At 46.6% G+C, this 64,454-nt stretch overlaps 1 protein-coding gene across 1 annotated transcript; it reads left to right on the top strand.

Moving 5' to 3' along the window:
- The first annotated feature begins 19,110 nt into the window (after positions 1-19,110).
- On the top strand, positions 19,111-45,589 carry YTHDF2 (YTH N6-methyladenosine RNA binding protein F2). Its single transcript, XM_058677759.1, has 5 exons — positions 19,111-19,745; positions 20,273-20,297; positions 20,846-20,925; positions 23,539-25,122; positions 44,743-45,589. The coding sequence occupies exons 1-5, from the start codon at positions 19,719-19,721 to the stop codon at positions 44,764-44,766; spliced, it is 1,740 nt and encodes a 579-aa protein (XP_058533742.1). The 5' UTR covers positions 19,111-19,718; the 3' UTR covers positions 44,767-45,589.
- The last annotated feature ends 18,865 nt before the right edge of the window (positions 45,590-64,454 follow it).

Consider the following 64,454-nt stretch of genomic DNA (forward strand, 5'->3'; position numbering starts at 1 on the left):
ATGACTATCTCAAGGATATTTAAAATTTTTTTTAATTGGAAATGTAGGTTTATAGAGAGAAGGAGAGAAAGATCTTCCATCCACTGCTTCATTCCGTAAGTGGCTGCATGGCCGGAGGTGAGCCAATCCAAAGCCAGGAGCATCTAGAGCATCTGAACTGGCACCCGTATGGGATTGTGGTGGTTGCAAGGCAAGATTTTAGCAACTAGGTCACCGTACTGAGCCTCAAGGACATCTGAAAGCACATAGACTTGTGGCCTTGGACCATGGCCCAGTTGCAGACCCTCACCTACATGCCTTGACATTGGTCTGGGACATATGCCCATTCATGGACTGTTGCCCACAGATTAACCTTTGTCTCTGGCATCAGCCATCTGTGAACCATTTTTTTTTTAAGATTTATCTATTTTTATTGGAAAGTCAGATATACAGAGAAGAGGAGAGGCAGAGAGGAAGATCTTCTGTCCAATGATTACTCCCCAAATGACCACAATGGCCAGTGCTGCATAGATCTGAAGCCAGGAATCAGGCGTTCCCTACAGGTCTCCCACATGGGTGCAGGAACCCAAAGCTTTGGGCCGTCCTCTACTGCTTTCCCAGGCCACAATCAGGGAGCTGGATGGGAAGTGGAGCTACCAGGATTAGAACTGGTGCTAAGGTGGGATCCCAGCGCATTCAAGGTGAGGAATTTAGCCACTAGCCCACAGCACTGGGCCCCATCTGTGAACTCTTAAGATTCCAGACAAAAGCACCTGACTCAGTAGCCTAGTGACTAAAGTCCTCGCCTTACATGCCTGGGATACCATACAGGCGCCAGTTCATATCCAGGCTGCTCCACTTTCCTTCCAGCTCCCTGCTTGTGGCCTGGGAAAGCAGTTGAGGACAACCCAAAGCCTTGGACCACTGCAACTGTGTGGGAGACCCAGAAGTAGCTCCTGGTTTCAAACTGGCTCAGCCCTGACTGTTTCAGCTAATTAGGGAATGAACCAGTGGATGGAAGATCTTTCTGTCCCTCATTCACTCTGTAAATCTGACTTGGCATTAAAAATAAATGAATCTTTAAAAAAAAAAAAAGATTCCGGGCACAAACTCTCCTGCTTTTATTGGTTAAGTCACACTGTTATTTTTTACAAACTGCCATTGGTACCAGGCAAACCCAAAATACTGCATTTTCATATTTCTGGATTTCTTTAGCCTAGTGTACATCATAAAATTAACTATCACTTGGGTCTTTCTTCCTTTATTTTTCTTTTCAAATTTATTGGAAAGGCAGATTTACAGAGAGAAAGGAGAGACAAAGAGATGTCTCTTTGTAACCATTCAAATAGAAGTAAAATAAATTTTAACAAAGCTTATGTAGAGAATAAAAATAGTTTTTATTTTATATTTTTAAGGAGGTTGATTTGTACTGGAAAAGCAGATCAGATTTATGGAGAGGAGAGACAGAAAGATCTTCCATCCAGTGGTTAACTCCCCAGATGGCCACGATGGCTAGAGCTAACTGAAGCAAAGCCAAGATTCAAGAGCTTCTTCACGGTCTCCCACATGGGTGCAGGGTCCTAAAGCTTTGAGCCAATTTCTACTGCTTTCCCAGGCCATAAGCAGGGAGCTGGAAAGGAAGTGAAATATCTGGGGTGTGAACTGGTGCCATATGGGTTCCTGGCACCTGTAAGGAGTTAACCATTGATCAGTCATGCTGAGCCCTGTTGTTTGTTTATTCAAAAGATTTTTTTGGCGGCCTGGCGCCATGGCCTAATGGCTGATGTCCTCGCCTTGAACACGCCAGGATCCCATATGGGCGCCGGTTCCAATCCTGGCAGCTCCACTCCCCATCCAGCTCCCTGCTTGTGACCTGGGAAAGCAGTCGAGGACGGCCCAAAGCTTTGGGTTCCTGCACCTGCATGGGAGATCCGGAAGAGGTTCCTGGTTCCCGAGTTCGGATCGGCGCGCACCGGCCGTTGTGGTCACTTGGGGAGTGAATCATCGGACGGAAGATCTTCCTCTCTGTCTCTCCTCTCTGTATATCTGACTTTGTAATAAAAAATAAATTGTTTTAAAAAGTTTTTTTTATTATTGGAAAGGCAGATACATAGAGAGAAAGAGAGACAAAAATCCTTTATCTGCTGGTTCATTCTCCAAACGGCCGGATGTGAGCCAATTCAAAGCCAGGAGCCAGCCGCCTCTTCTGTGTCTCCTACACAGGCACAGGGTCCCAAGTACTTGGGTCATACTCAACTGCTTTCCCAGTCCACAAGCAGTGAGCTGGATGGGAAGTAGAGTCCACATTTTTAAAAAAAATTATTTTATTTTTACCTTGTCTACATAGTTGAGAAGAATTCATGCTCATTGTATACCACTGATTTGGGTGGGGAGAATTGAAGTATGGCAAAAAGTTGGTGAGACAATTAATTGCTTCCATTTTTCTTAATCCTTCCTATATCTGGGGGCGGGGTGGGGGAAGAGAAGGGAAGAAGGCTGCTCCCAGCAGCCTAACCACATCAGCACCTGGGGATGGGAGACTGTGATGTGATATGTGTAGCAGACTGGTCTGATTCATCCTGTATTCCATCCAGCTCTTGTACACAACCATGAGTGCTCAGCCTAACCCTGCACAGCCTGCCCCTATCCCACCTCTCATATGCATAGGTGAGTATGGGAACCTGGCCCAGCATTTGGCTCACATTTTTGTTTATTTTTTTTACTAAAATAAATTTTATTTAAAAAACATGCACATCATATTGAACCACGTGACAAATTCACATTTTTAAAGCACAGAATTTAATAAAAAAAAAACAAAAAGAGGGATGCCTTACAACTGATTGTTCATTCCCCAAATGCTCACAATAGCCAAGACTGGGTTAGGCAAAGCCAGGAGCCAAGAACTGTACTCTGGGGCAGAGCAATGGCTCAATTTGCTTATCCTCCTCCTGCAAGTACCAGCATCCCTTAGGGCACTGCTTCATGTCCCTGCTACTCTATTTCCAATCTATCTCCCTGCTTGTGCTCTGGGAAAGCAGCATTGATGTCATAAGTCCTTGGGACGCTGCACCTGCTTGGGAGACTTGGAAGAAGCTCCTGGCTCTTGGCTTCGGATTGGCTCAGCCTCAGCTATTGCGGCCATTTGGGAAGTGAACCAGCAGAGGGAGGATCTTTCTCTCCATATATCCTTCTCTCTGTAAATCTGCCTTTCCAATAAAAATAATTAAATATTTGTTTAAAAATATGGCATCCTGGCTTCCCATATATGTGTCAGGGACCCAAATATATGATTCCTTCAGTGCTGCCTCCCACGGAACACATTAACAAGAGGCTAGAATTATAAACCTAGACTGAAACCTGGTCATGCTGATACAACACAAATGTATTAAGCAGCAACTGAACAAATTCAACAAAGTGAACACATTTATGAAACTAGCTTCCAAAATGGGGTGGGGGCAGGGAGAATGACCAGCACTTCACCCTGCAAGAGTAGCCACTGTCTAGCTCTCTTAACAATAACTTACCTTTGGGCCCGGCGCCGGTTCCAATCCCGGCGACCCTGCTTCCCAACCAGCTCCCTGCTTGCGGCCTGGGAAAACAGTCGAGGATGGCCCAAAGCCTTGGGACCCTGCACCCACGTGGGAGACCCAGTTGAGTTCCGGGCTCCTGGCTTCAGATTGGCTCAGCTGCAGCCATTGCAGTCACTTGGGGAGTGAACCATTGGACAGAAGATCTTCGTCTCTGTCTCTCCTCCTCTGTATATCTGCCTTTCCAATAAAAGTAAAATAAATCTTTTTTAAGAAAAAAAACAATAGCTTACGTTCATGTCAAGCTGAACTGTAATTGGTTCCTTCTCATGATCATGGACATTGTGAATACACTGCAACTGATCAGTTCAAATAATCCTAGTGGCTGGGTAGTTTCCAGCTGACAATTATTATAAATGCTGTCCCTATGCATGTTCTTGTGTATGTTTTTGATGAGCATATATTTGCATTTATGCATACAAAGTTTCAGACTTTAGGACAGTTCACATGAAAAACTTGAGATTGTTTCTTCTAAAACAGAACAACAGGGCCCAGTGCAATGACTCAACAGCTAAATGCTCATATGGGCAGCATCCCATATGGGCACTAGTTTGTGTCCTAGCTGCTCCACTTCCCATTCAGCTCTCTACTTGTGCCCTGAGAAAAGAGTAAAGGATGGTCTATAGCCTTGGAACCTTGCGTGGGAGACCTGGAAGAAACTCCTGGCTTCAGATTGGCTCAGCCCCAGCTGCTACAGCCGCTTGGGGAGTGAACTAGAAGTTGGTAGATCTTTCTCTCTGTCTCTCCTCCTTTGCATAAATCTGATCTGCCTTTTCAATAAAATAAATAAATCTTTTTTTAAGATAAAAAAAATAACAGAACAACAGTAACTCCACATCTAGAGTGCCTGGCAATGGCATGCCTTTGCTGAGGCATGGTGTCTTCCACCATCCTGCCACTCCACATTACAAACGCAGACTGATTTTCATAGCTTATTTATTTAAAACCTTATCTAGTTGAGTGCCAAGAGAGATATAGGCAGACAGAAAGTGAGAGCTTCCATCTTGCTGATTGATTTTCCAAGCACCTGCCAAATCTTGTGATGGGCAAAGGGTGAGATCAGGAACAATGGAGCTCAATCCAGGTCCCTTTTGTGGGTCGGGTGGCAGGAACTCAATGATTCGCTCCATCACTCCTGCCTCCTGGGGTTTATATTCGCAGCAACGAGGGGTGGGTGGGGGGCAGAAGGGGTCAAGAGCTGAAAATGAGTAGCCAACCCAGGTACTACAGTGGGATATGGGCGTCTTATCTTGTGCATTCATATCATATCACATCCAGCCCCTGGCTTATTAAGTTGATTAGATGATCTCTTAGGACACTTTCCCCAGATAATTGTAGTTTCTTTCCTAACTTCCTTCAAGTTTCTGTTGACATATGTTATCAGATAGGACTTCCTTAACCACCCACCCTATAAAGTAGCAACTAGGCCCAGTCATTGTGGCACCAAGTGTCTGCTTGGAAACCTGCATTCTAGGGCCCAGCACTGTGGCTTAGCGGCTAAGGTTCTTGCCTTGAATGCACTGGGATCCTATATGGGCACCGGTTCTAATTCTGGCAACCTACTTTCCATTCAACTCTCTGCTTGTGGCCTGGGAGAGCAGTCGAGGACAGCCCAAAGCCTTGGGTTCCTGTACCCGCGTGGGAGACCCGGAAGAGGTTCCAGGTTCCCGGCTTTGGATTGGCTCAGCACAGGCTGTTGCGGTCACTTGGGGGTGAATCATCAGATGGAAGATCTTACTCTCTGTCTCTCCTCTCTGTATATCTGACTTTGCAATCAAAATAAATAAACTTTAAAAAAAAAAAAGCCTGCATTCTATAGGAGGTGACTAGGTTGGAATCCTGCCTCAATTTCCATCCAGCGTTCTGCGTATGTGTGCCCTGGGAGGCAGCAAATGATGGTGCAAAACTAGGGTCTCTGCCACCTGTATATGAGACCTGGATGGAGTTCCTGGTTCCTAACTTGGACCTGGGCCACCTCTGACTATTGCAGGCATTTGGGAAGTGAACTGGCAGATGAAAGACATCTCTATCTGTGTGTGTAACTGTTGTTCAAAGAAACAAATGGACTTTTAAAACATGCATTTACTTATTTGAAAGGCAGAGTGGCAAGGAGAGACAAAGATCTGCTGGTTCATTCCTCAGATGGCTGCAATGGCCAGAGCTTTGCCAGATTGAAGGTAAGAGCCAATGGACTCGTCTTCCAGGTCTTCCTCCATGGGTGGCAGGGACCCAAACATTGAGCCTTTTTCTACTGCTTTTCCTAGACCATTAGCAGGGTGTTAAATCAGAGGTGATGCAGCTGGGGCACAGTTACCCATATGGGATGCTGGTGTCATGGATGGCCAGGTTTATGTGCTATGCTACAATGCTGGCCCAACAAATAAACTTGTAAATAAGCCCATCTCCAGACAGTTCCATGCTGCCTGACCACCATAAACCAACCCTTGGCCTTCCACGGTGTAGGTGATGGGCTACAAATTGTCCTGAGAGGGGCATTTGGGGATGTGTGAGAGTGGGGACTTGCTGAGGGAATGTTTGAGAAGTGAGGAATGACTTCTAGGGGATTTCAAGTATCAGGCCACTCAGGAAGCTAAGATGGGGTGGTTTAGAAAGGGGAAACTGGCATGTGTGGGTCAGACCAAGGCTCCAGCCCATGTGGGAGACCTGGGCTGGGCTAGTAGCATCACCCACCACCTGTATACACAGAAAGCTAGGGTTGGGAGACCTGCTTGGCAGGGCTAGGCCAGAGTATCTGCCTGAGAATGTTGGGCAGGAGGTGGACCATGTGAAGTTGGGCTGTGGCACCAATCAGCACATGAGAGAACCATTTCTGTGGGCATTTGTGGGCTCACTCCTGTGGGATACTAGCCCTTGCTAGTTTGCACAAGAGCTGGGGATAGTGTCTGATGGAACTAGGTTGGACAATGGAACACACTGACTTTCATGGGAGCTGGGGCTGTGAGGGGGCTGGGCTGGGCCAGGTTATAGCACCCACCAGCACATGTAAAGGCCAGGAGTGGAGACGGACTATGCTAAGCAGGGGTCTAGGACATGTTGGCACGCATACATTCTTGAACTGGGAGTGGGCCTGGTCAGGGAACTTGAGAACTTCCCTGCTAGGCCACAACTCCCACTGATGAGTATGGGGTCCAGGGCTGGGAGTGGGCCAGGCTGGGCCAAATTATAGCACCTACTCCATGCATGGGAGCCAGCATAGGGTGTGGGTTGAGCCAGGCTAGACTGCCACACCCACAAATTCACATGAGAGCCAGAGATAAGGGCAGGCCAGGCTGGGCTAGATTGTAGCATCTGTTAGTGAGAGTTGGGACTAGGGGTGGGTTGGGCCAGACCAACTACAGCATCTGCTGGCAAGTTTTGAGACTGGGCATGGACCACGCCAGGCTGGATCAAAGCAACATCCAGGGCTGGGAGGGGCCTAGTAGAGGAACTATGGGGACTCCCCTACTAGGCTGCAGTTCCCACTGGAGATTGCAAAGGTAGGAACTGGGGGTGGACTTGGCTGAACAAGGCTGTAGCACCCTTCAGCATGCATGTGGGCTGGGTCTGGGGGAAGATTGAACTAGGCTATGCCCCAGCACATGCCTACACATAAGAAAACCAGAGCAGGTGTGGGATGCGGTGGGCTAGGCCATGGCACTTGCTGGTTTGCATGAGAGCCAGGTTTGGGCAGGGGGAGGGGAGGGCACGGTGGGACTGGGCTGTAGCACCCCTTAGTGAGAGCCAGAATGCGTTTGGGCTAGTAGACAAGGGCTGTGGTGTCTGCTGGTGAGTGCCAGATGGACCATGTCAGGCTGGGCCAAGCATGCACTGGCATGCACAGGACCCAGAACTATGAAGGGTTTGGTAGGGGAACTTTAGGGACTCTCCTGTTGGGTTGCTGATACTGCTGAAGAGCATGAGAGCTGGGACTGGGGGCAGACAGGGCAGAGCAGCAGCACCTGTTGGTCTGCATGGAGGCTAGGTCTGGGGGAGGTCTGGGCTGGGCTAGGTCACTGTACCCCTTGTCACATGGAAGAGCCAGGTTAACCAGGCTTTGCTGCAGTATCTGCTGGCAAGTGCCGGGACTGGGTGCAAGTCATGCCAGGCTGGACTACAGTATCCCATGGCAAACACAACATCTGGGGCTTAGGCCTGGTAGGAAAACTGTGGGCACTGCTCTGATAGGCTGCAATTCCCACTGGTGAGCATGAAAGCCTGGGCTAGGGGTAGGCCAGTTGGACAAAGTGGCAGTAACTGTTGGCATATGTGTGGGCTATGTCTGGGGATGGTTCAGGCTGAGCTAAGTTGCAGCACCCATGGGTGTGTATGAGAGCCAGATAGTATACAAGATTGGTTGGCTAGACTGCAGCACATGCCCACAGATGCAAAAACTGAGACTGGAGGTAGGCCTGGTAGGGGTTAGTTGGAGTTGCCTTTATTAGGCCGAGGCATCTGTTGGTGTGCGTGAGAGATGGGGCTGAGGAGCTTAACCACCAGCACATACGTAGGCTGGTCAGGTGACAGACTGAACCACACGCTTACTGCACTAGCAGACACACACGAGTTAGAGCTGAGGTCACTCCCAGTGAGGTTTTCTTGGGGGACTCCCCACCTAGATGGATAAACTCAAACTTCAGCCACAGGGAAAATTACAAGTTATGTGGTCTGACCTTGGGGTGTATGTATCAGGACTCAACCTCCTCCGTTGCTGATGCCTGTGCAGTGGACAGCATGCCCTAATGCACACAGGGGACATGACAGCCAGTTCATCTAGGCCAGCAGAGGACATTGAGTGCTCTATCAGAGGGTAGAAAGCAGAACAAGTTGGACAACTCTCTTGGCCAATTTTTGCAGCCAGTGTCCACATCTGTGGATGCACTAAGATGGACTTTGTCAACCAATAGACCTTGGAAAGATTTTCTCAGCCTTGGAGCAACGAAACTGACAAAGCCTCAAAACTATCAAAACCGCTCAAGTAACATCTTTGGAACATTCTTTCCCACACTGGGGTCTCTAAAGCAACATCAAGTGATGATCCCTCATGATGCTAATGTAGTTTGACAGCAAGGATCCACCCCCTTCTTTTCCCACCCTGCCACCCTGCAGATGCAGGAGAAAAGGAAGAAAATTAAAGCATTTATGCCACTCAATCAGAGGCCCAGATGGGGATGCATCCCTCTCAACTATGTAAACAATATTAAAATAAAATATTAAAAATAATTTTTATAAATAAATAAAATCAACTTCCCTCTGAATTGTGTTTTCCGTTTTCCTTTACCATGGTTTGTTTCTCTCTTTCATTTATTATCTTAAGTACATTTCTTTTTCCCACCAGTTAGAATGGAAATCCCCTTGTCTGTTGTTACCAAGTCGCTGGAACACTTACTGGCATATCTTAGATTTTTGATAGATATTTGATGCAGGAATAATAATAATTTCCAATACTTATTAAAGGGCAATTATCTAGCAAGCATTGTTCTAAACACTACCGTTACCTACCTTAATCCATTTGACCATTTTCTGAAAGGCAGAGCAACAGAGAGAAATCTTCCAACCGCTGTTTCACAGTGTCTGCAACAAGCAGGCTTGGATTAGGCTGAAGCCAGGAACAATGGACTTGATTTGGGTCTTCCCAGTGTGTGTCGTCTACACCAAAGTGCTTGAATCATCACGTGCAGGAAACTGGATCGAAGGAGAAGCGGTGCCCAATCCCGGGCACTCTGATGTGAGGTGCAGGTATCTTAAGCAGTAGTTCAATGTGCTGTCCCATAAAGCTCATCCCTCATTTTATATTTAAACTTCTACTTTTTGGGGGGCCAGCACAGTGGCTCAACAGGTTAATCCCCCACCTACAGTGTTGGCATTCCATTTGGGCACAAGTTCTAGCCCTGCTTGCTCCACTTCCCATCCAGTTCCCTGTTTATGGACTGGGAAATCAGCAGAGATTGGCTCAAGTCCTTGGGTTCTTTCACTCATGTGGGAGGTCTGGAAATAGCTCTTGGCTTCTGACTTCAAATGGGCTCTGCCCCAGCCAGTACAGCCATCTGGGGACTGAACTGGTGCATAGAAGAAACGTGGGTCCTGGCATGATGGTTAAATTGCTAAATCCTCAGTATGCAAGTGCCAGGATTCCATATGGGTACTGGTTCTTGTCCCAGCTGTCCCACTTCCCATCCAGCTCCCTGCTTGGGGCCTTGGAAAGCAGTGGAAGAAGACCCAAAGCCTTGGCACCCTGCACCTGCGTGGGAGACCCGGAATAAGCTCTTGGCTCCTGGCCCATGGTTTTGGATCACCTCAGCTCTGACTGTTGTGGTGGCCATTTGGGGAGTGAACCAGCAGATGGAAGATCTTTCTGTCTCTCCTTCTCTCTGTAAATCTGCCTTTTGAAGAAAGAGAGCAAAAGAAAGAAAGGAAGGAAGGAAGGAAGAGAGAGAAAGAGAAAGAGAAAAAGAAAAGAGGAAGAAAGAAAAAAAGAAAGAAAGAAAGAAAGAAAGAAAGAGCGAGCAAGCTAGTTTTTGTCTATACAATGGGTCACTCCCCAGTTGTTCACAATGGCTGGGAGCTGGGAACTCAATCTGGCCCCCTCTGTATTGTGACAGGAACCAGGTCACTGGAGCCATAGCCTGCTGCCTCCTAGGACAAACCTCAGCTGCAGGATCAGAGCTGGGTCTCAGACAGGGGATGCAAGCATGCCAAGTGATGGCTTATGCACCGTGCCAAATTCCTGCCCTAGGAATCATCTTATGATGGTATTTTATTTAAGAACATGTTTCATAACTTTTTCAGTTGTTTCATTTGCGTTTAAATATCCGTTTATTGGGTTTCTGTATATGAGGTACCTATGGTGTCATTATGTTCAGTTAAAGGGTTGGGCCTAGTTTGAGATGCAATTTAGCTGAGATTTCAGATGCTTATGGCAGTGCTCAGGCTAATTAGATGTTGCTTTCTGACACACACCAAGTCATATTCACTCTCTCAGAGTGCTAGAGAGTGTGTATTGGAGGGAGAGAAAGTTCACACAGCGGCTAGAAAGATTTTACGACCCAGATTATCTGTCACAGGAAATGCTGTGTTTATCACTTCATCAATGGTCTTGTTTGTAATAATATTGTTAAGATTCCTGGCTAGAACTCCTGTGTTTGTCCTTTGATTAAAAAAAAAAGTGTTGTTGTTGTTTTTTTTTTTTTTTTGGTAAGGTTTATTTTATTTTTATTTGAAAGATAGATTTACAGAGAGACAGAGATCTTCTGTCTGCTGATTCACTCCCCCAGTGGTCACAATGGCCTGAATTGGGCCAATTCAAAGCCAGGAGCCAAGAGTTTCTTCTGGGGCCCGTGCAGTTGGGCCATCTGCTGCTTTCCCAAGCCATACTGGGAGCTGGATTGGTGCTGACTCCTGGCTCTTGGTTTTAGATTGGCTCAGTTCTGGTCATTCTGGCCATTTGGGGAGTGAACTATCGAAAGGAGGATTTTTCTTTCTGTCTCTCCTTCTCTCCATATTTGATATGCCTTTCCAACAACAACAACAACAAAACTTAAAAAAAAAACCATACAGATACTTATATTATCAGTTGCGTGATACCATAAACAATTTTCCGGGCCTGGTGCCATGGCCCAGTGGCTAAAGTCCTCGTCCTGAAAGTGCAAGGATCCTATATGGGCACCAGTTCTAATCCCGGCTGCTCCCCCCTTCCCATCCAGCTCCCTGCTTGTGGCCTAGGAAAGCAGTAGAGGATGTCCCAAAGCCTTGGGTTCCTGTACCCGCGTGGGAGACTTAGAGGAAGTTCCAGGTTTCTGGCTTCGGATTGGCTCAGGCCCGGCCATTGCGGTCACTTGGGGAGTGAATCTTCAGACAGAAAATCTTCCTCTCTGTCTCTCCTCCTCTCTCTATATCTGACTTTGCAATAAAAAAACAAAAACAAAAAACAACAATTCCTAGAGGCGATCTTTTCTGTTCTTGCCATACAAGGGGGTAGGGATGAACTGGACAGTCAGTCTATTAATGAATAAGGTCATGGAAGGCTGGGAAGTTTAAGAATTAGAGGTTTTTTTAAATTTTTTTCTTTATTTTTGACAATCTTTACACAGTTAATTAGGGCAAAAAGATTCAATAGCTACAGGAAAGTGGGTAAGACTATTATTTCCAAATTTTTTTCTTGTATCTGAGGTAAAGGGGGAGATAAAGGGAGAAGCCCCACCCAACCTCCCTCCCATCCCAGGTCCTTGAGGGAGGGCATGCTCCGAGGGTCTTGCTCAAGTGGTTTTGATAGTTCAACAGTTATGAATTGCTGCCAATCTCACCATTCCAAGCACAATGAAGTTGCTGCAGAATCCACTGATTGACATAGTCCACCTTAGAGTTTCTGTTTGCCCAGTTTTTCACTGCCAACTCTTGGCTGAGGTAGTTGATCCATTTGTTCTGTCCTCTGTTGTGATGCCAGGTATCCGATAGACTGTCATATGCTCCATGTGCAGCTGGTTATGCTCTCCACTGCTCCGTCTGAGCCTCTGAGGAGGCTCGGCTCTGGCATTTGCACTCCATGGCAGACCATGGGTTCTGATTATGGCAGTTCGATTGGAAAGATCCCCAAGGAAATTTTGTCTGAGTTGATCCCAGACCAGATTCTTGAGTGTACTTGCAAGAACAGGGTCCAGTACAGTCCATTGCCCCAGTCAGCTGGTGGTTGCAATTGCTGGGTCGGTTCTGTCTTCCACACGAACCAATGGGTGTTGTGTTCCAGCCTGATTCTGCCCAGCCCTCACACAAACCAGTGGGAGCTGCAGCCTAGTCGGAGCGACCCGCAATAACCCCTACCAGGCCTGCCCCCTGCCCTGGTTCCCATGCTTGACCGTATGTCCCGCAAACTAGTTCAGTCTGTCCCACATCCCATTCAGCTCTCATAACTGTCAATGGACATTGAAGCCTACCTAGTTCAACCCAACAAGCTCCACTATCCAGCCCACACACATACTCCTACTGGTAGGTGCCTTTCTGTCTAACCACCCCAGCCCCTGTCTTGGTTTTCATGTGCTCCAGTGGGAGTGGCAACCCAAGAGGAAGGATCCCACTATTTCCCTTCTAGGCCACTCCCACTCCCGGATTATGCACTCTCCAGGTGGTTCTGGAATTTAGCTTGACAGATTTAGCCTCCAGTGCCAGCCCCTGACAGCTGTTGCTGTGGCAAAACCCAATCAACCCTTACCCACTCTAATTTTTGCCTGTACCAGTTGGAACAGTCAGCCCAAGCTGGTTTTTCTCTGATCTAATTCACATGAGGCCCATGGTTGTTGTAGCCCTGCCTGGCTGGTCCACCCTCATCCCAACCCATGCTCTCCAGTGGGAGTAGTTGTCCAGCAGCAGTGGAGCCCTCCACATTCCCCCTGCCCGCTTTGCCCCCTCCCTCCCTGGTTCTCACATGTGCTGTTGGGCGCTGCGGCCACATCTGGTACAGGCAACCTCACTTTGGCATTCCATAATGTGCACTGGTTTTTGTCGCAACTGAATCTGGCTCAACTCACACTCTGTCCCAGTGCTCAGATTCACCAGTGGGTGATGTGAACTGGTTCAGCCTGGTCTGTCCCCCGACCCATGCCAAATGTATGACAGTGGGAAACTTTCCATGGCCTATTCTGCTTCCTGCACTTACCTGCAGGGTCTGTGTCCTGTCAGAGGAGTTGCCCAGGCTCCTCCATCAGAACCCCTCCCAATATCAGATTTCACACATACCAGGGGATCCATGAGCCAGCCCTACTCAGTTCACCTCCTTCCTAGTAGGAACAGTGGCTTTTCCTGACTGGCCTTCAACCCAAGCTGGTTCTTACTGTTGGATGTTTCAGCCCAGCCACGGCTCGTCCATACCTACACATAGCTCATACATGGCTTGGTAGGGGCTGAGACCTAGCCTAGTCTGTCACACATCTACCCTGATCCTCCAGAGCACCGGATGGTGTTGGAGTCTAGCTCGGCTTACTGCATCTATTCCCAGCCCACACTTGTGTAAAAGGAGACTACAGCCATACCCAGATCAGAGACACAGACCCCATTCCAGCTCCTGCGCTCCTCGGTGGAAATCTCAACCCAGCTAGGGTGTCCCCTTAGCTCCCCAACCAAGCATGTTCCCAGCCATAGATCACGCGCATGCCAATGGTTGCTCTGACTCAGCTTGGCACAATCGCTCACCTGTCTTGGCCTTTGCCTTAGATGCTGTGGCTTAGCATCCCTGGCCCATGCAGAACAGCAGGTTCAAGAGCCTAGCTCAACAGGACATGCGCTTCATCCTGATTTCTGATTTTGCTTATGAGTTAAGGTTTTCTCAGTCCTGCCTGGTCCACCCCGTTCCATTACCAACCTACACATTAGCCAGCCATTGGAGCTACTTTGCCCAGCTTGTCTGACCCCAGGTGTGGACCATGTGTTCACCAGCGGGAGCTATGACCCACCAGGGGAGTTTCCCAAGTTCCTCCACTTGACCCACTCCCAGACCCAGTTCTCATACATGCCAGTGGATGTTAGGCCAGTGTCCGGCATAGTCTGGCCTTCCATTTGGCCTTGTATGAGCTGGTGAGCGTTGCAGCCCAGCCCACCCTACACCCTATTCAGGATGCACATTCAGGTGCTGCTGCCTTGACCAGTCCAGACTGTTATTGGTTCCTTTACACATGAGTGACGACAGGCTCCTTGGTCATACCTAGCTTAGTCCATCACTACCCCAACTCTTGAGCTAACCAGTGGGACTAGTATTTCCACAGGGTTTGGCCCACACATCCCCCACAGAATCTCTCGTGTGCTAGTTAATGTCATGTCTGCCTGATGTGACCCATCTCCTCATCCATCTTTATGTCAGGTAATAGGATATGGTCCTGCTCGACAAGCCCCGAGCCTTAGCATTTGCATGGACTGGTGTTCAGTCGTCAGCATTATTCAATGATAACAAGTTTTACACAGGACTCAAAGGAGACTGGTATATCAGTCTTATCCATAAAGATCATCTGGTCCCCCTCTTCCAACCTACCAGGTCTCAGTACCCTTGTTTACCTTCAAAGGAAAAGTTACTCTGTCATTTGGAGTCTTCAGGATTGATTTGAGAAAAACAGAAGCACAGTGGGCTCAACATGGAGCTACCTAAGCAGCAATTCAAAACCCCAAAATGCCAGAGCTTGCAGCTGGGTGGCCAGCAAGTGGAACCTGGCGCCGAATGGCGCACTGACCTGGGGACAGCTCACCGCATGTACACAGTGGCTGGAATCAGGGCTCTGAGCATGAAGACCATCATGCCCTGGCACCCAGCAGCAGCCTACGGGCTGCTGGAAGTTTTAACCCACAGAGCCCAAGGTTGCCCCCTCCCCGATTCCATCCACCGTGCAATGTTGGCAGTGGATGGGGGAGAGCTAGAGTTCTTATACCCAGTCCAGGCCATGGCAAAATGGTGAAGAGGAGGTAAAATCTACCCTTTCCCCTTCTTATTTCTTTTCCTTCTCAAATACATTCAGAATTTCCTCTCACTCAAATATCCAGAAGGGGCTACGGTTTCCAGCTCAGGTGTAAAATGGTTGAACTAAGGGTAGGCATCTGGCCTAGCAGTTAAGCAACTGGTGAAGACGGTTTGATGTTATAGACCTTGGATTTAAGTTCCAGTTCTACTCCTGATTCCAGCTTGCTGCCACTACAGACCCTGGGAGGAGCAAGTGGTGATATGTCGAGTGGTTGAGTCTCTGCCACCCACATAGGAGATCTGGATTGAGCTTCTCATTTCAGCCTTGGCCTAGTCCTTGATCACTGTGGCTATTTGGGAATAAAGTAGCACATGAAGACCCTGTTCCTCCTACCATCCCTGTTTCTCAAATTAAATATATATATATATATATATATATATATATATATATATATATATATACATATATAAATAACATACATAACATATAAATAACACAAATAAAAATAACATATACTATATATACATATATGTATATATGTATATACACATATATGTATATATGTTATTTTTAAGTCATTCTCTAAGAAAAAACAAAAAAATAGTTAATCTAGAAAGGACCAATTTAGTCCAATTTAGTGGTTTTATGGTCCTGGAAATAGATATATATTTTTTTAAACTCTTTTGTCCCCTGTTTCTTTTAGGACCTTTAGTTTTGTATATAAATTTTTTTTAATTTTCAAAGATTTATTTTATTTTTATTGCAAAGTCAGATATACAGAGAGGAGGAGAGACAGAGAGGAAGATCTTCCATCTGATGATTCACTCCCCAATTGACCACAACGGCCGGAGCTGCACCGATCCTAAGCCAGGAGTCAGGGACTTCTTCTGGATCTCCCACGTGGGTGCAGGATCCCAATGCTTTGTGCTGTCCTTGACTGCTTTCCCAGGCCACAAGCAGGGAAAAAAGTAGAAATTTGAAAAGTAGAATTACACAGAGCGGGAGGGAGAGAGAGAGAGAGAGAGATGGAAAGAAAACAAGAGAGGAAAAGAGAGGGGGGCCCAGCGCAGTAGCCTAGTGGCTAAAGTCCTTGCCTTGTATATGCTGAGATCCCATATGGGAGCTAGTCCTAATCCCGGCAGCCCCGTTTTCTAGCCAGCTTCCTGCTTGTGGCCTGGGAAAGCAGTCAAGGATGGAGCAAAGCCTTGCAACCCTGCACCCGCATGAGAGACCTGGAAGACGCTCCTGGCTCCTGGCTTCAGATTGGCAGAACTCTGGCCGTTGCTGGCACTTGGGGAGTGAATCAATGGACGCAACATCTTCCTCTCTGTCTCTCCTCCTCTCTGTGTATCTGACTTTCCAATAAAAATAAAATAAATCTTATAAAAGAGAGAGAGAGAGCTTTCCCTTCCGCTGGTTCACTTCCCAAATAGCCTCAACAACCAGAGTTGGGCCAGACCGAAGCTGGAGACTGGAGCTCCAGCTGAATCTCCCACGTGGATGCAGGGGCCCAGAGACTTGCAGCTGGTTTTACTGCTTTCCCAAGCACACTAGCAGGGCACTGAATATGAAACGGAGCAGCCGGGACTTGAATCAGCACCCATATGGGAAGCAAAGATTGAAGGCAACGGTCTAATGCACCATGCACAATTCCAGGGCCCTGGAAGTAGATTTTGAACAAGGGAGTAACTTTACCTTCTGGATCCCCTGGCTCTGGAGATTGGCTGCAATGGTCTTCTAGCTCCTGATCTGCTTTCATCTCTCCAAGTGACACATTTAATCTGTTATTAACTGATCTTTGCAATTCCCTGCTTTTCTCCTTTCTGCCCAATTCTCCAGTTTCATTGGGGCCACCCCCTTTGTCCTTACACGCCAGTCACACTGGCATTCAGGTGCCCACCAGTGCCAAGCTCCTCCTCTCCAGGTCCTGTGTACATGTTGCTCCCAGCTTCTTCCCTTTCTGCCTAGCCAGTTTCCAGTCAGCTTCAGGTCTTCGCTGAAGCTCATTTCCTCCGGGAAAATTTCCCTGACTTTGGGGAAGCTGCTTATCAACACTTCCTCTTTGCATCATATTAGCATAACTATTTGCTTACAGTTTCCCCCCGACTAACCTACAAGCTGCACAAGTGTCTTCAGGTTTCTCTCCAGCACACAGTGCCTGGCTCCCCATAAATACATGTAGAAAGGGAGAGTAGGCAGGGTGTACACACACACACCACAATGCAGTAGCTCAACACACTGATCCTCCTCTCTGTGGTATAAGCATCCCATATGGGCATGAGTTTGTGTCCCAGCTGCTCCACTTCTGATCCAGCTCGCTGCCGATGGGCCTGGGGAGAGGTGGAGGTCGACCCAAGTCCTTATACCCATATGGGAGACCCAGAGGAGACTCCTGACTCCAGCTTTGGATCAGCTAAGTGTTGGCTATTGCGGCCATTTGGGGAGTGAACTAGTGGATGGAAGATCTCTCTCTACTTTTCCTTCTCTCTTTGTAAAAACTGCCTTTCAAATAAAAATAAATATTAGGAAAAAAAGGGTAGGGGAGGGGAAACTGAATGCTTCATCCGTCCAATGGCAAAGCTGAAAGTGGCAGCTAAAGCCATTTCAGGCACAAAAGCCTTTTTTCCAAACCCTAAACTGATGTCAGACATTCCAAATTCCCCTTACTTCTTCCTGGTGCTTAAATGTGTGAGTGTTATGTGAGTGCATCTGTGTGCATGTGTGCATGCGTGCAGCAGGCTTGTTAACCTGCCAAACTTATCTGTATTTTAACTTAGAACTCTTGGGGAAATGCAGGGGGGGAGGGAGGGGGGGAAGGGCGCTGCGCGTAATGCCAGAGGCATCAGTCACAATTTGTGGTGCCTCGAAGTTTTATTCAATCCTAAATGACAGTAATAGTGAAAGAATCTCTAAAGTAGCAGGCATTTTAAGGTGTAGGCTTTTTGTTTGTTTTCCTCAGCTCTGCTGTGTAGTTTTTCCAACTTTATTTCACCACAAAAGGGTTATTCTTATCCCCTTTGTTAATAGAAGCAATCGGAGAAAGGCTTAGCCATTTTGCTCACGCTGCACACCTGCTGGAAAGGCTGGTCTTGGACCCCTCACCCACCCAGGGTATGTCTTGGTGATGTAATCGTCTTTGGACAAGGCTGTGCTGCCTCCAGGGGTGAGTGTGGACAACTGCTTACATGGTTGCTGTGGAGACCTGGGCCACAGGGTTAACGGGACCACCAGCTTGGGAGATGCATATTGCTGGGCGTAATTTTTGTGGCAGGAACTCCAGTCTCAGTGGGTGTCTGATCTTATTTATTCCAGTCATAAACGTGATTGGGGGCAGAAACAAGTGCTTTGGGACATTGAAAGCAAAAGGATGAGACAAATACCCAATTCCACTTTCTTCTTGAGCCTACCACAGTCTCTTGCGGACCACCACAAGGCAGATGGCATTAGGTTGGCCACAAACAGTGCATTATTTATCCGCTTAGTCCTATCTTCTTTTAACAAAAGCTACTAAGAGATGGGGTATCCTAGTATCAGATATCCCTGCCTGAACTGGGTTTCCCTTTGAGGAAAAAAGATTCTTGGCCACTCATGAGATCTCTTTTGCATTCTGGTTCCTGAACACAGTATTTCTGTCATGAGAGTAGTGGTCCTGGTGGTGGGGCACCCTTATGCTTTAGGGCCAGATGCACCAGGCTACTTAACAGCTTCGTCACTTTGGACAGACTGCTAAACCTCTCTCGGGTCCGTGAAATGGAGAGTGATGGCTATCTAGAAGTTGCTCCGGGTATTCCCAGGGTGTTAATTTCCTTCCTTTGTGGGGATGTTATTTGTGGTGACGACACAGTCGTCAGTTCTGAAAAGGTATCACCTTGGCCCGGCACTGAATTTCTTCCTTTTCTTTTTTTTTTTTTTCTTTTTGTTTGTAGACAGTAGTGCTCTTCGGGCCCTCTCTTCTCAGGGGAGGATGGCCAGAACCCCCGGTATCGTCCCTCTTCAGGACAGGGCGCCGCCGGGAGAAGTTCCCCAGGGGTTTCGAGACTCCCCCCGCCCCCCCCCCATCTCCTTTTGGGTTGTGTGTGGGGGGGGGAGTGCCAATTGCAACTGGGAAGTAGGTTTATCTTTAAGGTCTCTCGGATCGCGGCGGTCGCTTCCCTCACGAAGAAAAACAGACTTTTGCTCAAGCCAGTCTGTCCAGGGTTAGCCTGAAATCTCGTGCGGTCCGACCCTGGCCACCTAGCCCGGACCCTTAGGCCGCAACCCCGAGGCGGTGGGAAGTGAGGAGGCCGCGCGCGCTCCGCTTCCGCTCCTCCAGCCCAGCAGAGGGCGCCGCGGCCGCGCTTCGTCCTCGCCGCGGTGCTCCGCGCCAGGCCTCTTCCGCGTGGGTGACTGACTGTGAGAGTCGGCGCTGAGGCGGCGCGCGCGCCGCTCGTCTCCGCCGGCCTGCGCCCGGGGCTCTGCGGCGAGGGGCGGGCGCGCGCGCCGGGCCATAGAGACGGGCGTTGAGCCGTGCGCATAGAGACGGGCGTTGAGCCGTGCGGCTAGAGCGTCGCCGAGTCGGAGCCGGAGCCCGAGCCGCGCGCTTGTGTCTCCGCTGCGTCCGCCGAGGCTCCCCGAGTGTCAGGGACAAAAGCCGCCGCCGCGCCGCGCCGCCTGCTCCCGCCGCCGCCGCCCCCTCGAAACCAGCTCGACGCCGTCGCCGACCCGTGAGGATCCGAGAGCCATGTCGGCCAGCAGCCTCTTGGAGCAGGTACAGGCCCAAGCCCGCATGCCTCGGCCATTGTGTGTAAGGCGAGGGAGAGGAGAGGAGGGAGCCCGACTAGGCCCGGGGCCCGCCGCCCCCGGTCGGGCCGAGGCGAGGCGGTGCCTCTCGCCGGCCGGCTCGTCGGGCTTTTCGGGCCGGCCGCGCCCCGGCGCGTCGCCCCCTTCCTCAGCCGGCTCTTCCCGCTCCCGTGCGAGGCCGCGCGTCCCTGCTCTCCGCGGGCCTCGTCTCCCTTCCCTCGCGTGGCTGCTGGCGCGGCCCCCCGCTTGTCCTCGCCGGCCCCCTTAGCGCCTTTCCCCGCCTCCCGTTTTTTTTTTCCACCTCTTCTTCACCCCACCAGCACCAGCACCACCACCATGCCTGAGGACGCCTCCCCTCGGGCACGTTGCTTTTTATTCTCCGCTCCCCACCCCCATATCCCGCTCGGGCCCTGCTTTAACGGGTCTCCTCCGTCTTTTTCCCCATTTTTCCCTCCGACCACTTGGCCGCTCGGCGACGTCCCCCGGCGCCCGCAGCGACCCAAAGGTCAAGGAAACAAAGGTAGGCGCCTGGGCTCGGGCCGGGGCGGGGGTCGGGGGTCGGGGGCCGCGGTGGGGGTGGGGGTGGGGGGCCGGGCGCGCAGGTGCCTCGCCGCCCGCGGGCGGCAGTTCTCCACCAACAAGGAGGAATTCACGGCGGGGTGGGGGTGGGCTCGGCCCTGAAAATGCCCCAGGTCCTGAGTTTCCTGTAGGTCTCAGAAGGTCTTTGTTTTTCTTCCTCGTGGATCACTTTCTGGAAGTACCCACATGGGACGGGACGGGGCGCGGGGGAGGGCAAGGGAGGGGAGGCGGGAGGGAATTGAAATCCACCGGAGCCAATAAAATGACCTTTGGAGATCCACTTGCTCGCGGTGGAGGGAAGGAGACATTTTCCTGGACGGCTGTTGTTTTAGCTTTCCCTGTTTGTGCTTGTGAAATCCGAGCTTATTTTGCCCTCAACTAGGGAGTTTTTTCCTCGGGTCAGGGTGTGTTTGGATTAGGAAGGAGATGGCAGGATGGAGACATTCCTAATTTGGGTTTCTTTTCTTCTCTCTTTTTTTCCCTTTTCAGTGCAAAATGGATCAGTGCATCAGAAGGACGGACTCAATGATGATGATTTTGAACCTTATTTGAGCCCACAGGCAAGGCCGGTGAGTTGTTAACCATTTACATACCTGGTGTTGTATACCATTACTTTCCTGCTCTGTTGGTACATCTGCATTTTGGAGGGGCGGGGGAGGGCTGTTTCACTTTCCTAATGGCCGTTAATGTGTTGTGAAGCAGTTAAAGCAAGCTGGCTAGGCCCTTCAAGAGTCCCAGTTAGGTTTTGTCAGCCGGAGTATCCTGCTCTGAGACTCATCCTGGTAACATTTGGCCTAGAGCTAGCGGCCATCCTGGGTAACTGACCCCTCCCTGCCCCCAGGCATTTAGTTTAAGAGTGTTTGCCACTGCTCAGTATTTAGAAAATAATGTCATAACACATTTACTCTGAAATTGGGTTAATTACTTGAACAGAAATGTTCTGGACTAAAATCTGAGGTTAAAATACTGTTCTCAAATGAAAGCAAGGTAAAGAATGGTTGAGGAATTTGCAGTATTGTCAGCAGGCTTCCAAGGGGTAGAGTAGTGGCATGTGGATTCAGGTCTTGAGGAAACTTGTTGGCTTCAGCAGGTCTTCTGTATTATCGCCTGTAGTCTGAGAGTCACCAAGGTGTAGCTAATGGAACTCCCCAGATTGACGGGCTGGAGAGGAAAACTGACTGAATACCCTGTGAGATCAAGTTCATGGAGCATCTGCTGTGTGAAGTCTAGTTGGCAGCCTTGAATAACTTGACACTGATGTGTTCCTGATTGTTCTATAAATTGTAGCCTCTGGTGTGTGGTTTTATGTAGACCACCTTAGTAGGTGATTCGGGAAAAGTTTTCTCAATCTAAATTGTGAAAAGCAGAGAAGGAAGTAGAACTGTGGTATGAACTATTACTAAGTTGTTGTTATTGAAGTAGTTTGCTTACGTAATCCTACCAGGGAGAGTGAGAGCATTTAGAAACATAATTCTTGATGAATCTTATAAAAACATTGTGGAATTCATTTGTTTGGGCTTGGGGCATATGGGTGCCCACGGGGTCAGGTGTAGGCATTTAGCTGGATCCTCATGGCCGGCGATGATAAGTGCGTTTGGCATTGCTTTCTCAAAGAAGCTAAAGCTTAAATACCTGTTGAAAAATATTTGAGGCAAAATACAAATTTTGGGTGAGTAGGTGAAGAAGAGTAACTGGAGACTCTTTGTTTTTAGTTTTTTGTTTTTACTTTATTATTGAGTATTTTGTTATTTTTAGCCATTTTTTTAATTGCCTGATGTTGGAATAATACTTCAAGCTTAATCCATTGATGGAAATAAATGAATCCCATACATAATGAATTTGAACGTGGTAGTGTTTTAACACTACTTCAATTTTTGAAATTGAGAAGATTATATGTGAAAAAATGTTTTTAAGAAAAAATTCCAAATTGGTTGATGAAAGTACAACCATTACCATCAAGCTGCATTAGCTACAACTTTTACAATTGAAGAGCTATGTTTTAATGGTTAAGGAATACTGTTGACGCACAGCCTACAGTGGTTAGGATCATCCAAATCTTTTTAAGGACAAAGCTGCCTGTTGACTAGTTAAGACTGTTTTTGGAGTTAGGGTAAGCTCACAATCTAAAGTTGTGTTTACGTATGTGCAAGAATGAGAAGGAGGGAGACAGTGAGGAAGACCTTCCTTACGCCTGGCAGGAAGTTGGATCCCCAGTGGAGGTGGGACTTGATCCCAGGCACTCAGCACTGGGTGTAGGCATACCCATGGAGACAGTGCCCACTCCAGGTTGGACTCTGTTTTGAGTAGATTTGTATCTACATCAGCAAGGCACAATTGTGTAGGTCTCTGGCTTCTCCGTGGAGATTATTCTAGGAGCTGTAGGACTTGTTAATGATACATATGTATTATTTTTGATTATTCTTTAGTATAATTTACTTAAGCATACAGATTATACATTGTCTTTAGGATCATGCTTTCTGTTTCCAATAGGAAAGTTAGGTGTAGATTTATACCTTACAGCCATTCATTTTGTGGAGGAAGCAAAATCGGTAGCAGTATGATTTTCTCGTTTTAAACCTCTGGAAGCCACTGTTTATATCCTTGCCAGGTTATGATTTAGTGGTGGCATCTATTGGTGATCCTGGATAACTTGCCAGGAGGCCAACACTAAACCGTAGGTACCTAACCTTACCTTTTGGTTTCAGATGGAATGTCTGCACAGATATTTAAATTTCCAGTTGTTTTTATTTTATGTCTGTTTTCTTCTGGTTTTGGTAGGAGACTTTTTTGAACAATTTCATTCTGCCAAAATTCCCCCTGCTTAAAATCACAAATACTGGTTTTAACAAAAGCATCGTCTCAGCACTTCTGTAGACCAAGACTTAAGACTGAGGAAATGCTCCGGTTTTTTTTGTGTTTTTTTGTTTTTTTTTTTTTTTTTGCATTGACAGTGTTAAAACCCACATTCAGTATATATACCAGCTTGAATGTAAACATTTAAATATTTTAGTTATACCAAGTTTTTTAAAATAACAGTAACTAGAATATTTTATGTGCCCATGTGCTACTCTCATTTTTTGTAGCAGTAGTTGAAATATTTCGATTGTGTTACTAAGTTGGGGAGAAGTATCTTGAGAATTTTTTGTGTTTGATTGTCCTTTTTTTTGCGTTTTCCTTCACAGAGTAATGCGTATACTGCCATGTCCGACTCCTACCTACCCAGTTACTACAGCCCCTCCATCGGCTTTTCCTATTCTTTGGGTGAAGCTGCATGGTCTACTGGGGGTGACACAGCCATGCCCTATCTTACTTCTTATGGACAGCTGAGCAACGGAGAGCCCCACTTCTTACCAGATGCAATGTTTGGGCAACCGGGAGCCCTAGGTAGCACTCCATTTCTTGGTCAGCATGGTTTTAATTTCTTTCCCAGTGGTATTGACTTCTCAGCATGGGGCAATAACAGTTCTCAGGGACAGTCTACTCAGAGCTCTGGATACAGTAGCAATTACGCATATGCACCCAGCTCTTTAGGTGGAGCCATGATCGACGGACAGTCAGCTTTTGCCAACGAGACCCTCAATAAAGCTCCTGGCATGAACACAATAGACCAAGGGATGGCAGCATTGAAGTTGGGTAGCACAGAAGTTGCAAGCAGTGTTCCGAAAGTTGTAGGTTCTGCTGTTGGTAGTGGGTCCATGACTAGTAACATCGTGGCTTCTAATAATTTGCCTCCAGCTACTATTGCTCCTCCAAAACCAGCGTCCTGGGCTGATATTGCTAGCAAGCCTGCAAAGCAGCAACCCAAGCTGAAGACCAAGAATGGCATTGCAGGGTCAAGTCTTCCACCACCCCCAATTAAGCATAACATGGATATTGGAACTTGGGATAACAAGGGTCCTGTGGCAAAAGCCCCCTCACAGGCTTTGGTTCAGAATATAGGTCAGCCGACCCAGGGGTCTCCCCAGCCTGTAGGTCAGCAGGCTAACAGTAGCCCACCAGTGGCTCAGGCATCAGTAGGGCAACAGACACAGCCATTGCCTCCACCTCCACCGCAGCCTGCTCAGCTTACAGTCCAGCAGCAAGCAGCTCAGCCAGCCCGCTGGGTCGCTCCTCGGAACCGTGGCAGTGGGTTTGGTCACAATGGGGTGGATGGTAATGGAGTAGGACAGTCTCAGGCTGGTTCTGGATCAGCTCCATCCGAGCCTCACCCAGTGTTGGAGAAGCTGCGGTCCATTAATAATTATAACCCCAAGGATTTTGACTGGAATCTGAAGCATGGTCGGGTTTTCATCATTAAGAGCTACTCAGAGGACGATATCCACCGTTCCATTAAGTATAATATCTGGTGCAGCACGGAGCATGGTAACAAGAGACTGGATGCTGCGTATCGTTCCATGAACGGGAAAGGCCCCGTTTACTTACTGTTCAGTGTCAACGGCAGTGGACACTTCTGTGGAGTCGCAGAAATGAAATCTGCTGTGGACTACAACACATGTGCAGGTGTTTGGTCCCAGGACAAATGGAAGGGTCGTTTCGATGTCAGGTGGATTTTTGTGAAGGACGTTCCCAATAGCCAACTGCGACACATTCGCCTAGAGAACAACGAGAACAAACCAGTGACCAACTCTAGGGACACTCAGGAAGTGCCTCTGGAAAAGGCTAAGCAGGTGTTGAAAATCATAGCCAGCTACAAGCACACCACTTCCATTTTTGATGACTTCTCACACTATGAGAAACGCCAAGAGGAAGAAGAAAGTGTTAAAAAGGTAACCAGCTTACCATTCTTAAGATTTCAGGGAGGAGGTGGGACTGGGTAGAACAGAGGAGGTATTAGAATGAACCGTGAGTAAAAGCTCTGTAAATAACATGGTGTCACTTAACAGTGCAAGGCTCTATGGAAGTATAATCAGTGTGAAGGAATGTGAGAATGTTAGTGGAGGAGAGAAAATAAGGGCTTAAAGCAGAAATGCTGCAGAGGAATTTAGAAGATGAGAGTTCAAAATGCATACAGACTATTTGAGGTGGATAGAAGTGTGGAAATTAAAGCAGGTTGATATTGAGACAGTAGTATGACAGAAAAATGTGAAAGTTTCATCTTGTAATTTACTCTGGGCCCTGTTGGGATTTTTCTTTGGACTGTTATCTAGCATGAGTGTGTTGTTAAGCCCTGAAAACACTTGGCTGTGTCTGCATGGCAGCTGTTGCAGTGTTTTTTTGTTCTTTCTTCCTTGTTCTGTCCTGTAAGGTGTTCCGGCTTCATCAGTTTTCTCATTCTTGCTTTTAACACCTGGTGTTAGAGTCACTTTCCTCTTGATTTCTTTAAACAAGTAGGAACCTTGGACAGAATGTTGGAGAATGGATTCAAGTGAAGTTTATTTGACAGTAGTGCTTGTTCTGTGGGTATTTAGGGAATGTAAATTTGAGGACCATAAGAGGACAATAAAAAAAAAAAACTGGTTGGGGCAGATTATAATGTCTGGGACTGAGTCATTCTTGAATGTTAGGAAGGAAGTGGAAAGATTGTCCCTAAGAACATTTTTTTTTCTTGAAAATTTTACGTAGAAAATGAATTGAGCTTGTTAATCTCATGTAAAATGGAAAAAACCAGTAGGCTTGTGTCAACATATTTTCTTTACATTTGTCCTGAATTGATAGAGATCCTGTACCTGTTCTAGAATCTGAAGCATTCTGTGAAAACACGATTCCTATGGTGGGTGGGGCAGGGCGGGGCAGGGAGGGGGAGGTTCTTTGGTTTCTACTTGGAAGTTCATTGTTCAGCTAAACCAGGGTAACTGCTATCTTCGGTTTTGGAGATAACATTTGCCATTGAAGCTGAAAGCATTAAGTTAACTTGACAAGAAATAGCTTTCTTCTAAGTCAGCTGTAATCTTGTAGAAGAAGCTAGTTTATGGATTTTTTTTTTTTTTTTTTTTTTTTTTTTACATTTTGCTGGATATCTGAAGGACTAAAGAAGTTTCCTGAGGCTCCTGTTTCTAGAGGAGCAAGCAGGAGGTCCTGACCTGTCAGGCATCCTGTAGTGGCGGAGCAGACCTTCTGAGCCTGTGAATGATCCCTTTAACTTACGCTGTTTATCTCCTGTGGTGAATCTGTTTTCTTTCATCTTGGAAAATTCTGTCCTACATTTTGTGTTTAAAGAAAGGAAGGCAGGGATTCTTTTTTAAGGAATGCAAAATGTAAAATGTTAAACAGTTAACTTGTATGTGTTAGAACCATTGGGAAAACATGAGTTTAAAAATGATAATTTCTGTTAATTTTAAAGGAAATATTTTGGATTAAATATACTTAGAGCGGTTCAGTGGATGATGATTAAAGTTATCAGTAGGTGTAAGATTCATACATTGGAAATTGACCTTCTTTTTAATGTTTTCCTAGAATGAGTCAACTTAAATAGCCAAAGGTTCTTTTTCACAGCCATTGCATAAAAGGCCCTTGATGAAGGAGTTACTCTGATTGTTCTCTTAGGGTAGTGAATAAACCGCCAAATAAAAATAAAAGTTTCCTTTATACTTGTGTGGGTTGCTTTTGAGTTTTCTGTAGGAACTGCTGGAGTTTTGGGAACGTGCCTTTGATTGCTTCTAAGCCTGGTTAGCATTCAGGCAGTATCGCCTTACTGTTGTTCATTACTCTTATTCTTATACCATCCTTACCGAACTGACTGTAAACTGTTCTTCAAATCTTTGTCTGCTTTGAATAAGCAAGTTTTGTAAGAATGCAGCTCACAGCTTACTGACTGTTATGTGGGGTGCCTGTTTGTGTACTTTGTGTTTATAAAGTTGCAAAAAAAATCTTCATGCGGATAAGGACAGTAACTCAGTTAAGTAGGGAAATACTTAAACTTGACCCTGAAATGATGTCATATTGGTTACCCAGTGGGCATACTGTATGAATCTTGATACATACTAGTTGGCTTGCAGCCATTTTTGCCTAGTGGTATTACTGACTTGTTCTATGAGTGGTAAATAGACCCTGCAGGGGTTGGTGGGGCTTGAAACCTGAGCAGGCTCAGTAACATCTTTGCTGGTGTGGTTCACTTCCTTATATACTACCCAGGCTGTTTTGTAGCCTGCTTTCTACATTTTAGAATCCTCTGCAATTAAGTATTCTGTGACATCACTTCTGATGGTTTACAGTATTCTGTCGTAGATACGTAATTTAGCAATCCCAAATTATGGGCTCTATAGAAATTTATACTTCGGTATTCATCTTCCAGTGAGTTAAGAACCATTCTTTTTTTTTAAAAGTTTGAAAATTTTGTTTGAGATGCAGAGAAAGCAAAAGAAACAGCTTCCTCCCCACTCCCCAAATGCCAGGAAGTCAGTCCTGGTCCCTCAGTGGGCCTGTTTGGGCAGGAAGCAGCGGTCAGCAGAGCCAGGACTCCCAGTCTGACACGGGATGCCCACAGCCTGCAGCTTCACGGCGAGTGCCACGTGCCAGCTCCTCTCTCTGGAATTAATTTTGGAGTTGTCTGCAAAAAACGAAAGTCAGTATCTGAGCTAATGATCATTTCAGAAACCTCATAAAGAGTTGGTATTTTTGTCTTCTAATTCTAGCCTTTAACTACAGGTAAGAATAAGGGGAGTAGTCTAGCAGAGTTGACTAAGGGCTGTGATTCCTGGGATAATGCTGAGACTTAATTGGGCACTTGCGTCAGTGTTTTTTTTTTAAAGATTTATTTTTATTACAAAGTCAGATATACAGAGAGGAGAGACAGAGAGGAAGATCTTCCGTCCGATGATTCACTCCCCAAGTGAGCCGCAACGGGCCGGTGCGCGCCGATCCGATGCCGGGAACCAGGAACCTCTTCCGGGTCTCCCACGCGGGTGCAGGGTCCCAATGCATTGGGCCGTCCTCGACTGCTTTCCCAGGCCACAGGCAGGGAGCTGGATGGGAAGTGGAGCTGCCGGGATTAGAACCGGTGCCCATATGGGATCCCGGGGTGTTGAAGGCGAGGACTTTAGGCGCTAGGCCACGCCGCCGGGCCCGCGTCAGTGTTTTTTGTGGAATAACTGGAATACTAATGGAGAATAGAGGGAGACAGATAATAAAGATGTAGTTACAGTGGCAGCAGCTTGAGGTTTAAAATTTCTAAATTGTCTTTGCTAGTAAGGGGGAATATCATGTTTTTCTTATGCCTTTTATTCCCATTTTCAAGCAGACTCCTAAAAATGATATAGGAATGTTTTTGAATATACTTAAATTTTATGTAGTCTTGTAAGAGTTAAGATGAAGCTGTTTAGCACATAGTAAAACTTCAAAGACAAGACCTTACAAGGGCCTGGCACGGGGACCTCTAGCGGCTAAAGTCCTCGCCTTGCATGAGCCAATTTCCCAAATGGGCACCAGTTCTAATCCCCGGCAGTCTTGCTTCCCATCCAGCTCCCTGCTTGTGGCCTGGGACAGCAGTAGAGGACAGCCCAAAGATTTGGGACCCTGCACCCACGTGGGAGACCCGGAAGAGCATCCTGGCTCCTGGCTTCGGATTGGCTCAGCTCCGACTGATGTGACCACTTGGGGAGTGATTCAAAGGATGAAAGCTCTTCCTCCCTATCTCTCCTTCTCTCTGTATATCTGACTTTCAGATAAAAATAAATAAATCTTTAAAAAAAAAAAAAAGACGTTACAGGGCCCAGCGGCGTGGCCTAGCGGCTAAAGTCCTCACCTTGAACACCCCGGGATCCCATATGGGCGCCGGTTCTAATCCCGGCAGCTCCACTTCCCATCCAGCTCCCTGCCTGTGGCCTGGGAAAGCAGTCAAGGACGGCCCAAAGCATTGGGACCCTGCACCCCTGTGGGAGACCTGGAAGAGGTTCCTGGTTCCCGGCTTCGGTTCGGCGCGCACCGGCCGTTGTGGCTCAATTCACTTGGGGAGTGAATCATCGGATGGAAGATCTTCCTCTCTGTCTCTCCTCCTCTCTGTATATCTGACTTCGTAACAAAATAAATAAATTAAAAAAAAAAAAAAAGACATTACAGAGAAACCAGGAATCTGTCAGCCTTATTGTATGATGGACTCTTGAGAAAAAGTTTACGGAAAATGATTTCAGTTTCTTTTACGTGAAAATGATCATTGAAGTAAATGATTTGGGACCAGAAGCACAGTGATGACTTAAAGGATTGGTGGATTCCTAGTACAGGTTAGATATATTGGAAGTTGCTTTGGTTTTGATAGTGTTTGCTGTTTTAGGTAGTGATGACGTTTAGAGTTTGTTATGAAAAGAAAATTTGTGAGGCAGAGTTACAAAGGGAAGGAGAGACATCATCTGTTTGCTGTTTCACCTGCCAGATGGGTGGCCACAGTGCAGGAGCTCAGCAGAGTTAAAACCAGGAGCCAGGAGCTGCTTCTGGGTCTTCCACATGGATACTGGGACCCAAGGATTTGACCCCATCCTCCACTGCTTTCCCAGGTCATAAGCAGGGAGCTGGATGGGAATTGGAGCAGCAAGGACTCCCAACAGTGAGCCCATATGGGATGCTGACACTCCAGGTGGAGTATTAACCAAAGATTGTTTAATTGCTTATTTTAAGATTTATTTTTATTGGAAAGGCAAATTTACAGAGAGAAGGCAAGGCAGATTTTTCATATGCTGGTTCACTCCTCAAGTGCCACAATAGAGGTGAACCAATCTGAAGCCAGGAGCCTCTTCCTGGTCTCCCATTTGGGAACAGGCTCCCAAGGACTTGAGCCATCCTCCACTGTTTTCCCAGGCTGTAAATAGGGAGGTGAATGGGAAGTGGTGAAAGTGGGCCTGTATGGGATCCTGGCATATGCAAGGTGAGGACTTTAGCCACTAGGCCACGCCGCTGGGCCCTACTGGTACTTTTTTTGTTTAATTAATTTTTAATCATCTTACTTAGTTGGTTAGGGACTACTGGTACTTTTAGAAACTTATTTTTATTTGAAATATAGAGATATTCTAAATCTTCACTTGCCAGATTCCTGCAATAGCTTGTGCTGGGGTAGGCCTGGGTTGGGGGCTGGTAAGTCAGTTTGAGTTTTCCACAAATGTGGCAGGGACCCAAGTACTTGAGCTGTTACCTGTGGCCTGTGGGCCATTAGTAAGAAGCTGGAATCAAGCAGTGTTGGGGAACACTTAAGTAACAGACTGGTGGAGTTATAACTTGTAATGAAGGATATACTATTGTAATAATATGGGGAAAATCATTTGGGAGGGAATTTTTTGGGGGGGGATTCCAGACCCTACATAATTGTACCATAAAATTAAAAAAAATAAGGAAAGAAGCTGGAATCAGAAGCAGAGCTGGGACTCTAATAAATCACTGTGATATGGATAGGGACATCCCAAACTTTGTCCTTACCAGGCTGCACCAAACACCTGCCCCTGCACATTTTAAGTTATGTCTTTTAGAACTCAGAGTGGGCATCCTATTTTAATTAGGATGCAAACCTTGACCTTTTTCTTTTTTTTTAAATCCTAAGACTGACTAAATCTGCTGCTATCTTGCAAAGTGGTTAGTTGTCCTGCCAAAGGGATTGGGGAGATGGTGTTTGTTTTACTCTTCTGCCTTTCTTGTACATAGTAAAAGGGCCAGTTCTGCGTCCTCATTAGCTGGAGGGCTAGGTGAGAATAGGTGCAGTGAATTTGAAATTTTCCTTTTAAAAAAAATTAAAACTCCCATCTGTTGGTTCCTTCTCCAAATACCCATGGTTTCTGGGATTGAGTCAGGACAGTCTGGGAGCCAAGAAACTCAATCCTGGCCTCCTACATTGGTGGCAGAAACGCATTTGAATCATGACCACTACTTCTTGGGGTTCTCCGTTTTGCAGGAAGGGCTACAATCAGGAACTGGAATTGGGTACAAGCCAAGCACTTCAGTGTGTGGTGCAAAGCTGTTTTAACCTCTAGGCTGAATGCCCACCCTTAAATTGGACGTTTTGAACTGTACCCTTTACCTCTAACAAGGAATGTACAAATTAGTGGAATGGAGCAGGTGGTAAGTAAGGTACAATGTTTGCCTTAGGAGATGACAGTGTTGCTGTATCAACAAAATGGATAAAATGTGACATAGGAGTTATAGTTGAGGAATGAAAAAGATACTGATCTTTTCTCTAGAATGATAGCTTGTGGAATCTAGAAAAATTTTATTGAAAGGGAACATTTGAACTACATAAAACAGTAAGTAGTAGAGCGGTGAGCACTCAAATGATACAATGTTTGGCACATAGTGCACATAAATGTTTAAGTATCTTTTCTGATGCTGCTGTTCTCAGATGTCAGATAAAGGAGGCCTGAAAGAAGTTAATTATTCAAGGTCTCATGACTATTAAGTAGTGGTGCAGCTGTATTTCATCATAAGTCCAGTGGTGATGCTCTGGAGGTTGGCTTCTTGCCAGTCATCTATTTTGCTTTTCAAGAATTTGAGCAGTCTAGTTGTTGCATACATTAATCTAGTGATTAAATACATTAAAATACCTTATAATGTAAACTATGGCTTATAAGTTAGCATTGCATAAAATTAAATGCCATTGTGTTAACAGATAATAGTCAAAATACATTACTTACCAGGTTGTTTGTATCTGCTGTGCTACTGGACTCCTCAGTCCCACATTCGGTGACATCGTAGTGGAAGTTTGAGATAGCTGTGTTATTTGCATCATGGAAATTGACAAATAATGCAGTTTCAATTTATGCTATATCTGCAGTTTGTGTAGGTTTTGAATAAATTTGAGGAACTATTCTAGCATATGAAAAAGTTTTACAGTTTAGCAAGAAGTCACTCAAAAGATGCAACAGTAATATGTTTGTTGTGTTTGTTTTAATAAAAAGAAAATAAGTTGGAACAGACACTGGCACAGGGATTAGGCCATGGCTGGTCTTACTGCATCTTGGAGTTAAGTCCTGACTCCTAGGAGTCAGCTGCTTGCCACTGTGCATCCTGGGAGTTGCAGTTGGAGACTCCAGTGCTTGGGTCTCCGCTACGCACTTGGAAAACCTGGGGTTTAGTTAGAGATTCTTGGCTTTTGCATGAGTTATGCTCATATCCTTGTGAGCTTGGTACAACTCTGTTTTACAGGTTGACACACTGAAATACAGAAAAGAATAAGTGATTTTGCAGTTACCCAAGCAAGGAAAGCTAATTCTGCAATGTGATTGCAGAGCCAACACGGAATGAGAGAAAAGAATGAATCTTCAAAAATAAAATTTGAAGGGTGGATTAAAGAGAGACCAAGTGAAGAGAGACTGAGAGGAGAGTAGTGTGAGCCTTAGAAAGAACAAAGAGGGCTAGTCAATTTACTTGCTAGACTGTGGAGGTACAAGTGATAACAAGCTCCAGTGACAATGTTGAATGAAAGCTTGCTGTTTGGAGTGTGAGGCTTTGATCTCAGTACTTGCATGCACCGTGCATAGCATACTGTGCACTTGTCTTTCCAGCCTGTGCTTACCTGTGTTGGCTTTTTTTTTTTTTGGCAACCTGTTGCAATCCTTGAAGAGATGTAGTAAAGTAAAACCATCTTTTGTTCTACTAGTATGGATTCTGTTTTTTTTTTTTTCTCCCAAGTTAGCATTATAAAAATGTATGAAATAAGATTGTGTTACCTATTCAGTTTTTGGATGGACCCAGAAAGAGCTCCTGTTTTCCTAACTTCAGCATTTTTTTCAGATGAGGGCTAATCGTGGCAATGCTGGACTCATTTAGTATGTTTTCTGTATAGGTTAAACCAGATGTGAGCCATTCTCGTTTACACCAGAAGTAAGGATTACTTTCATAATAGTTACACTTTTTAACAATGGAATTTCTCTTCCCCCTCAACTTTGCCCAGAACTCTGTGAATGATTGATTTTTTTTCATGTACTTAAAGGCAGAAAGGATAGAAAGGGCAGGTGAATGCACTTCAGTCTGCTCATTTATTGCCCAGATGTTCACAGCAGCCAGGGCTGTGCCAGGCTGAAGTTGGAATTGGAAACCCTGTGCCATGTAGGGGCAGAGCCCAGGTCCTGGAGCCATATTCTCACTTCCCAGGCACATTAGCAGTAAGCTGGATTGGGAGCTGAGTCTCTGCACCCATCTGCCCCACCATGGCTGCAATGCCCACCCCACCTCTAAGTGAAGCCCCCCCCTTTTTTTTAAAGATTGATGTGAAGGGCAGAATGATGGGGAGAAAAAAGTTGAAAGATTGTCCGTTTGCTGGTCCTAAATGCTGCCAACCACCAGGGCAGGATCAGTCCATAGCTGGAACTTCATCCTGATCCAGTGGGCAGCAGTGACTCGAGCACTTGAGCTCCCAGCTGCTGCTTGCCAGACGCATTAGGGAGCTGGATCGGATGTGAAGTAGACTTGAACTGGAACTCAGAGCGGTGCCTCTGTCTCAAGTTGTGGCTGACTCTGCTGTCCCCTCATGCCCACCTCCATCATCTCATATAGGTGTTTGTATCAAAGTAGCTATTTTACAGTAAGAGGCCACATAAGCAGCTCTAAAATACTTGTCAAAGGGGCAGGTGTTGTGGCTCAGTGGTTAAGCTGCTGCTCGGAATACTTTAATCCCAAGTAAGAGGACCTGAGTCAAGTTTGAGGTCTGCTTTCCGTTTCAGCTTACTACTGATGCACAGCTGGGAGGCCGTAGGTGATGGCGCAAGTACTTGGGTCTCTGGGAAACGTGAAGTTCCAGGCTCCTGGCTTCAGCTCAGTGGAGACAGCGAGCCAGTGAGCAAGAGTGCTCCTGTGAAAGAACGCTTCCATCTGCCAGCTCACGCCCTAAGTGTCCCCAGTGGCTGGGCCTGGAATTCCGTCTGGGTCTCCCACATGGGTGGCAGTGGCCCAGGCACTCAGGCCAAATGCTGCTTTCCCAGGCTCATTGGCAGGGGAGCTGAATGGGAAATGGAACAGCTGGAACTTAATCCTGGTACTCATGGGATGTCGGCATTGCAGTTGGTGGCTTAATTTGCTATGTTGCAATGCCAGCCTCAGACCATTTTATTTTTAAATTCAAAAGTACAAAATAGGCGTTATAACACAATGGTTTGGGTCTTGGCCATTCTGTACCTGCAGGCAGCAGTGATGGCCTGAGTACTGGATTGCTGTCATCTTTGGGGAGACCCAGATGGGACACCTCACGTGGGCCTGGAGAGTGAACCCACAGATAGATGTCTCAGTCTGTTTCTTTCTATCTTTGTGTCGCTTTGCTTCTCAGTAAATACATGCATTTTTTTTAAAAAAAAAAGTATTAAGTTTGAGAGAGCAAGTACCCATTTTCTTATTCCTTCCCCCAAATGACAGAAACTGGGGGCCAGGACTCACCTCCTGCATGATTGATAGGAAACCCGGTGTGTGAGCCATGAGTGTTATCTCCTGTAGCATGTATGTATTAGTGGTAACTGAAGTCAAGTTTCCGAGCTTGGAATCGGCCCCACCTACTCTGATGTAGGAAGGATTTGGGCATCTCAAATGTTGGTATCCATGGGGTTGTGGAACCAGTTAACCTGAGAATATCAAGGGATGACTGTTTGCTGTGGTGGTATCTGATGTTTTTTGTAAGATGGTCAGTAGTCTGGCTGCCACAAATGCAAATTTTGGGCATTAATACACATAAAGCCATTTAGAAATGATAAGGCTATGTAAGCTGTTTCCTTGATGTGGACTTTATGGTAAAATAGACATAGCTTATAGAATTAAAGTCAGTTTCAAGAAACTGGGATGTAAAGTTTTATTAGTATTTGCTTTTATAAACTATAGCAAATTATGAAGTGTAGGAAATGAAAGAAAAATCTAACCCCTCAATTTTTACATTTTACATTTTGCCTTTTCATCTTTACAGTTTATGCAGATGGTTGTAGTGCATGTTGTACTTAATCCTGGTTTTTTTCTTAATATTTCAGATACTCATATTTAGGCATTTATTGCATATCTGTATATTGAGCACTTTTCATATATCTAGTCCCTTTAATTATGTAAGTTAGTTAAGATCATCTATCTTGGATGGGGAATTAAAATTTAAGAAAGAATTAAACCGGCCCAGCATATATCCAGTTTTCCAATAAAAAATAATAAATATTTTTTTAAAAAGGAGTTAAGCTGGAGTGAACCGGCAGATGAGAAATCTGTCTCCTGTGAAATCTGCCTTTCCAATAAAAACACACACGAAGGAATTAGTCTGGACCAGTGTTGTGGTGTGGTGGGTGAAACCACCGCCTGTGACACCAGCATCCTGTATGGGCTACCAGTTTTGTCCCAGCTGTTGCACTTCAGTCTACTTCCCTGGTAAGACTTTAGAAAAGCAGTGGAAGATGGTCCAAGTGTTGAGGCCCCTGCCAGCAATGTGCGAGACTTGACGAGGCAGGCTGGCCCAGCGCTGGCCATTGTGAGCATCTGGGAAGTGAACCAGCAGGTGGAAGCTCTTTTCCCCCTCTGTAATTTTTTCAAGTAAAATAAGGTTTTTTTTAATTATATATATATATTTTTTAAAGATTTACTTATTTTTATTGCAAAGTCAGAGAGGAGGAGAGACAGAGAGGAAGATCTTCTGATGAATCAATCCCCAAGTGACTGCAACAGCTGGTGCTCAGCCAATCTGAAGCCAGGAACCAGGAACTTCCTCTGGGCCTCCCACGTGGGTGCAAGGTCCCAAGACTTTGGGCCATCGTTGACTGCTTTCCCAGGCCACAAGCAGGGAGCTGGATGGGAAGTGGGGCTGCTGGAATTAGAACCAGCGCCTATATGGGATCCCAGCATGTATTTAAGGTGAGGTCTTTAGCTGCTAGGCCACTGTGCCGGCCCTTGTTTTTTTATTTTTTATTGGAAAGTCAGATATACAGAGAGAAGGAGAAACAGAGGAAAATCAATGGCCAGGCCTGCTCTGACCTGAAGCCAGTAGCCAGGAACTTCCTCCATGTCTCCCATGCAGGGGTAGGGTCCCAAGGCTTTGGAAGCTGGATGGGAAGTGGAGCAGCCAGGGCATGACTCTGCATCCACATGGGATCCTAGTGTGTGCAAGGTGAGGACTTCAGCCACTAGGCCTCCGCGCCGGGCCCCCAATACGATTTTTAAAAGATGTTTCACAAGGATCTCAAGCTAGGAAATAAAACTGGACTTTATTATGTTGTGTTAATCTTTGCATTTCTCACTTAAAAGAGCTAAAAGTGTTCTGTAAGCTGCTCGAGCTTATAGGTAGTCATCTCTGCATGTATGAGAGGAACATAATGAGTTGAAACTTAAATAAAAGTTAAGCATTCAATTTTAATTTTGTCTCAGCAATCAAGGTGGGGCAGGTTGGGTCTTCTCCAGGTATCTTTAGGGTATCTGAAGGTTGTAAAAGTTTATTATAGGCAGGAAGAATAAGGAATGCAAATGGTTTGGAAACATGCACTTAAAATGGTAAAATCTAGTGAGAAGATTTTAGTCTATCCCACTCATACACAGATTACAAGATTATATCATTTTAGTGTCAGAGCTAGAATCTGCACACAAATTCTGAATGCAGAGTCATTGCAGAAGTTCCTTTACCGCTTGGATCAGTGGGCCTGCACAGAGAGGAGGGAGCAGACTAGATCTGGGTGAGCGCCCCAAAGCATGGATTCCAAAAAGTAGTATCTGATATGGGACATTTTCAACACATTGATACAGGCCGGTGTAAAGGCTAAATCGTAACTTCACAAGCACCGGGATTCCATGTAGGTGCCAGTTCATGCCTGAGCTGCTCCACTTCCTCCACTTCCTCTCTGGTCCCTGCTTGTGGCCTGGGAAAGGCACAAAGCCTTGGGTCCCTGCACCTGTGGGAGAGCCGGAAGAAGCTCCTGGCTCCTGGCTCTGGATTGGCTCAGTTCTGGTTGCTGCAGCCATTTGAGTAGACCAGCAGATGGAAGATCTAGCTCTGTCTGTTCTCTCTGTAAATCTTCATTTCAATAAAAATAAATGAATCTTAAATATATTGATACTTATTTTCTATCTCCAGACTTTTTTTAGGTTTTTTATTATTTTTATTGCAAAATCAGATATACAGAGAGGAGGAGAGACAGAGACGAAGATGTTCCGTCCGATGGTTCACTCCCCAAGCGGCTGCAATAACCAGTGCTGAGCCAGTTCGAAGCCAGGAGGTCTTCTGGGTCTCCCATACGGGTACAGGGTCCCAAGACTTTGAGCCTTCCTCAACTGCTTTCCCAGGCCACAAGCAGGAAACTGAATGGGAAGCGGGGCCGCTGGAATTAGAACCAGTGCCCATGAGGAATCCTGTGTGTGCAAGGCGGGGACTTTAGCCGCTACGCTATTGCACCAGGCCCTAGATTTTTTTTTAAATAATGATTTATTTACTTTTATTGGAAAGGCAAATCTACAGAGAGAAGGAGAGACAGAGAAAGATCGTCCATCCATTAGTTCACTTCCTAAATGATAGCAATTGGGTGGTCCAGAGCCAGAATCTTCTTCAGGGTCTTCTATGTGGGCATACAGGTCCAACTGCTTGGGTCATTTGATGCTTTCCCAGACCATTAGCAGGGAGGTGGATAGGAAGTGGAATAGTCAGGACTTGAACTGCCACCTGTGTGGGATGCAGGTGGAAGATTTGACTTGCTATGCCATGGTGCTTCTGGGTTTGATTTCTAAGATTTTTATTTTGTCTTCTACTTTACCTAGAAAGTAGAGCAAGTGCCTGTTGCTTCTTAGTCTCAGGCTGTCATCTTTAGAGACAGTGATAACTCAAGTGTGTTGAGCTTGCTCCAGCTTTGACTACTTTTGCCTGTCTGAAGACTGTAGGGCTTTTGGAGTAGTTTTCTCATTTTGAATTATTTTTAATTGAATTTTAATTATTGTATTTATTTAATTATTTTAATTATCCATTAGAATGTGGCAGCTTTGTTACTTTTTTTTTTAGAAATGTATGGCTACTTGTAAAAGACTTCGATGTTTTAAAATTATATCATTTTTACATCATTTAGTGTTCCTTTTATATATTATGTCTTCCCTTGTGAACACATTGTTTTTAAGAGTTGCATACAGTTTTAACTTAAAGGGTCTGGTCTCCTGGCCTGTGGCTATTCTTATGTTTTCTGGACTGCAATGTTCAGAACTGTTTTTCAGAAGTTGCTTTGGGGGAGTGGAGAGGACCTCTGTTACATAAGATACAAGCAGCCCCACTTTTTTTTTAAGATGTAGGCATACATGCACATGGTTAGTACTATAAATAAGTATATGGATTACAGATTTCATGGGTTTGCTAGCATGTATGGAAGTGGAGATGCTGTGGCTCGGGTGGAAGATTTAACTTTATATTTGCTATAGTTGAGCAAGCAAACTCTGGGCCTAAATAGCTTAAATTAAGGAAAATACCCCATTGGGTCCTAGGAGGATTAAATGTGCATAAGCAGGACTTTAGGAGTGATTCATGGCCTTAGGCACACACCAGGAGCTGCTTGGAAGTGGAGCAGCTGGGATTGGAACCAGCACATTCCCAGGCAGCAATTTAACCCACTATGTACCATTTTTCACTGAAAAATCTAAATTTATCTTGCTCCTACCCTTATTTTTAGATTTCTTTTTATTTGAAAAATTTCAGAGAGGAGAGAAACCTTTCATCCGCTAGTTTGCTCCCAAAATAGCTGCAGTGTGTAGAGCTTAGGTGATCTGAAGTTAGGAGCTTCTTCCAGGTTTACCACATGGGCACAAGGTCCAAAGGACTTGGGCCATCCTCCAGGCCATAGCAGGGAGTTGGATCAGTAGTGGAGCAACTGGGGCACAGACTGGCACCATATGGGATGCAGGTGCCCTGAACAGAGGATTAGCCTGATGCACCACCATGTTTACCCCACCTCCCTTTTTGACTTGAGAAATCGCTAGTCATGTTTGTTATTGAAGCTATAGTGAAGCGTTTGTAGAAGTTAAGCTATTAATTAGAGGCTTAGGAAAGAGTTAAATAGTAATAAGTTATTAGTGGTGTTCCTGCTTCAGTTCTCAGAAATTCAGTCCAACTGATAGTCCATACTGCATGTGGAAAATCTCGAGATAAAGTACTTCATACAGTCCTGCTTCTTACTTTTTTAAAGACAGAGTGGGAGGAAGAGCCAGATCCTCTGTCAGCTGGTTCACTCCTCAGTGGCTGCAATGGCCGGGGCTGGGCCAGGCTGAATCCAGGGGTTTGACCTGGCTTTCCCACATGGGTGCAGTGTCTCAAACCTTTGGGCTGTCCTCCATTGTTTTCTCAGACGAGTTAACTGGGCGCCTGAGTATATAAGTAGAGCAGCTGCAACATGAATCTGTAATCGTTGGCCGATGAGAGATGCCAGCATTACAGTCTGAGACTTAATCCACTATACCATGGTGCCAGCCTCACAGCCCTGCTGTACTGGGGGAATGTGTTCTCTCTATAAAGGCACAATATATGTAACCTTTTGCTTTTTTTTTTCTTTTAAGGTTTATTTGTTTATTTTATTGGAAAGTCAGATATACAGAGAGAAGGAGAGACAGAGGGGAAAGATCTGTCCACTGATTTCACTCCCTAAGTGGCCCCAATGGCCAGAACTGAGCTGGCCTGAAGCCATGAGCACTTCCAGGTCTCCCACATGGGCGTGGGGTCCCAGTGCTTTGGGCCATCTTCAACTGCTTTCCCAGGCCACAAGCAGAGAGCTGGATGGGAAGCAGGGCTACTGGGATTAGAACCGGCACCCACATGGGATCCCTGCACTTGCAAATCAAGGACTTTAGCCAGTAGGCTACCACGCCAGGCCCAAACTTTTAAAGACTGATTGATACCTGTTTACAACATTGGAGACTACGGAAATTCATTCTATAAACCATATGAAGCAATGAAAGTAGCTTTGAATTGTGTTTTTCATGTTCACTTTGTTAAGCATTCATTTTTAAAAGGTTTATTTATTTGAGGGGGGTTGATGCTGCCATGTAGCAGGCTAAGCCTCCTTCTCTTGGGACAGCATCATGAATGGGGGCGTGGCTTGTTTGAGTCCAGTGGCTCTACTTCTGACCCAGCTACCTGCAGGGGAAGGCCCAATCCTTGGCCCTGCACCCATGTGATAGACCCAGAGGAAGCTCCTGGCTTCAGACCAGTGCAGCTCCAGCCATTGTGCCCTTTTGGGGAATAATGAACCAGCAGATGGAAGATCTGTCTCCTCTCTGTGCAACTGCCTTTCAAATGAAACTAAATCTTTAAAAAGCTATTTATTTGAAAGGCAGAGTGATAGAGAAAAGAGGGAGAGACAGTGGGAGCCGTCACTCTAGTATGAGATGTCAGCATTACAGGTGGCGGTTTACTGCACTGCAGCATAGTGCCAGCTCCTTATTTGTTTGTTCTGGGTTTGCAGTGAGCTCTGTGTTTTTTTGTCAAGGCCTATGGGAGCATAAGAACAGTAGTTGAGTACTATATTCAAATTTTGAAGTTAATAAAATGGTGTGCTTAAAATAGGAGAAGGATGGTAGGAGTAACAGAAAGGAACACCAAATAGACAGGTATTTAAAAATCAGGATGTGTGCTATTTTAGAAGAAAGAAGTATTTCTAATTGAAAGTCAAGAGTTAGAGAAATAGATCTTTCACATACTGGTTCACTTTCCTAATTGCTGCATTGGCCAGAACCGGGCCTGTCTGAAGCCAGGAGCTTCTTCTGGGTGTTCTGTGTGGGTTAAAGTCCCAAGCTCTTGTTCCTCTTCAGCTGCTTTCTCAGATCATAAGCAGGGACCTGTATCGGAAGTGGAGAAGTGGGGACTTGAACCAGCACTCACTGTGGTGATATAGAATTAGCATGCTATACCACCACAGTGGCCCTAGGTTTTAAAATTTTTTTACAGTTATTTTTATTTGAAAGGCAGAGAGATTAATCTTCCACCCACAGGTTCACTCTCAGATGTTCAGAACATTTGTCCAAACGTAGGCCAGGTCAAGGCCAAGAGCCAGAAATTGCTTCCTGATCTCCCACATAGATGGCAGGAACCCAAGTACTTGAGCTGTATCTGCTGCTTCCCAGGATGTGTGTGATTAGTACAAAGCTCATCAGAAACACAGAATTCAAGACTCAACCAGGCAGCCATAGAGGATGCGCATGTGCCTAGCAGAGACTTAGCTGCTAACCCTTATACCTGCTTCCCAGAGGCAGATTTACTATAAAATTCCCTCAGTGTCAGACCCATGGTTAGCTGCGGTATGAAAATATTAACTGGAGGCTGGAACAGTGACTCAACAGCTGATCCTCTATGGGCTCCAGTTCTAGGCCCAGCTGCTCCACTTCTTGCCCACCTCCCTGCCTATGGCCTTGGAAAGCAACAGGAAAATGGTTTAAGTCCTTGGAACCCTGCACCCACGTGGGAGACCTGGAAAAACTCCTGGCTCATGGCTTCAGATCAGCTCAGCTGCAGCTGTTGCGGCCATTTGGAAGAGCTCTCTGGGCCATCTTGTACTACTTCCCCAGGGGGCATTAGCAGGAGCTGGGTTGGAAGTGGAGCAGCTGGTCCTGGAACCTGTGCTTAGCGGTTTCTGGCATTGTACACAGTCACTCAGCTAGTTGTGCTACAACAGTGATCTGTAGTTACTGTCTTATCATCTTTTAACTTTTTAAATTTTTAATTGGAAAGGCAGATTTACAGAGAGGAGGTTCACTCCTCAAGTGGCTACAACGGCCAGAGCTAAGCCTATCTGGGCCTCCCAGGAGGGTACAAGGTCCCAGGCTTTGGGCCTTCCTTGACTGCTTTCCCAGGCCACAAGCAGGGAGCTGGATGGGAAGTGGAGCTGCCGGGACATGAACCAACACCCATATGGGATCCCGATGCAAGCAAGGCAAGGATTTAGCCATTGAGCCATTGCATCTTCATGTGTAGAAGCTGGGGTGTCCGGTTACACACTGCTTATGTTGCTCCAGTGATTGTGGAAGTGAATCGGCAAGTTAGAGCTAGCACTGTTGTCTGCTTCTCAAATGAAAATGTAGTGTTAAGTGCAGTTAGATAATGATGGTTTTGAATTTTTTGGGACTAAGAATTTTAAGTGCTGCTGGCAAGCTGCTAAACTTAAGTACAAATGTATTTATTAGGAAAAAATGGATTTGGCAGAGTAGTGTTAAGAGTTTTATAGTTTATATGGTTGTATGGCTTATAATTTTGTAGTTATATATTTAGTTTTTCTGACAGTGTTATAGTTTGGAGCATGTTGTTTTAAAGTCAGTTTTAGGGCCTGGTGTGGAGGGCCTAGAGGCTGAAGTCCTCCCCTTGAACGTGCCAGGATCCCATATGGGCGCCGGTTCTAATCCCGGCAGCTCCACTTCCCATCCAGCTCCCTGCTTGTGGCCTGGGAGGGCAGTGGAGGACCGCCCAAAGCCTTGGGACCCTGCACCCCTGTGGGAGGCCTGGAAGAGGTTCCTGGCTCCTGGCTTTGGATTGGCTGAGCAATGGCTGTTGCAGTCACTTGGGGAGTGAATCATCGGACGGAAGATCTTCCTCTCTGTCTCTCCTCCTCTCTGTATATCTGATTTTGCAATAAAAATAAATAACTCTTATTATTATTATATTTTGGCAATCTTTACATTGCTAATTAGGGTAAAAAGGTACAAGGGCTTTAAAAAAAAGTCCGTTTTAACCTGTTACGGCTAAACTCCTCAAATAATATGAGAGTATAGGTAGTTGAAATTTGGTGTTTGGCTTTCTAGTTTTGCTCCAGTTGGGACACTTCTTACTTGAAATGACGGAATGCAAATTTAGTTTTTAATTGTAGATACTGATTTAAGAGAAGGACATTGAAAGCCGCATTTGTGAAGGATGGATCAGAGGGCAGGAGCCAGATATTCCTTGCATCAAGAACATTAAGATTATAAGAATAAGATATGATCAAGAATCGTAACTTAAATCCAGATATCCTGAAAGCCAAAGTAGGGGTTGATCATCACAAGAGAGGTTGGAGAAATGGTATATTCCTGTAAGTTAAGAAAGAGCAAACCAGGTAAAGGAGTTTAAAATTGGGACTGGCATTTGATGTAGTGCTTCTGGCTCCTTTGTTTCAAGTTGGAGTGCCTGGTCTGAGTCCTGGCACTGCTTCTGCTCTAGGTCTCGTAATGTACACTTGGGTGCAGCAGATGGCATCTCAAGCATTTGGATCCCTGTTTGTCATGTGGCAGATCTACTGACTCGGCTGTGGCAGGCCTTTGGGGAGTGAATCAGCAGATGGAACTTCTGTCTTTTTGCCTTCCAATTAGAATTAGATTTTTAAAATGAGAATAAGTTCAAACTGATAGTACTGTTACATATTTGATTTTAGTCAATTCTAAAGAATTGTTTTTTAATATTTATTTGAAAGGCAGAGTTCAAGGGAGAGACAAATCTTCCATTGCCTGGTTCACTGGGTCAGCAGAGTGGGTTTGGAGATGGGAGCCAAGGACCAGGAGCTTCTTTCAAGTCTCTGTGGGTGCAAAGACATAAATACTAGGGCTTTTTCTGCTTTCTCAAGCATATTAAGGAGCTATCAGGGTACTTATAAGGCTTGCCTGCAGGGCAGATGGTGGTGGCTTTGCCCAGTTTACCACAGTGCTGGCCCCCTGCAGTTTTCTTTTTATAGAGGATGCATTCATTATGTAACTTAGGAACTTTATTTTTCTTACCTTAAGCAGTCCTTACGTGGTGGTTTGGAAGATAATGTGTAGTGGCTGGAACACAGAAGCCCATTAAGTGTGCAGTTACTGTGTTTTAGTAGGAATCATACCAAGTTAGGATCAAAATGACCACAGCGTCAGTAAGAACAAATGCATAAGTTTAGACCTACCAATGGCTTAATGCTTTTGCTTTTAAAAGCTACGTGGATAATTTTTTTTAAAGGAGCAAAACCCTTTATATGAAGTAATGAGTGGAATGGAAAACTATTTTGGATAAGTTTACGAACAACTCAGTTAATGATTCCTTTAAAATGTATTTGGATTTATTTCAGGGAGACCTTGAGTGTTGTACTGGTTCCCAGAATTCATCCTTAGGTGGATTTTGGTCTTTTCTGGGAGAAGAGAACAGTGGTTGTGTGATTATGGTGATTGTCCACAGCCACTTTTACAGAAAAGGCAAAACCTACGAGTGTGTCCAGGGCCTTGGACTACTAGTATGGATCTGAATTTGTGTCGTGGTCTGGCTCTACTATTAGGATTATTTTGGCGAACTGTGTGTATGTGGCACATTGATGTATGTGTGAAGTCAGTTCCATTAGGCCATTTTTGGGAGACTGACATCTAAACTTTACCAAGTATAATAGGAAAGCATTTTATTTAGTCAGTTTTGGGATCAAAAGTAACTTTACATTAATTGGGATGGTTAATTGTTACTACTTTGGCTTAAAATATGAAAAGCCAGTTTTTATTTGTGGGAATATGTGCCTTAGAAGTTGTTATATTCTTAAGTGTGTTTGGGGAAGTTCTAATTCAACATTTCAACTTTTGTCTTACCTCTGTAGGAACGCCAAGGTCGTGGGAAATGAAAGGCAGTCCTGGACATACTGCAGCAACGGTTGCATCTGCATATCCCTACGAGGGAAAATGACCTTCAAGAAAATTAGGACTTTTTTTCTGAATTTCATTGACTTACTTCAGAGACAATTGCAGACTTGCAGTTTAAGTATTGGAAATTCGCAAAAGACATAGGACTTAACTGGAAAATGGGAAAAAAAAAAGAAAAAGAAAAAACTAAACAAAAAATCCCTCTAGGTAGTTTAGATGAAAAATGTCCCTTTGATTTTGGCTTTGGTTGTGATCTCAGAGCATAATGCTTTGTTTTTTTGTCTTTTTACTATGTTTTTCGGATTTTTAAGTCCGTAAGTGCATACAGTTTTCTCTAATTTTTAAACCCTTTCCTCTTCCCATTTTGACATTTGCACTTGGAGAACACTTGAGTTGCGAAGGTTTTAGGCGTCCACCCAGAAAGTGGGAATTTGATTTTTCCCTTCCGACCTGGAAGAACATTTTTATGAAGAATTTTTGTCTAGGAGAATTTAACAGTGTTACCCAAGCTTGTGTCTTTAAGGGTGGTTCCTTTTCAGACCCTTTGTTACTGGGAGTACTAGGAGTCCTAAGAAATGTTCTGTTCTTGTACATTATGCTGATGAAGTCCGATTAATTTGGTTTCAGAGCTAAGAACAGTGGTTAAAAACTCGTTAACAGAAACGCGTTTTGGAAGAGAAAAAAATATTGTAAAATGTGTAGTGGATGTTTCTTCAGTTTCTTGTTCAGCCAATGAGGAAAGGGCATTGCCTTTCTTTTTACCATTAATCACTCTCAATAAACGTGAGATCCTGTTGAGCATCATTTCTAGTACCATTTAGTGTTATTTCAGTCATGTGTATTTTATGAAAGATGTAGAGTGTTAGAAGATCCAGGAGGTGAGATAGCAGCTACTTCTAGGAAATGTGGGCAAGAAGAAACAGGTGAGGCCTGCTTTGTGACTAACCGTGATCTCTGGCAGGTAGAAGGAACCTCACGTTCATAATGCTTCGTGTCTGAGGATTTCCTAGAGTACTTAGAACCACTGCACCATCCTGTCAGCAAGTACTTACTTGGCAGTGTCCTAGGCATTAGGCACTGTGCTAATAACTTCATCCCCAGTCCTGCCCAGCTTAGCTTAGGAAGGAACAGCATCCGGGGTAAAGGATGTTAAGTTTCTCATCTGAAACAGGATTTGTTCAGACAATATTCCACATGGATGCTGGTCTGTAAAAGAAACTCCGCTGGCCTTGGGTCTGTGAAAGTTTTATCTACCCTAATGCTTGATTCATCCTTGTATGTTCCTTACGATTTGGAGGCTTCTCTGCTTTTACAGTTTTTGGCTTCTGCAATGTCCGAAGAGTTTAGATGTGTGAAACCACCTCACAAAGAGTTCAGTTCTGAAAATGAGTTTTAATGCTGTTGGAGAGTTTTGTTCTCACATGACTTACTCAGCCAAGCCTACTAAGTTTAAGGATGCCACTAGAATGGGTAAATATTGATCAGCATAATTAAAGTTGATGCTTAAAATTTGTGTTTGTCCAAGGGCCCAGTACAACACTTCTAGATATTCTGTCTACAAGCTTTTTTTAAATTCATCACACACAGACCCCGCCCCCAAATTGGGGAGTTCTTTTGTGTTTTCATTGGTTTGAGTATACCTGATTTGCTGGTAAGAAATGGAAAACTCAATAGTGTTTCCACTTTCAGCCTAAACTTTTACACGACTCATTGTTACTCTGTATTACCTGTGTTGGATTTATGTTGCATGTGACATTAAGAGTATGTTTGATCTTTTTTTTTTCTCCCCTATTTCAAATGTTAGCATCTCAGTTGGAAACCTGCATCTCAATTTTCAACTCACATATAGAAAATTTAGTAATGGCTTTGGGAATAGACTGAACAGAATTCGGAGCCACTGACAAGATAACTCAGCTTGGTTCAAGATCTTCGGTTTTTGTTTAACAAAAAAAAGCCATTCTGATCTTTTCCGTAGTACGTGAAACTGGATTAAGAATTTGGTCCAAAGTTTGGTTTAGGGAAGACCCCAAAATGCAGCTAAATTAGTACCAGTGACACTTGGTGACTGTTCTCAAGGCTTTGAACAGCCAAGTTTAGTTACTTTTTTGTTGATGGGAAACAAATCTTACATCAGTGTCATAATTCAAGGAGTTGCATTTCACATTACTCAGTTTTAGCTACATGAAATTGGCCATTTTCCTTCAAAATGTCCAGTAAATTAAAGACTGACAGAATGACAAAAGGAAAAAAGATACAGTTAGGTGTGGAGCAGGCTGCAGCCAGGAACTGCAGCACTGCCCCCAGGTGCAGCAGCCATCTTCCACTGCCTTTGTAGACACACGAGCTAGGAAACTGGGCTGGAAACAGTATCTGGGCTGCAGTGGCAAGCTGGCAGCTTAGCCTGTGTCCAGTGGCACAACACCACCCCGTTTTAAGACGGTGTGACAAAGTGTGGATAATTGCCATATACCATTCACTAGACTTCTTCCAAGTGTTAAGGACTGATAAGCAGTGCTGGCTGGTCTGTAGACTTCAGTCTTGCCTGTTTGTGTGTTTCTGTCAGTATCCAGCCTTAAGATTCCACACTGCATTTATTTGTCTTTAGTCTGTGCCTGGGTCCATCTTTCACGTGTGCTTTAGGTTGCCTGATCCGATAACATCTCACTCTGAAGCCGGTTTCTTGGATTGCCAGAGGCCCTTTGTCCTCTGTCCAGACCAGGACACATGATGCTAGTTAGATTTATGTTTGAATACTTGGCTAAAGTGATATCCACCCGATTGCTCCTCTGGTGATAACTGAGGGGTGCACTTTGGCATCCATGGATTGCTGTTGCCTGCAACAAATATTACTGTGGCACTTGCTTAAATGTTAATTTGTTGTTTCTATTCCTGTTGACTAGGTAGAATTTTAAAGGGAGGCTCTCTCTTTCCTCCTCTTTGTATCAGTATGGGTTCATGTTTTCCAGTGGGGTCGGTATATTCATTTTATTCCTCAAATTGTTCCAGCTTTGGCCTTTAACATTTGAATCCCCCCTCCCCCCACTTTCTCATCCCCTCCCTGGCTTACCAAGGCTGGAGGCAGGGGCTGGGAAAGCTGTTCAGGACTCCTGGGGGGAGGTACTGGAATCCAAATGAGTTACCACTGCCACCTCAGCAAGGATCTGCATTAGCAGGAAGCACGTCAGGGGCCAGAACCGGAAGCTCAACCCAGGCGCTGGGCTAAGCATCCACTCCTGTGTCTTTGTGACAAACTCCCAACATATCCGAGATCCTCTGGAGACTACCACAGGATTTTCCCCGCCTCACTCCCTGGGAACTCTGATGCCTTCTACAGAAGCATATTTAGAGGAACCACTTTTTTTGGGGGGGGGGCGGCTAAAGCAATAAAATTACAGTGGGTTATTAAACGGGTTCATTACCAGTGAGTGAGAGTGGAGATTTAGTGTATGTGAAAATACTTCCCCATTTAATTTTTTTAACTCTCCTTAAATAACTCCAAATAGGAGGGGCTTCATAAAGTTCCTGGAAAATGTGCCGTGAAACCCCCCCCTTGTGGCAGTGGCAGGGTGGGGCTCTGTGTTGATGGGTTTTCACTCTTCTATAGACCTAAGATGCTGAAATCTCTACCCAGAGTATTGGAAATCTTAGGGTTCCACACCTCCCAAGCTTACCTCACGGGTTCAGGGCTTTTTCTAACTGTGAGGTAGTAAAGGGACGTGTCCATCTTTCCATGATGGAGCTAGTACGGGAAGAACTTGAAATACTGTCACTATCTGATAGGAGTGACGTGTGCATTTCATGCTTTACCGACAGAAAGGAAGTATGTAAATTTACATCTGCTTTCTGCTCGGGGAAGCAGTGCCGCTGTGAGGACAGCATGGGAAGGGAGCACGTTCCTTACCCTTGAGAAGCTTTTCTTTAGAATTGCAAGTCAACGACAGCTGCTGTTGGATTGGCCCGGGAGAAGCTGCCACACCGTCCCACACCTACTCCACGGCCCCGGTTCCAGGTCTGCAAGACCGGTTCTGGAGTGGGGTCTGGAGGGGAGGGCTCTCCCTGCCTCTGCAGTCGCCGGGGTCTCCACGCTCCCCGCGACCTCCGCAGCCCTTGGTTTTTCAACCCTTTCCCGCTGGCAGAGCGGCTGTTGGGCCGCGTGGGAGGGTAGGGTCAAGATGGTGTCCGCTGTTGCTTCTGCGCCTGCGCAGGAGCCGCCCCAGCGCCGAATCCCTCACCTCTGGTGAGTGAGCCTCCCGGGGGTCAGGCAGGTGGGGATGGCGCCCACCTGCTGGCGGGTGCGGGGGAGTGTGCGGTGCCTCCGGCCTATTCAGCGATGCTGAAGCAAGAAGCTGGCGACCGGGAGGGAAGTTGCTCGCCCCACCTGTGGCTCGTGGAGGCTCCTCGTGGGCTGCGAAGCCAGGAAGTGACCGGCGCGGGCGGCCCGGGAGGGGACTGCTGGTCGGGCGGTGCTGGAATCTTCTCTCCCACTGGTCATTCAGCATGTGTTCCGTGGTGCAGTTGTTGGGCACCGGGGTGGCGGGTGGAGAGAAGAAAAGAATAAAAGAGACTAAGAAGAAAAGTGGAACGAATATGCTAATCGCATTGATTTGGAGTTGGGAGGGGGTGGAAGAGGAGGGCAGAATACCGCCCTTTCCCAGTAGGATTTGCAGCTTTTCTCCGGCTCCCCGGCAGCCTTATCCCTCCCAGGTTGAGCTGCCACTCAGGTGCCCGGCTTCCTTGCTCTGTGTGCATTTGCTCATTGGAAAGAGGAAATGACGTTTCAAGTCACTTGATTGTGTGATTTTCTTTTAAAACAGGGTTTTTAACTCATTTAAACTAGTAATTCTTTATAATTAAAAAGGGTTCAGACAGGTGATACAGAATTTAAAAAATATTTTTTTAGTTTGCTGTATAAATACAATCAGTGTATACAGTGTGTATGTGCTCCTAAGTGCACATGGACACAATTGTTTTTTTAGAAAATAGAGTGACAGGGTTCTCTCACCTCCGTACTCACCATCTCCTGAGGGGAACCTGGGGAGAGGCACACCCCGAGGGCCGTGTCAGCAGGAGCTCCTGCTCCATCTGGGAGCATCGGAACCCCAGCTGTAACAGGTGTCTGCTTCCTTCCTGGTTTTAGAGGAACGTTACTCCACGTGGAGCCATTGGGACGCTGACACACAGGCCATGTACTGAGTGTCGGATGGAAGGCTAAGCTGGCCAGGACTAGCTAAGGAGAACAGGTGGTGGGTGCCCACAGTCCTGGGCACCGGGGTTGCAGCAGAACACTGAACCTCTCCTGTCTTCAGAGGGACGTGCAGGCAGGTGCAGACACTATGTTTGTCGGGTGGTGGGTGAGTGCTGGGGAGAAAAGTGACACAAGATAGGATGTGAGGCTGAGGGAGGGGCTGTGGCTCATGATCCTGTTGGGTAAGGTGTTGAGAAGAAAGCACCTGGTTTTCTCTCCCTACCTCTTCTCCTTACCTAGTTGGATGTCATAGTCTGTCATGATCCCACTCCCCCACTTTATATTTACCAATGCACCGTGGACGCCTCCTTTTGCTTCATGCATATTCATGGTGAAGCTCCGCCCATTGACACCTTTGCGTTTCATAACATGGATGGAGAGGAGCAGTCTACCTGGCTCTCATTTTGGATTCATGCCTATCGACTTCAGCAGGAAGACCAACATTTCCTTCATGTACTCACAGGATGACCTGTTTCATACCTACTTGCTTTTCTCAAGCCTTAATCTGCCTCTCCCCTCTCTGCTCTCGTCTCCTACTTAATCAAGGAGAACCAAAGCCATCAGAACAAAACAGCAGGTTCCTATTCCGTCTGCTTGCCCCATGTGCTGTCCAACCACCTCCAAGACTAAACCAGCCAGCAACGTCAGCCCCACCAGGGGACTTGTCAGAAATGCAAGTTCGTCCCATCCCAGACCTGCTGGATCAAAGTCAAGGGGTGGTCTCAGGGTGTAGGCCTGCCAGCAAGCCCCGAAGTCACTGAGGGTGAGGCAGGCGGTGGCCTTCGGCCTCAAGAACCACTGGAGACAAGGTGGTGAGGAATGTTGGCTTTATTACGCACAGGTTACAGGTTTTAAAGGGTAAGGAAGGGGAGGGCAGGAGGGAGCCTTGCGGCAGACCCCATGCCCACCAAAGACACTGTAGTTGGCTGTATGACACGTCTATCTCCCTAGATTTTTCCGGTCATGTCAGAGGTCACGTTCCAGGTGTACTTCCCTTGATCTTCTAGCCGTGTTGGAGGTCACACTCCGTGTGTAGGCCTGAAGGCTGTGCCTCAGGCCATGGGGAAGGTTAGGCTTAAGTCAAGCCCTCCAGGCAGCAGGGCAGGGGCCTGGGTGATCGCCCACAGGGTGGCACCCAGGCACTTGTGCTTTCCAAGTCCTCCCTTAGGGTATGAGAACCGTCATCCTTGCCTGCTCCTGGAGCAAACCTCTCTCTGTGTGCGACAAACCTCAGGCTTTGGCCAGCTCTCCCGCATGGTTCCGTCACAGCTTCCTGTCCCACACTGCAGTTTCGGATTTTTCCATCAGTGTATAAATGGGAAGCTCTTTCTTCCATTTCCTCCATAGGTTACTAAACATTCCTCCTCTGCAGCAAAACTCACAGAGAAGGCAGTTACTCGGTGGCAGCCTCTCCCCACCCTGTCTAACCTCTTGCAGTTGTTCCAGGGAGATTGCTCGGTGAAGGTCACTCGTGAACTCCACATGGCTCGGTCTCCGTCTGGTTTGACTTTGAAGCAGCAGGTCTTCTCCTTGGTCTCTAGCACAGCATGCCTGGGTTTTCTCGGACTCAGTCTCCCTGACCCCCTCCTCTGCTCTTTGTCTTCCTCTTATCAATGACGCAGGACTCATTCCTTCACTCTGTTTGTACTGACTAGATTCCAGCTAGTCCTGTAGCTTTAAACACCATGCAGGTCCTGACAATTCCCGAGTATACACAGCCCAGAGCTGTCTCCTGAACTCTGGAATATTCCACTGCCAGCCTCTGCTTAGAATGTCTCAGCAACATCTCAACGTCCTCCGCCACTTCATCGCAGCCTCCCAGTGTCTTAGAAGTCCTGGGAGTGCTGTTTGGTCTCCTCTCTCATGCTCCCTGTGATATTAGAGCTCTTCAAAAAGTTCATGGAAGATGTGTGTTATGAAAAACTGCAGCCTTCATATTCTTGCACCAAAATAAACTTTTAATTCCATTTTTCTCAGACTTTTTAAAATGCATATTCCAAAGTGCTTTAAAAAAAAAAAGTGTGATTTTCATTTTGTTGGAAAGCAGAGAGGGAAGGGGAGACGGATTTAGGTTTTCACCCTAAATGCCTGTAAGATACAGGAGCTAGACCTTAATCAGCATCTCCCACGTGTGTGGCAGGGACTCAGTTACCGAAATCATCACCTTCTCCTCCCAGGCTATGCATTAGCAGGAAGCTGGGATTCAAGTGGAGCTGAGACTTGAACCAGGCACTCTGATAGGTGATGGGGGCATCCCAAGCATTATCTTAACTGCCAAGCCAACAGCCTGCCTCCCCCTGACTTTTTCGAAGGACCCTTCATGCCTTGGGTCAGTCAGTGGGTCATTTTGGATCTTACGGGTTGCCCCGTCCCATCATCTCATGGATCTCCTGGGTGAGGGCAGCAGTCTTTCTCTTCCACATCTTCCTCCAGCATGTCCTCCCACCCAGGACCGCAGGGACGTCCATGAAAATGTACATTGGACAAGGCTTGGCATTTTGGCTCTGTAGGGGAAGCCAACTGCCCATGATGCCGGTATTGTGTATCAGAGTGCTGGTTTGAGCCCCAGCTACTCTGTTTCTGATCTCACTTCCTGTGAGTGTACCTGGGAAAGCAGCAGAAGGTGACCCAAGTGCTTGGATTCCTGCCACGCGTGGGGGAGACCTGGAAGGAGTACCAAACACCTGGCTTCAGGCTCCTCCCTCAAATCCATGAGCTACATCTTTCTTTCTCTCTCTCTCTCTCTCTCTCTCTCTCTCTCTCTCTCTCTCTCTCTCTTTCTCTCTTTTTTTAATTACATTGCATTATGTGACACAGTCTCATATGCACTGGGATTCCCCCCCCTCCCTCCACAAACCCTCCCCCCGTGGTGGATTCCTCCATCTTGCTGCATTACCACAGTTAAAGTTCAGTTGAGATTCTTTCATTGCAAGCATATACCAAGCATAGAGTCCAGCATCTCATTGCCCAGACAAATTCAACGGCTTGTTGGGGAGACCATCTCTGGTCTGAAGGTAGAGCCGGCAGAGCACCATCCCTATCAATTAAAAGCCCCGACAGAACATCAGCAACAATTTACAACGTCATGGAATTAATTGACATAGTATTGAGCAACCAACATGTTAAAAAAAAAATGCAAGTTCTTTACCACATACTGTGACTCCTTCGCCGACACTTCAACTTTGGTTTATACATGACTGGGTTCTATACACCTTAAAATGGCCATAGGCTACCACTCAGCTGTTTCATGTCTATTTTTACTATAGTATTACATTTTACATATACTGTTTTTCATATTGACTCCAAAAGCGCTAGCAGTCAAGACAAAAATAAACAAATGGGACTTCATCAAACTAAGAAGCTTCTGTACAGCAAGGGAAACAATCAACAAAGTAAAAAAGCAACCCACAGAATGGGAGAAGATCTTTGCACACTACATAGGTGATAGAGGGCTAATCTTCAGAATATACAAAGAACTCCAAAACAACCAAAATACCAAAACGAACAAACCATTCAAGAAATGGGCATGGGAAATGGGCAGACATTTCACAAAGGAACAAACCCAAATGGCAAACAAACACATGAAAAGTGCTTAAGTTCCCTGGCAATAAGGGAAATCCAAATTAAGAAATCAATGAGATACCACCTAACATCAATAAGATTGGCCCACATACAAAAAAAAAAAAAAAAAAAAAAACACCAACAACACTTGTTGGCGAGGTTGCAGGGAAAAGGGAACCCTACTCCACTGCTGGTGGGGCTGCAGGTTGGTACAGCCTCTTTGGAAAACAGTATGGAGAACACTCAAAACAACTCAAAATCTGCATACCATATGATCCAGCAATAGCACTCCTAGGAATATATCCAAAACACCTGTTTCATGAGAAACCAACATGCACCCCTATGTTCATAGCTGCACAATCAGTAATTTGCAAAAACATGGAAGCAACCGAAATGCCCATCAGTGGAAGACTGGATAAGAAAGCTGTGGTTCATCTACTCCACGGAATACTACTCAGCTATTAAAAAAAACAAAATGCAGTTCTTTGTGGCCAGATGGGCTCAACTGGAAACCATAATGCTAAGGGAAATGAGCCAGTCGCAAAAGGTTAGATACCACATGTTTGCCTTAATTTAACATGAGCTACATCTTAAAGGGACAATGCACCTCCTAAGGGCGGTGTTTGGTGCAGTAGTTAGGACACTGCCTGAGTCATTTGCATTCCATCTTGGAGTGCTCTGGCTTTGTTCCCAACTCCAGTTCCTTGCTAATGCGCATGTTGGGATGTAACAGATCAAGTCTCCCAAGTGAGAGATTGAATTCCTGGCTCCTGGCTTCATCCTGGTCCTTCTCTGGTTGTTACTGGCTTTTGAGGGTGGTGGTGGTGAATCAGCAGATGGTAGAGCTCTCTCTCCCTGTCTTTCAAAAACAAAACCAAATGCAGTGCACAGAAGAGCATGCTGTGACTCTCAAAGCCTTTAAAGGCCCCCAAAGCTTTAAATCATTTGCCTTCCATCCTGTCTGTTCCCCTCACCGTGGCCTGCTGCTGGAAGAGCTTGCCCGCTCAGTGTCTTTCCCTGGACGCCCCTGTGGAAGCACCTCTCCCAGCCTCACCGCCTCGAGGGGTTCCAGCAGAGGGTGTCCCCTTGCCTCCCGTCTGTACTCACTGTCCGCATCTCCCACTCTGCCTGTGCCTGCAGCTCCAAGGTGCTGCTGCACCTGAGATCTCACCCATCCCAGATTTGCCTCTTTCTATTCTGGGGTGGGGCTGGGGTGGGGGTGGGGAAGTAGGGGAGTCGGGAGAGCCAGCAAAAAGCTCCAGTTTTAAACTGGAAAATAACATTAACTATGGATTTGTAGAGCTTCAAAAGTAATTTCTCCGGTTGGGTGTTTGACCTACTTGTTAAGTCACTGGTTCTGTTGCCTGCATTCCGTGTCAGAGTGCCAGCTCTGTGCCAAGAGGCAGCCTCGTAGGGTTCCTGCTTCCCACGCAGGAGACTGGCATTGGGCTCCCAGCTGCCAGGTTTGACCTTGGCCCTGTCCCAGCTAACACAGGAGTCTAGGGAATTCTCTGTTGTTCCATCTCTGACTCTTTCTCCATATCTTTTTGCCTATCAAATAAATAGTTTTTTAAAATGCGGTCTCCATTCACTCAATGTCAACTCTTAGTTTTGTAGAGGGAAAAAAGCGCTGATGTGGGATTCTAGGCTCTGTGACCTGTGGCTTGGTCCACTTGGGAAATGGAGGAACCTGGGCTAAATGTTCTGTGAAGTTAACTCCCTCCAGCCCGTCAGCCTGGCATGTTAGCTGCACGCACAAAGTAAGCCCAGCACCATCGTGTCCCGCCTTCCTGCCACCCCTCATCTAGGCTGCTGCGACCTCCTGCCGGGGCCATGCATCAGAGATATTACTGAGCTGTCATCTCCCTTTTTGTGCTCCCATCTGCCTTCCATGTACCTGGCCTGTCCTGCCTAGGTGATTTTAAAATTGGTTTTCCAAATCTAAATCTGAGCATGCGTCTTTCCTTCTTGAACCCTCCGGGAATTCCTGGGCTCCCCGGCTTGGCCCACAATGCCCTCACCGCCTGGCTCTTACTCCAGCTGTAGTCAAGTGGAAGCCTTCAGCACACCTGTTCCTGCTCCTTTCCCCCACTTTGTGATTCAGCATCAATGTCATTTCCTGTCTGAGCTTCCTCTCCTGACCACCCTATCTAAAGTCAGATTGCACCTGGCAGTGTATTCAGCACCCTATTTATTTTATTGACCTCATAACATATGACATTGCAGTGTAACATTATTTGAAGCCTTGCCACTTTCATAAAATGGAATACTATGTAATTGCAAAAAAAAGAAAGAAAGAAAGAAAGAAAGAAAGAAAGAAAGAAAGAAAGAAAGAAAGAAAGAAAGAAAGTCAGACAGACAGACAGGAATCAGGGCATGCGTTATGGCATAGTGGGTAAAGCTGTTGCCTACAATGCTGACATCCATTATGGGCACAAGTTTGAGTCCCAGCTGCTCCACTTCTTTTTTTTTTTTTTTTTAAGATTTATTTATTTTTATTGGAAAGGCAGATATACAGAGAGGAGGAGAGACAGAAAAAGATCTTTTGTCCGATGGTTCACTCCCCAAGTGACTGCAACGGCTGCAGCTGAGCCAATCCGAAGCCAGGAGCCAGGAGCTTCTTCCGGGTCTCCCATGCAGGTGCACGGTCTCAAAGCTTTGGGCCATCCTTGACTGTTTTCCCAGGTCACAAGCAGGGCGCTGGATAGGAAGTGGGGCCATTGGGATTGGAACCAGTGCCTAAATGGGATCCCGACGTGTTCAAGGCAAGGACTTTTAGCTGCTATGCTATTGCGCCCGGCCCGGTTGCTAAACTTCTGATCCAGTTGCCTGCTACTGGCCTGGGAAAAAGCAGGAAGATGGCCTAAGTGTCTAGGTTCCTGCCATCTATGTGAGAGGCCCATATGAAGCTCTTGACTCTTGGCTCCAGCCCTGGTGGTTGTGGCCATCTGGGGAGTGAACAAGCAGGTAGATCATCTCTCTCCCTCCTTCTCTGTAACACTTTCAAATATAATCTTTATAAAACAATTGGAATCTCTGTATTGTTACACAATGTTTTCGAAGATGCATTGTGGACAAAAGTCCAGTACTGAATGTATAGAATACCACTGTTTGTGTCGTGGAGGTGGGGGTATGTTTACTTGTATAAGCCTGTGTTATCTCCAGATTAATATGGAGGGAACTGGTAGCACTGTATGCCCCTCTAGGGCACTGCGTGGCCAGGGTAGGAGCAGCAGAGGGCTTTCCACTGCTCACCCTGTTACATTTTGAATCCTAATGTACCACCTATTGAAGATTATAAAACTTTTAACATTGTCTATGTGTTTGGTTGCCTGTCTCCTTAAAGAGGACGCGGATGTCCTCAGTGCATACACAACATCCTTCCTTGTTCACGGTGATGCTCTCAGCATTTAACCCAATGCCTGGCACTTGTGAGTGTTCAGAATGAATCTGAATGAGTGAACACCTCTTCCAGCTCTCATTTGAGCTTCATAATTCCAGGACCTCTAGTATGTAAGAGGTAAATTCCAGGCACTGGAAGCCCATATGGCCACTGGTTCCGGTCCCAGCTCATCCACTTCTGACCCAACTCTTAGCTTATGGCCTAGGAATGCAGCAAAGGATGGCCCGAGGCCTTGGGATCCTGCAGCTGAGTGGGAGAACTGGAAGAAACCCCTGGTTTCAGATTGGCTCAGCTCTAGCCCTTGTGGTCATTTGGAGAATGAACCAGAGGATGGAAGAAACCCCTGGTTTCAGATTGGCTCAGCTCTAGCCCTTGTGGTCATTTGGAGAATGAACCAGAGGATGGAAGATTTCTCTCTGACTTTCCTTCTCTCTGTAACTCTGCCTTTCAAATAAAATTAAAATAAATCTTTTTAAAAAATGAGCCCCTGTCCAATAGCTGGGATCCCATATGGGTACCGGCCTGGTTGCTTCCTGCTTATATCCTGAAAAAGCAGTAGAGGATGGCCCAAGACCCAGGAGCCCTGCACCTGCGTGGGAGGCCTGCAGGAAGCTCCTGGCTTTGGATTGGCTTAGCTCCGGCCATTGTGGCCACTTGGGGAGTGAACCAGCAGACAAGATCTTTCTCTTTGTCTTTCCTCTTTTCCTTTCCAATGAAAATAAATAATTTTTAAAAAGATTTATTCATTTTATTACAGCCAGATATACACAGAGGAAGAGAGACAGGGGAAAATCTTCCATCTGATGATTCACTTCCCAAGTGAGCCGCAACGGGCCGATGCGCGCCAATCTGAAGCCGGGAACCGGGAACCTCTTCCGGGTCTCCTAAGTGGATGCAGTGTCCCAATGCATTGGGCTGTCCTCAACTGCTTTCGCAGGCCACAAGCAGGGAGCTGGATGGGAAGTGGAGCTGCCGGGATTAGAACCGGCGCCCATATGGGATCCTGGGGCTTTCAAGGCGAGGACTTTAGCCGCTAGGCCACGCCGCCGGGCCCTAAATAAAAATTTTTTTTAAAAAATGAATTCCAGGACCCAGCCATTCAGAGGAGTGGAGAAGCACACTGCGTTGTTGAGGGTGTACTCTTGCTGTGTTTTCAGAATTATGGGAGGTGTGTTGAGGGAAGAGGCAGAGGGAAGGGTCTGGCCTCAGATGGGCGTCTGCAGTGAACGCACAGGTAACCCAACCAGGGCCATGGCCTGCTGAGACCACTGCCGTGGGGAGAGGCAGCTTCAGAAACACACAAGTGGCCCCTTTTGCTGAGGCATCATACCCCTTAAGACCATAGCTCTTCTCGCATTCCAGGTTCAAGGGTGTCCTTTGCGTTTTGTCCTGAACTCTTTGAAGCCGCAGTCTGGTTTGTCATGTTCACTTGTAGCCTGGCCTGGACAGAGAGAAGCTGCAGGTGCATGAGAATACAAACGGTAAGGCCTGGACGGGGGACTGTAATACTCCATGTAGCCATGAGAGGGCGCTAGAAGAGCACTGATGGAGATGGCCTCTTGGGAGAAGAGCCCCATTTTAACCAAGGAAGGAAACAGTGTTTAGGTGACTTCCGACAGTATTTTTAAAAATGTGATTCTTTTTCCTTGTAGTTCATGATGCTTTTTATTTTATTTTATTTGAAATCCAGAGGTATAGAGATTGGGGAGACAGAAAGATGTTCCATTCACTGGTTTACTCCCCAAATGGCTGCAGCAGCCAGTGTGGAGCCTATCCAAAGCCAGGAGCTTTTTTGGGTCTCCCATGTCAATTCACAAGCCCAAGGACGTGGATCACCCCCCACTGCTTTCCCAGGCCACAAACAGGGAGCTGGATGGGAAGTGGAGCAGCCAGGACTCCAATTGGTTCCCATATGGGATGCTGGCGCTGCAGGTGAAGGCTTAGCCTACTATGCCATAGTGCTGAACTTAGTTTTTTGACAAATTTATGAAGGGATTTTAAGAAGAAGCACAGCTTTGCAGTGGGGATGGCGGTTCCAGACAGAAATGAGCACTAGCAAGGAAGGAAATATTTTGGGGTCCTACAACAGGAGACTAGGCGAGAAGCACTGAGCTTGCGGCAAGTGGGACAAGCTTGTAGGGAAGGTGACATTTGAAGTGGAACTGAAAATAAGGAGGGTTTAACCGCCAGAAGACATCCTAGGTGAAAGGCACGGGCTCATGGGAAACTGGAAGAACAATGAACTGCAAAGCTGGCTGGGTGGGAGGCGAAAGGGTAAAGAAAATAGTCCATCCCTTGAGAGTTTGTATTCTGAAAATTTTATTTATTTGAAGGAGAGAGGAAGGTCCCGTTCCTTGGTTCATTCTCCTGAATGCCTGGGCCGGGTCAGTGCCAGAAGGAGCCTGGAACCCAGGCTGGATCTCCCTAAGGGCGGCAGGGACCCAACTCCCTGATCTGTCACCCACTGTCTCCCAGGGGACCCATAAGCAGGAAGGCAGCTCAGGAGCAGAGCTGGACCCTGACCCTGGGCACTCCCTCAGGGGATGCAGGCACCTCCAGGGCAGTCCACTGCTGTGCCAAATGCCCACCCTAGGGAGTTTGTTTTGTGAAAGAGCAGAAGTTGTATTAAAACATTTTTTAATTTACATTTTTAATTTAATGTTTAATTTTGTTTAGATAGTTGAGAGGGAAGCAGGCTCTCTCAGTTAGCGGAGGGAGGGTTGAGGTATGGAGGAACGTGGCGAGACAAATGTTTCAGTTCTTTTTTCTCCTGTGTCTGCTGCAAGGGAAAAGAAGGGGGGCACTCCTTGCGGTCAAACTACATTAGCGTCCTGCGATGGGGGACAACCATTTGATGACGCCTTAGAGACCCCAACATAGGGAAGAGTGTTCTGAGAGTTTTACTTGAATGTTTTTGATAGTTCTGAAACATTGTTGGCTTCATTGCACCAGGGTTGAGAAAATCTGTCCAAGGTCTGTTGGCTGACCAGGTCCACCTTAGTGCATCCCCAGGAGAGTGGTCCAACCTGTTCTGCTTTCCATCCTTTGACAAGGCAGTCAACGTCCTCTGCTGGCCTAGATGAGCTGGCTGTCATGTCCCCTGTGTGTATTTGGACATGCTGACCACTGCACAGACATCAGCAACTGAGAAGGCCCAGTCCTGATACATGCACTCCAAGGTTGGACCACATCCCACTCAGCTCTCCTGCATACCCATAGGTGCTGCGGCTTAGCTCAACCCAACTTACCCCCAAGCCAGCCCACATATGCCAATGGGTAGTGCCACCTTGCCCAGCTTGGCCCACCCCAGCTTGGCTCTTCTGCTCATCAGTGGGAGCTACAGCCTAGTAGAGGTGTGCCCACAGTTCCCCTACCAGAGCCATTCCCAGCCCTGGATCTGGTGCTTGCAGGAGATACTGTGGTCCAGCCCAACATGCTTTGCACCCAGTCCTGGTACTTGCCAGCAGGTGCTGTGGCCTAGCCTGGTGGGCATGCACTCATTCTGGCTTTCTCATGTACCAGTACCCTCTCTCGGCTCTGAATCTCACGCGTGCTGGTGGGTCCCACAGCCCTGCTTGGCATGGTCTGCTCTCAGTTCTGGCCTTTACATGCGCTGGTGAGGCTGCGGTATGGCCCAGCCAGGTCTCCTCCCAGCCCAGGGTCCAGTGAGTGTTACAGCATTCCCGGGCCCAGCCTGGCTTGGCCTGTCACAACCCACATCTGTCATGTGCAAACTAGCAGGCGTGCAGTCTCACAGAGGCAAGTCCACACGTCCCCTACAGAATCTGCCCCCATATCCGGTTCTCTTACAGATGCTAGGGCCCAGCCTGATGTGGCCCAACCTTGCCCTGATACTCTGGGTAGGTACTGAGGCCTGGCCCAGCCAGGCATGCCTGTAAGCCTCAGCTTTTGTGCGCACTGGCAGGCAGCAAATGATGCTGCTTAGTCCAGACCAGGTCTCCCACTTGGATGGGCAACTTCTCCTGACCCAAATATGTCCTCCAATTCCCCCCTCCAAACCACCTCATTTCAGTTCCCTTGCCGTGTTAGAGTCCGGGCCAAAACCCCCAGACGTCAGGTTGCGAGCTAGTCAACCCCCAGAGAATGACAAAGAGTCTCACTGGTAATGCAAACAGCAAACAGAGTTTACTGTGCCAGCATGCTGGGGTCAGACCGCACTTGGGGCACGCAGGCCAGCCAAGCAGGGCGGTCGGACCCTGAACAGCCCAAGACAGTAACTTATATAGGCCCTATGGGGCTGGGAAATACATCAAAAGTAACAATCTTAGACATGTTCATTGTTTTAGGGCCTTCAAGCACAGGGAGCCTGTTCCGTTCCCATACCCACTATCTTCATGGCTCAGCCCATTCTCACACTCTTATCTTCCTCCTGCTTTTGGGACCAGGGAAGAACTGTGCCCATGCCTTCACAAAGTTGCAAGGCAGCAAAGAACAGATTTATCGCTAAAGCGGAATCCTCCCAAAGTCCAGGCACCTCCTGGCCTAGCAAAGTAGCAGTTGTTCAGTACAAAGGAATCTCACACTGCCCAACAATAACATTTTACCCACACTCTAACAGCTGACCCATAAACGTAGCTGTCTGGTCCATGGAAGCCCCAAGAAGTCAATTCGAACCTGTCAGACATGCTCCCACTCCGATACGTCGGCGGACTCCCTTCCTGGGGACCTGCAGCTATGTGGTGGTGTGTGGTGTGCCTGGGGGCTGAGACGGCGTGCCTGGGGGCTGAGACGGTGCTCCCAGCTCAGCACTCCCTATCTGCTGGTGCACTGTGCAACGCGTCAGCAAGCAGAATTCTCTGCAAGCTTTAAAAAGATTAAGAAAAGTGGGGGATAGTCGCAGCAGCCAAGCGACTGAAGTCCTTGCCTTGCACGCACCAGGATCCCATATGGGCACCAGTTCATATCCTAGCTGCTCCACATCCCCTCCAGCTCCCTACTTATGCCCTGGGAAAGCAGTAGAGGATGGTCCAAAGCCTTGGGACTCTGCACCCACATGGGAGACCTGGAAGAAGCTCCTGACTCCTGGCTTCGGATCAACTCAGCTCTGGCTATGGTGACTGCTTGGGGAGTGAATCAGCAGATGGGAGATCTTCTTGTCTCTCCTCCTGTCTGTATATCTGGTTTTCCAACAAAAATAAGTAAATCTTCATAAATGTAAAAATTAAGAAAAATAGAATAGAAAACTACGCTAGTGCACTGGTATAGTTGACCTGTTTTTCTCCTAGTGTACAAGGCAACCTAGGCAGTTGCCTATGGTGGGGGAGGGCAAAATGAGCTAATGCAGCACATGTAAAAGGGGTCCAGGTGTGGTCAAGGGACGGAGAGGCAGGAGTGAGCCCTGACGTTCTGAGGACTTCCTTTGCAGACACTCTTCATAAAGCGTCAGGGTTGCATCTTCCAGGATCCTTTCCCACTGTGCAAGAAGCTCAAAAGACAAGAAATCTGGACCCCAACACAGGGAGAGAATTGCAAGATTCTGGAAGATCCTGACACCCCATGCCTTGATAGAGGATTTCTCAGTCCTGTTCCTAGAATCTGGCTTCCTTCCCTAGGGCCGAGACAACAGTCACCACTTATGACGTCACAGTGTTATCACCCATCACCTCCATGTCAGTTAGTCCCCCAGGAACCTTCATCCTCACTTTCACTGAACTCCAAGAGCTGCTTTCTTCTCCTTCCTGGGTGAGCCTGTATTCTCCACTCTTTCAGCGCTCCTGCTTCTCGGTGGCTGCTGCTGCCGCCCTCCCTGCCCCATCGGCGGACCTGTGACGCTGAGTTCTAGGCCCTGTCCTCGCCTTGCTCTCTCTTCTCTCCCTGGGGGAGCTCACTCTTCCGATGGTTTCTGAAACCTCCTGGATGTCAACTGTCTTTGGAGACACCATGACCTCTGGGCTCAAGCCCACATATCCAGCAACCCACTGGGCTGTTTTACCTAGAGGTTTCTTAAGGCATTTTCCATCTCTGTATGCGTAGAAACTGCTCATCTTCCCTGGAGAGCTCACTCCTCCTCCAAGGTCCCCACGAGTGCGTGTGACATGCAGAACACCAGAGCATGAAGTCACAGCACGTGAGTCACCCTGACCCAGGGCTCGAGCAGCCCGCCGGCTCCGCGCCTCCTGAACCTGCCCCCAACAACCATCATCGCAGCTTGCAAGAGCCAAGTGATGGCTTAAAATGCAAACAGGTGTCATGCTGCTGCGGGTCAGTCGCCGCCTGTGATATCAGCATCCTACACGAACGGTGGTTCAAGTCCTGGCTCTCTACTTCTGATCCAGCTTCTTCTGCTGTGCCCGGGATGGCAGCAGAAGATGGCCCACGTACTGGGGTCAAGCCTCCATCTATGTGGGAGACCCGATGGAGCTCCTGGCTTCTGCCTTTGGTCTGGTCCATGCCATTCCAACAGATGGAAGATTTCTCTCTCTCTCTTTCTCTCGTCTCTCTGTTGCTCTGCTTTTAAGTGAATGAATGAACAAATCATGTTCAGTGAAATAAGTCAATCACAAAAAGAGAAATACCATGTTTTCTCTGATAGAAGGAATCTATCATGCAAATTGGAATGTGTAGTGGTGGAGTAATGAAGACTACCGTATCCAAATGTGAAGACGCAATGCCACATGCATCTCTGCTTCCAAACAAAAGGTGGGCTGCCTACAACAGTGTTGGATACATCTAGACAATGGGATGATGGACTGTCTGACATTGTCTCTACCAGTACTGTCGGGGCACACTTAAATAGCAGACTGATGGAGTTGCAACTCCTTATGAAGAGTGTGACATTATGGGAAAAATCAATTGGGGGCGGAAAAAGTGGGGAGGGGTATCCCACACGATACAAAATTCTATGATAAATTTCAAGAATTAAATATATATATAACAAAAAATCTTTTTTAAAATGCCAACTGGGAGCCTGGTACGGTAGCCTAGCAGCTAAAATCCTCACCTTTCACGCACCAGGATCCCATATGGGTGTCAGTTTACATCCTGGCTGCTCCACTTCCCTTCCAGCTTTCTGCTTGTGGCCTGGCAAAACAGTCAAGGTCAGCCCAATGCCTTGGGACGTTGCACCCTTGTGGGAGATCCTGCAGAAGCTCCTGGCTCCTGGCTTCAGATCGGCTCAGCTCCGGCCATTGGAGCCATTTGGGAAGTGAAACAGTGGATGGAAGATCTTCCTCTCTGTCTCTCCTTTCTGTAAATCTGACTTTCCAACAAAAATAAATAAATCTTAAAAAAAAATCAATGTATCTGTAACATGCTCATTTTTCCATTGATTGTTTTGCATGGCCCTCAAATGATATTATATACATCCAGTGGCCCTAGGTAGAGAAAAGGTTCCCCACCGTGAAGGCTTGAATAGGGACTGGCTCTCGGGTTCAGAAGATGCTGATGTCCATGACCAAGCTGTCTCATGCAGAGTGATGAAGGCCTGAGAGAGGCTCCCT

This window comes from Ochotona princeps, chromosome 2 (genome assembly GCF_030435755.1).
Source record: "Ochotona princeps isolate mOchPri1 chromosome 2, mOchPri1.hap1, whole genome shotgun sequence".
NCBI classification, from domain to species: domain Eukaryota; kingdom Metazoa; phylum Chordata; class Mammalia; order Lagomorpha; family Ochotonidae; genus Ochotona; species Ochotona princeps.

What these genes read in the sequence shown, in the direction of transcription:
- YTHDF2 (XM_058677759.1), top strand. Translation starts at nt 19,719, where the DNA reads ATGTCGGCCAGCAGCCTCTTGGAGCAG. An exon ending in CCAGCAGCCTCTTGGAGCAG is followed by an intron (nt 19,746 to 20,272) that starts GTACAGGCCCAA and finishes CGGCGCCCGCAG; the next exon opens with CGACCCAAAGGTCAAGGAAA. An exon ending in TGAGCCCACAGGCAAGGCCG is followed by an intron (nt 20,926 to 23,538) that starts GTGAGTTGTTAA and finishes TTTCCTTCACAG; the next exon opens with AGTAATGCGTATACTGCCAT.